This window comes from Papaver somniferum, chromosome 5 (assembly GCF_003573695.1).
Source record: "Papaver somniferum cultivar HN1 chromosome 5, ASM357369v1, whole genome shotgun sequence".
NCBI classification, from domain to species: Eukaryota; Viridiplantae; Streptophyta; class Magnoliopsida; order Ranunculales; family Papaveraceae; genus Papaver; species Papaver somniferum.
In genome coordinates this window covers 126,146,093-126,218,181 of record NC_039362.1, presented here as the reverse complement: position 1 = coordinate 126,218,181, position 72,089 = coordinate 126,146,093, and the positions used below count along the sequence as shown (strand labels likewise).

Sequence of the window (72,089 nt, the reverse complement as noted above, 5' to 3'; positions counted from 1 at the left end):
CTTGTTTGTTGGATAAGACTTGATTGATCTTGGAATTTTGTTATTTTCACATTATTAGACCAGTCTGGACTAAACCTATTTCAAGTGGACACTGTATTGAAATATTCCTTTAGTGATTGTATCTTAAAGAGGTTTATACACGGTGGATATTGAATAGGTTGTGATTAACACAAAATATTTTGATTCAAGAGCTTCACGCTAAAATCAGGTTTACGGATTTTGGTTCAAGAGTTTCCAACAAAGCTGCATAGGTCGGCTTTTTACCCTTGTCATGTAGATATTGTGGCACATCTGAAAAATTTCCTTTCTTGGTTTTGTGAAATTGTCTTGGCTCTCTGGCAGAATCCAATTGGATGTTCTTCTACTGCTCTTGTATAACATGGCTACTGATCTGTTAGTATCTTCATTGGTAGAAGTACAAGCTTTGGCCAAAGATTGAACGTCCTTCGTATTATTCTGGAAATTGGTGAGATGTTTCTGACAGGTACTCGTTGATTCTTTCCACAATCGACTTATCATACTTTTCAGGATACGAAGCGTTTCATTTTGCCGACTGATAATATCAACTTGGTTTGCAGCCATATCCTCTAGCATTTTTATCATGCCCTCCATGGTAGATGGCTTTCGGCTATTCACTGCTCTTGAAAGGTTTGAATGACCCGAATACATCTTGAAGTTGGAACCTTTGATTGAAACAAGCTTTAGTTAATGATTGAATTAGGCCTAAAACCAATTCAGATAGAAATGAGATTGGGAATTGGTATTACAACCGAGAGATTAATCTCCCACTGTGGTCGCCAGTTGTTTATGGATAAAAACTGTTTCTGCTGGTTTTGGTAAATTTGGGTGTGTGGATGAGAAAAAAATCTAAACCTAAAACAAATGCACTGCACGGGAGTACTTTAGATTCGAAAGATGAATCTATACAATCCTGGCCTAAACCAAGAAATGACCGTTCCAGTCTTGCTTCTGTCACAAAGTGAAGGAGAAGGGTTGGTCTTAGGGAGGGAAGCGAAGAAGGTGTTGAGACCATAATGGTTAATTTTGAAGGTGTGGTTATTTTATGACTTGTATCAGAATTTTGAACTGGCTTGCGGAATAAAAGCTATCAGTTCTTTGGTATTTTTCTGGATACTGTGTTGTTGTTCTCAGCAAAACTTGTTGTTTGGTCGAAAATAGGTAAAACCTATTTATACAAGTCATATTGAATGCACCCTGATCTCCTAGAAAGTAGGAGTGATTGAGTGATGGAGAAGTGGGGTTATGCGTAACTGTCTGAAACCATGTTCCCACTATGGAGGACACTGGTTAGTTTACACCCACTACTTCTTGTCGCCACTAACTGCCCTGCTTTCTGACACTTTCTTATAATGGGCGTGTTTCACGCCGCACGCTGTAAACCTCCAGACAAATATCCAGATGAGCATCCCCCAGTTTGTGACATGTTTGATGTCTCGAGTATTTTCATGGAAAACATGTAGCAGGTTGCTATGTGCGGCAAGTCAAAGTCAGGAGACTTGCCACAGGAGAATAGCACGTGATGCTATTTGGCTTGTCTTAGTTGGTCGCCCAAAACTTGCCGCAGGCCTGTCAATTATGTGGCGAATTTGGACGGCTGAGATCGTAACTCATGAGAAAGGGTGGCCATTGATTATGGCCACATTCTGTTGGCGCCTGATGGTAGAACGGTGGCGTCGTTGACACATGCCAATGGTGTAGTGGCATATAACGGCATGCCAGTGGCATAATGGCGCTTGGCGTAGCCATGACAGCTATTTTGGCATATTGGTGTTAGACTCAAATATGACTCTGGCCACATTGGCCCTATTACTATATCAAACTTAAGGCCTTAGGAGAATTACTTGACCTAGTTGGCGTGACAACTTTAGCTAAATTAGGGTTTGGAATATCGAAACCCTAATTAGCGCGTGTGGCATGGCCGCGACACGGTGGCGCTTTATGCAATCGGTGCCATGGCCACATTAAAGGAATTATGGCAGGCCATAATGTGGGAATAACCACTGGCGCCAGGATGGCCACGGGTGATCATAGAATGACGCCATTTTTAGGGTTTGTCGGGTCCCACATGGCTCGTGTCATGTTTGGCATGTTCGTCATGCTACTGCGGCAAAGTGGCACGTTTGGAATGCTACTGCGGCAAAGTGGCACGTTTGGCATGTTTGGCATGCCAATTAGCATATTGGAACGACTTTGGAAATCCAATTTGGCATTGTGACCATATGGCGCAACTTTTCCTCTTTTGATAATTTGGCAGGTTTAGAGCGACCTGATTGGTCAATAGAAAAGGGGGCCGACCAAACGCGGGAGTGGCCACACTTCTACTGTGCGTGTGGATGATTTAAAGTAACCTGATTGGTCGATGGGAAATAGGGCCGACAAGTATGGGCCCGGCCACAACTCATGTGCGTGTGGCGGGTTTAAGGCGACGTGATTGGTCGACAGGAAATGGGAGCCGATCGAGCAACATGGGGCGTGACCACTTGCAAGTGGCGCAGGCTAGCCTATGGCATAGCCACACCTCATTTGTTGCTGCTCCTATTCCGCGGCTCCTTTCATTCCTTGTTTTCTGATTTTGGGTAGGATTTTGCACCTACTAATTCTTGGCGGATTAATTATCTAGTTCGCCTAGGCTTAATTTCGACAGGCAAGGTCTAATATACTGCGCAGGGCGCAAAATCCTAATTTTTGCAAATTAGTCAGGGTAATATCCGAATCCTGTGAATTATCACAAAACTGATTGAATTATATGTGTTGACACAGAGTTCTTTAAGTTTGTTTCCAAAGAGCAGTATGCTTTCCGGAATACTTTTATGCAAGGACCTTAACCTTGATACTTGGAAATTCGTGCTACTCTGCTGCGAGTGAACACAAATTGTCATGCCATACCAATATTAAGGGTTCAGCCGGGGAACATAGCACAGAAAGCATTCAAAGAAACTTATATTAACTGAATAATACAGGAAAGGTGCAAAAATTTACATAATATCTGGGATTGTTGCTACATGCACCATTCTGGGTAAATTTCATGTGAATATATGTTGCTCAATAAATGTGCCAGTGAAGAGGTTGAACACTCATCACTTTTTCATGGCTCCGTTTCTTTTGCAGAGTGACGTCACGTTAAATGAAAGGTTTTACAAATTTAGCCCTAAGCTAAAAACCACCATCAATAGGAATGTCATAAAAAACTCTCGGAAGCTGAAAGCACCATACTCAAGGAGAAAGTTAAATATGACAAACTTCGTTGTTAGAATAAAGACTTGCAAGACCAACCTCATTCTATTGGTGCAAGAGATGATCTCAATGAAATACGAATGCTTAAAGAATAAATTTCCGGAACTCGAGATCGGGAAAATATTCTTCAAGCAAAACTCGAGCTTAAAAGAGAGTTTTTCTAGAAATAGCAGCTCAGAAAAATTAACCTCGATATTGGGAGCATGTAGAATTCATCGTGATACACGAGGATTGGGCTGTGAAGGAATATACACTCCTGGTATTAGCAAAGAGGTAAAATTTGTCATAGCTAAAGATTCTTCTAAACCAAAACCTTCCACGGTTGATAAAAGTAAATTATCTCTACCAACTGCCGATGAAGAAAAGAGGAAATTCTGTCAAGCTCCAAAGCAAGCACATACACATTCAAGTAACACTAAACATAACGTTTTTCATTCTACTAAACATTGATTTTATTGTGGAAAACCAAGTCACTTGCAAAGGAATTGCAGATTTCTTAAACGAGATAAATCCAGATCTGATTCTGCTAAGATGACAAGATATGATGTTCCAAACTGGAGAAAAACTGAGTCTCATAATATCAGTTCTCCTAGTATTCCCTCTAAGAAATTTCATAATTATATTGGGGAGAAAAAGAAATATGGTGCTCCAAAAGCTACTCAGAAATGGATACCAAAGAAGATCAATAAAGCAACAAGTACTATTAAGAAGGATCTCCCAAACAAGAGTTCGACAAGGCATAACATCTTAAAAAGATATGGAACAATTATTGAAAGTTTCAAGGAAGTTGTTAAATTCCTAGAGTCCATGCATGATTTTGTTTCAAATACCTGTGGTGAGCAAGATTTTGTTCACCTCAACACAACCTGATTGTGTTGGAAGTGCATCCTCACCAAGAAGCCCTAGTAAATGGGGTGAGGATTGCAAAAGAATTGGGGCGCACATATTGTGTTGGGTAATTTTTGAATATGTGGAACAATTTATTGTTTCGAGCTGAGTCTAACTCGCTTACGTATTTCTCGAAATATGTGTTGGTAAGCTTTCGCTTCAACCAAGTTCATCTTTACTCGTGACAAAAGTCATGTTTATTATTTCAATATCTTGAAAATCGCTTTGATGCTAATAGTGTGTGAAAACGGCTATTGTCATTATAGAAGAATGTTTCAATGATTGAAATAAAGAGTTTAGAATTATGTAACCATCTTTGGATATAAGCATATATAGTGTGTTCGCACATTAGTGTATAAATCCATAAACCGGGAACCAAGAATATGCATATGTGTGTCTACGAAATTGGTGAAGGAGACTGGTTAAGTATGCGTACCCGTACGCATACTGGCGGAGGTTTTCGAACAGAAAAATTCTGCTGAGTTTGGAAACTAAACCAACTCAAATCTGGTTGCTTAAGTATGCATACCCGTACGCATACTTAAGCTGGTTACTTTATCAAATCGGCCAGTTCATGAACTAAAACATTTATCAATAAGGAATGCAATCTTTTCAAATCGTGGCTATAATGTTCATGCACTGATTCGAGTGAATTAAACCAATTTTGCTTCAATTGTGTTCTTGTATAAATCCATGAGAATATAAAAATTGAACAACTCTTTACCTAGTTTCATTTGAACTAGTTATGGTTAACATGAATACGGTTAAATACCACGCGTATGATTCTTAATTACCTAACTTGATTTGTGATTAAAATTATTAAGCATAACAGGTTAGAAGCAATAATCAAAGCTATTGGATGTTGGTTTTTATTGTCAAAGGAACTTTTTCATACACTTATGGTAACATTCTTGGTGTAAATACTTGTAGAAAAAGTTATTCTTCCTCCTAAGCATATCAATTCTTGTTTATACAAGTTTTTATCTTAGAAAAGATGATCACACTTGATCTTCATGATTACATATTGTGTATCGTTACCATGAGATAGTTCTATTTTTTAGTAACACGATCTCATGAGAGACTTTCAGTGATTGGTCCTTAGATCGTATCTCCTTGTGGGATTTCTAAAATCAAATTCATAAATCTATCTCCCTGGAGAAAGGTCACTCTTGTTGTTCTTTCGGGAATGACATTTTATGGGGGAGAGTTCTTAAATGAATTTGTGCTTAATTGCTATATCTTTGAGGGGAGAAGCGGTTGTGGAACATGTAGGGGTTAACTTGTATCTTAATAAACTCCTTGATGAAGTCACTATGTTTTGACTCTGTGATATCATCTAAAGTAAAGTTGATATGTTCTCTTTTGGTCATGAAGTACCTCTATGAAAATTTCATGAGGATCCCACTAGTTTTCGTACCTTTGCCAATTTATATTGACAAAAATGGGAGAATTAATGTGTAGTTCACACTACAAATACATATGGTTTATGAATCATTATGTAAGGGGGACTGGTTTTGATGTTGAGATGGAGTATTGACTAAGGGGTAGTGATACATATCACCGTAGTATTATTGTCAAAGTTGTGATACAATGAAACTCTGATGCTGTGTAATAATTATGATGGATCTTCAACAAGAACAGGATGAACGCATGCAGCATTGAAGAACCAAGGAAATCAAGCATGTCAGATTTTGGAGCTGTAATGCTTTTAACAAGTACAATCTTTTAGAGCATTGCTCGGTCGAACTCGCATGTTTGTCAATGTTAGTGATCAAAACTATAAGTCTTGATTTCTAGTCTACTACAGCTAAGGTCTCGGACTAGGATAGAAAGTGTAGTTGAGCTCAAGAACTGCATGCCAATCATTATACAAGACGAAGGACTACTCAAGGAACCGGTGGATCTTCATCGACTAAAAGGTATGTGGAGACTTGAACTTATCTATCACTCAAAAGTCTATTTATCTCCTATCTTGAGACAAAAGTCGTTTTGCTATATAGACTTAGATTATACACATTTGATATTTCGAGCCGAGTTTATCTCGCCTATCTATTTCTCGAAATATGTGTTGGTAAGCTTTCGCTTTAGCCAAGTTCATCTTTACCTAGTGACAAAAGTCATGACAAGTTTCAATCACTTTGAAAATTGCTTACTTTGACGAAAAATAGTTTGTGAATCACAACTATAGAATATCAATGTCCTCTAAGAATGTTTCAATGATTGAAATGAGAGTTTAGATTATATAACCATTGGAGGATATAAGCATTGTTGTGGAAACACATATATGTATAAGTCCTTATTCCTTGAACCGAAGTTTGCGAACTTTGTTGATCAAGAGAACCGGAATAGTGGCGTAGGCCAAGTCCGCGAACTGGCGGAAGTTCTCGACCCGAGAAATTCTGCCGGAGTTTGTGAACTCCGTCCGGGAACTTAAGTCCGCGAACCCAGTCCGCGAACTTGAGTAGGTTATATCTAAAAACGATGTTTGTGAACCTATTCTTATATAAACTAAGTAATGAAAATCTCAAACCGTGGCTATATAGTTCATGAACCGATTCGAGTGAATCAAATCGTTTTTGCTTCGATTTTGTCTTGTGTAGTTACATAAAATTTCCTTGCAACTGAACAACTCTCTAACTAGTTCATTTGAGTCACTTAAACTAGTTATGGTGAAGAAGAATATGGTTGATATGAAAGTGATCATATGGCTAACCATTTGGTTGACTGTTGTTGAACCAAAAAATGTACAAGTTTGGGTACGGTTACACAAGCCTAGAAACGTGCATTTCATTTGTGTATAACAAGCTGTTTTTGATCTAACGGTTGAAAGATATTAGCTTGAATCTAATCATGTTTTCATCTAACGGTGAATATTGAATGCTTTGTTACCAAGCTAACATTGATTGCAAAACCTGATTTGAAAGACTATATAAAGGAGAACTCTAGCAACTGGGAAACCTAATCCCCACACCTTCTGTGTGATACTAGTTGTACTAAGCTAGAGTCGATTCTCCTTTAACCTTTGGTTTCTTCTTTAAAACCAGGTTAACGACTTAAAGACTTCATTGGGATTGTGAAGCCAGACCGATACTACTTTCTTGTAGTTGTGTGATCTGATCTTGATGTTTCTATCGTATGAGTACAATTGTAATAATTGGCTTGAGATTTATATCTCCGATAGGAAAGTTATAAAAGAAATCACAAACACTTCGTCTCATCGTTTGTGATTCCGCAATATCTTTTTTCGCTGCGTCGATTAGGATTATTGTGAGGTGATTGATAATACTAGGCTGTTATTCGGGAATGTAAGTCCGGTTTATCAATTGGTTCCTGTTCACATTGATTTATCAAAAGACTAAACAAAACTCGTAGGTATATTCGTGGGAGAAGGATTTATCTATTACCGTAGACTTTTCTGTGTGATACAGATTTGTTTATTAAAGTCTTCGACTTTGGGTCGTAGCAACTCTTAGTTGTGGGTGAGATCAACTAAGGGAATCAAGTACGTAGCATCCTGCTGGGATAAGAGACGTATGAGCATAACTGTACCTTGGATCAGTGTGAGATTGATTGGGGTTCAACTACAGTCCAGACCGAAGTTAATTTGGATTAGGCTAGTGTCTATAGCGGCTTAATATAGTGTTTGTTCAAACTGGACTAGGTCCCGGGTTTTTTCTGCATTTGTTGTTTCCTCGTTAACAAAATTCTGGTGTCTGTGTTATTTCTTTTCCGCATTATTTTTTTTATATAATTGAAATATCACAGGTTGTGCGTTGTTCAATCAATTAGAATATCCGACCTTTTGGTTGTTGATTTAAATTGATTGATACTTGGATATTGGTCTTTGGTACCATCCAAGTTATCTCTCTAGTATTTGATAAAGACTCGCATATTTCTATTTGCTTGAGTTTATATCAAATTGAGAGATTGAGATATAAACTCTTTGATATACTTTTTATCTAGATTGAGTCTGATTGTCTAGTTGATTCTCTAGAAAGTATATTGGAGTTTGTCCATACATATTGCTAAGAGAAATATTGGGTGTGGTTGTTGTACCCCTACTTTTTCAATTGGTATCAGAGCAGGCAAACACGTTTAGGACCTTACAAGTCTGTGTTTGTAGCGATCTGACTCTATGGACAGAGGTGCTATCTCAATTAACGTACCACTAGTCTTCGATGACTCTAATTACTTATGATGGAAAATTGCTATGCAAGATTTTCTTCAAGCACGTGATTTTCAATCATGGGTATATGTTGTTAATGGCTATAATGCTCCCGTCGTGGCAGTTGAAGATGTAAACGTTCCCAAAGATATTGGTGAATACACCCCTGCCGAGATAAATGCTGCAAAGCAAAATTCCGACTGTTTGAATGCCATTACCCCAAATCTTCAGCACCATGTGTCAAATTGCACAAGGTCTAAAGATGCGTGGGATATCATAGAAACCATATTCGAAGGTAACTCCAGTGAAAAGGAATCTAGTCTTTAAAACCTTAATTCCGATTGGGAAAACCTTCGTATGGCATATGAGGATACATTTGATGAATTTAATCACAGAGTGTCTGAAATTGTTAATGCATCTTTTGCATTGGGTAAAACTATTCCTGAAAAGGACATTGTGATGAAAATTCTCAGATCTCTGCCATCTAGATACGATTCTAAGAAGCATGCCATCGTTGAGGGAAATAACCTTGATAATCTCTCCAGAAATACGCTGGTTGAGAAGCTTAAGATCTTTGATCACGAACATTCATCCAAAAATAATGATGTTGCGTTCAAAGCACAAAAGGACACTAAATTACTTGATAAGAGTAAAAAAAGTGTATATCTCTGAAGATGATCACTCTGAGATAGATTCATCAGATGAAGATCTTGACAAGTCAGTCTCGATGATTACAAGACAGTTTAGGGATCTTCTGTTGAAGAGAAGTAAACGGTTCTCCAGAGATAAGCCTAAAACATCAGTTAAACCTCATAATCACATTCCTCCTAAAAACATGGAAACAGATGAAACTGATGATGAGGATATGCCTCAGTGCTTTAAGTGTAAGGGATTTGGTCATTTTGCAAACGAGTCCCCAAATCATAGAAAATACACCGGGAACAAAGGTCTTGCTGCAACTCTTGATGAAATGTCTGAAAACTATGATTCTAATGAAGACAAGAAATCAAGTGTCGCAGTTCTTGGTGAAAATATTGATTTTGATAACTGTAGCAATACATACATCAATCTAGATATTCTTTCAGAAGAAAATCCAACTAATCTTGAAGAAAAAATTGACCCATTTCTTGGAAACTATGTTTGTAATGTTTCAGGTTCCACCATGTGTCTATCTGCGTGCACATCTCAGAAGCCTGACTTTTATCCTAGTTTGACGTGCTCGTATTGTTCTCTAAAGGGTCATGTACTTTCAAAGTATTATAAGTACAAACACCAATTGAGGCACGTCAACAAACGTCAACGAAGAGCAGATCAATTAGCAAATAAGCTTAAACTTGCTCGGAAGACCGCTGAGGTATGTAGGATTTTATCTTCGTCTAAGAATTTAGTTTCCAAGAATAAACCAAGATCATTAGAGAAGAAAGGATGGTCGAGTCGTTTTGATAGACAGAGGTCTGTGGATTCCTCTCAAGAGGAAAATGGTGGACAAATTGTTGTTCACCGCAATGCAACTTGATTGTGTTGTTTTAGAAATCTTGTCTCATGTGCCTGATCAAAAGAGACAATGATTTTGTACCTCGCAGGCTTTAGGAAAAGTTTTCTTTTCTCTCTTCTTTCTTAGTTTTTGTTCTTCCCTGTTTATCAACAAAAGAGGGTTATTATTGATTATTCAACTCTTTATAGGGTTGTGAGTTGGACGTGTACGAACCTGTTTAAAGGTTTCGAAACCCTACATTCCTTTTTCCTTCCTCAAAACCTCTTTTTATCTCAAGACTACTTGTTGAATACAATTTGTGATTTCCTCTCACAAACCCATACGTTATGGATACTCCAAGCGTGATGTCTTTTGATGGAAAAGATGTTAATATGATTGTTAAGTCATCAATTATAAAGGAAAAAGAGAAATCTCTGTTATCTCCTACCTTGAAAAGAAAGAGAAGGAATGTGAGGAAGCCAAGAGTCGTTCCTTCAAACTCTCAGAAGTTTTCTGATGTTCTTGAAGAGTTTAAGGATATGCGAAAGGAGATTCAATAAATAAAGGATTTTTTGTATAAGACTCATGAGATTCAGAAGGCCCTGGTTCGACATCATCAGCCAAGAAGGTTAATTGATATAAACTCCTACCTTAATGAACCTTATGTCCCAATGACTATTGACGACAAGGAGTTCGGGGATGATAAAGAATTCTTCAAAGGTCTTATTGCCTAGTAAATCTTCTATTTTTCTTGTTTTTGTTAGAAGAATAACTAGAGTTTGGAATAACCATTATTGTGATTACACATAGCTATGTCCAACGTTTTCATCTTCATGTTTTTAGATTTATTGGTTTAATTTCTAAATTTGTTTGGAAGATGATTTTTGCAGTATTAATCTTTATGGTTTTATATATTGCAATATTGTTATGGGATATGTGTGTTTGCATCCGTAAACTATGATTGTCCCATACCTTGTCAAAAGTAAAGTCTTTCGTATGTCGATATGCATATATTGATAAAAGAATGAATAGACTTTTGATAAATACAAAAGTTAAGCCTATTGTGTCAATTATTGATGTAAGATAGGTTAAAATCTTTTGTTTGCAAGGATTATGTCTATTGAATGTCGTTATGCGAATAGTGATGGAAAATAGAATGAATCCTTGTGTATTCCGCAGTATTGATCTTCCCTGATCCATATTTTATATATTACCGTGAGGCTCCGTAAAGTTTCTTATGTTGAGCACTAAACGGCCAAGTTGATTATTTTTATGATTAGCTTAGTTGTTGTTCCGCGAGATACTTTATGTCGAGCATATTCAACTAAATTAATCATCTTGTTTGGTTATTTAGTTGTTGCTCCGTAAGTTTTCTTATGATGAGCATGACCAATTAAATTGATTACTTTTTTAATTAGTTTGGTTGTGTATTTCGATTAGATTAATTATGGGTTCTCTTGTCATTAATCTAATTGTATATTTTTGAGTCTCCATAAGTTCACTTATGTTGAGCATTTTTCGATTGAATTAATCATGGGTTCTCTTGAAGTTAATTTAATTGAGCTTTTTGGATTCAAATTCATACTTGTATGTGATTTGTTATGTCCAAAGAAATCCTTCTTTTCTTTCGAAATTAAGGTCGCTCTTGTTGTTCTTTCGGGAATGACATTTTATGGGGGAGAGTTCTTAATTGAACTTGTGCTTAATTGCCAAATCTTTGTGGGGAGTGCGGCTGTGGAATATTATAGGGATTATCTTGTATATTTATAAACTCCTTGATGAATGCATTTAGCTTCGGATCTATGATTGTATCTAAATTAGATGATATGTGTTTCTTTCTTTTGGTCATGAAATGTCTCTTTCGGAAATTTCATTAGGATACCGTTCTTGTACCTTTTCCAATTTTATTGACAAAAAAGGGGAGAATTAATATGTAGTTCACACTACAAATACATATGGTTTTCGGATCATTATGTAAGGGGGAGTGGTTTCCATGTGAGATGGAGTATTGACTAATGGGGAGTGATACATATCACCCTAGTATTGTTGTTGAAGTTGTGATACAATTGAACTTTGACGCTATGTAATGATACTATGACACTGTATAACAATGATTGAGAACTCTTGTTTTATCGTTATTATAGCTACGGATTTTCAACAACGATGATGCTGAACTTACAACCTTCAGGATCATTGAAGTACTTGGAAGTGACGAAGATTTCAAGTAATGTTGAAGATTAGACACGTGGAATAGAAGCTACAAAAGTTAATTTATTTATTTTTTTGTATTCCGTATGTATTGATAGTTTTGTCACTAAAATTGACAAAGGGGGAGATTGTTAGAGCATTGCTCGGTCGAACTCGCATGCGTTGCTATCTCAAGCATGTTTGTCAATGTTAGTGATCAAAACTATAAGTCTTGATTTCTAGTCTACTATAGCTAAGGTTTCGGACTAGGATAGAAAGTGTAGTTGAGCTCAAGAACTCCATGGAAATCATCATACAAGACGAAGGACTACTCAAGAAACTGGTGGATCTTCATCGACTAAAAGGTATGTGGAGACTTGAACTTATCTATCAGTCAAAAGTATATTTATCTCCTATCTTGAGACAAAAGTCGTTTTGCTATATAGACTTAGATTATACACATTTGCTATTTCGAGTCGAGTTTATCTCGTCTATATATTTCTCGAAATATGTGCTGGTAAGCTTTCGTCTTATCCAAGTTCATCTTTACCTAGTGACGAAAGTCAGGACAAGTTTCAATCACTTTGAAAATTGCTTACTTTGACGAAAAATAGTTTGTGAATAACAACTATAGAATATCAACGTCCTCTAAGAATGTTTCAATGATTGAAATGAGAGTTTAGATTATATAACTATTGGAGGATATAAGCATTGTTGTGGAAACAAATATATGTATAAGTCCTTATTCCTTAAATCGAAGTTTGCGAACTTTGTTGATAAAGAGAACCGGAAAAGTGGCGTGAGCCAAGTCCGAGAACTCAGTCCGCAAACTGGCGGAAGTTCTCGAACCGAAAAATTCTGCCGGAGTTTGTGAACTCTGTCCGGGAACTTAAGTCCGCGAACCCAATCCGCGAACTTGAGTAGGTTATATCTAAAAACGATGTTTGTGAACTTATTATTATATAAACTAAGGAATGCAAATTGCAAACCGTGGCTATATAGTTCATGAACCGGTTCGAGTGAATCAAATCGTTTTGCTTCGATTGTGTCTTGTGTAGTTACATAAGATTTCCTTGCAATTGAAAAACTCTCTAACTAGTTCATTTGAGTCACTTGAACTAGTTATGGTGAAGAAGAATATGGTTTATATGAAAGTGATCATATGGCTAACCATTTGGTTGACTATTGTTGAAACAACAAATGTACAAGTTTGGGTACAGTTACACAAGCCTAGAAACGTGCATTTCATTTGTGTGTAACAAGCTAGTTTTCGATCTAACGGTTGAAAGATATTAGCTTGAATCTAATCAGGTTTTCATCTAACGGTGAATATTGAATGTTTTGTTACGAAGCTAACATTGATTGCAAACCCTGATTTGAAAGACTATATAAGGGAGAACTCTAGCAACTGGGAAACCTAATCCCCACACCTTCTTTGTGATACTAGTTGTGCTAAGCTAGAGTAGATTCTCTTTTAACCTTTGGTTTCTTCTTATAAACCAGGTTAACGACTTAAAAACTTCATTGGGATTGTAAAGCCAGACCGATACTACTTTCATGTAGTTGTGTGATATGATCTTGTTGTTTCTATCGTCCGAGTAGAATTGTAATAATTGGCTTGAGATTTATATCTCCGATAGGCAAGATATAAAAGAAATCACAAACACTTCATCTCATCGTTTGTAATTCCGCAATATCTTTTTCGCTGCGTCGATTAAGATTACTGTGAGGTGATTGATAATACTAGGATGTTCTTCGGGAATATAAGTACGGCTTATCAATTGGTTCCTGTTCACCTTGATTTATCAAAAAATGGAACAAAACTCGTAGGTATATTCATGGGAGACAGATTTATCTATTACCGTAGACTTTTCTGTGTGATACAGATTTGTTTATTAAAGTCTTCGACTTTGGGTTGTAGCAACTCTTAATTCTGGGTGAGATCGGCTAAGGGAATCAAGTACGTAGCATCCTGATGGGATCAGATATGTAGGAGCATAAATGTACCTTGGATCAGTGTGACATTGATTGGGGTTCAAACAGTCCATATCAAAGTTAATTTGGAGTAGGCTAGTGTCTGTAGTGGCTTAATACAGTGTGTGTTCAAACTGGACTAGGTCCCGGGGTTTTTCTGCATTTGCGGTTTCCTCGTTAACAAAATTCTGGTGTCTGTGTTATTTCTTTTCCGCATTATATTTTTTTATATGATTGAAATATCACAGGTTGTGCATTGTTCAATCAATTATAATATTAGACCTTTTGATTGTTGATTTAAATTGATTGACACTTGGATTTTGGTCTTTGGTACCATCAAATTTATCTCTCTAGTATTTGATAAAGACTCGCAGATTTCTATTTGCTTGAGTATATATCAAATCAAGAGATTGAGATATAAACTCTTTGAATACTTTTTATCTAGATTGAGTCTGACTGCCTAGTTGATTCTCTAGAAAGTATATTGGAGTTTGTCCATACAGATTGCTAAGCGAAATGTTGGGTGTGGTTGTTGTACCCCCACTTATTCAGAATCCATATGTAAAATGTTTTTGTCACTAAAATTGACAAAGGGGGAGATTGTTAGAGCATTTCGCGGTTGAACCCAATAGCATTGGTATGTCAAGTTAGTTGTCAATTTTAGTTGCCAAAATGCATTCTTGATTTGGTATACTATAGATAGTTTCGTACTAGATTAAGTCTAAGAAGTAGAATCGAAGCTATTCTTGAAGGATGAAGTTTGAAGACTACAAGAAGACATCAACAAGGACTTCACCAACAAAGGTATGTGGTAATTGATTTCATTTGGATTCTTGTTCAATTCTACCTTTCTAATCTATCGAAATAAATGCTCACTCTATGGAACAATTCCTATGACGGTAAATGTACATTTATGTATACATACTCGAGGTTATTTGAACCACGAATTTTATGAAAATAACCTTTATCTCTGTAAAGGTTGTTATTTTATAGTGGATGAGCTTATGAATCCAACGAGCCAAGAATCACTCAATTCCGAGTATGAACGATGAAGTTATGAGTGATTTATTAAAGTAACAGTTATAAGTGTTGCTGTAACTGTTACAGTTCGTTAGTAGGAAACAATTCATGGACTTCTTGTAACGGTTCACGGACTTGGGCCCAATTAAGTGACTAGAAGTCTTTTTTAGTCAAATTGGTGATGTTTCCTTATCTAGGCAAGATGGCTATTAATTCAAACATATTTGATTAACATATTAAAGTGTTTGTGATAACTTTTGATTCCTGCCTAAGTTAAAATGTGATTTATTCACATAAATACAATATTTTCTAATTAATTATTTATTTAATTATTTTGGCAAGAGTTGTAACTTAGGAAAGACTCTCAAAATTAGGAGAGTCTTGAAAAAAGAAAATAGCTTTGGTTAGCTTTCAAGCTACCTTTCACTATAAATAAAGGGTTCGTGAGTGCTACACGTTTTTTATCCCCTTTGGAAAATTTGTGTAAGCTCAGAAGGTTGTTTTCCATGTCTTCTGTTCTGCATGAACAAGAGTGAGATAAAACTCTTTGTTTTGGGGATCACAAAGCCAAGTTGGGTTTAATCTTCGTGATTGATTATACAACTTGCAATCTAGGTTTTTCACCTCTTGTCTATTCTAAGGTTTTATCTTCTGATATAAAACCATTCAAGAGTTGTTGATCATAAACCCTAGGTTTTCTTAACTTGGAAATTGATCTTTGGAATCACCCAAGTTCACTTACGAAAATCATGTTCACGGACTTCTTGTGAGTATGCATACTGATTGTAAGTTAAAACCCTAATCTACAAGTTTGTTTTGATTTCACTACTTTTTATTTGGTAGTTGTTCAAAACAAACACAAGATTTCCAAAACCTTGATTCACATCTAAAGGGAAATCAAACCGGTATTTCGTGCAACCAACAGATCGAATTGTATCAATCGTGTTGTTGTATCTTCTAAAGAGAGTCTTGGGTTCTGCTAGAAGATTTACGAGAAGAATTCCTAAAGACAATTGGTATTGTGCTAGGAGTTCTATAAGTGCTTGAATACATCTGAAGAAGGTATTACATCTACTCTGAATAGGTAGTAGGAATTTGGTGTAACAGCTTATAATCAGTGTTTTTTTATTTTGGACTAGGTCCCGGGGTTTTTCTGCACTTGCAGTTTCCTCGTTAACAAAATATCTGGTGTCTGTGTTATTTCTTTTCTGCATTATATTTTTTTTATATAATTGAAATGATACAGGTTAGACCAGTCTGGACTAACCCTATTTCAAGTGGACTCTGGGTTGAAATATGCCTTTAGTGATTGTATCTTAAAGAGGTTTATACACGGTGGATATTGAATAGGTTGTGATTAACACAAAAGATTTTGGTTCAAGAGCTTCACACTAAAATAAGGTTTACAGACTTGTTTCTGTTTAACTCTGATTGTGTTGAAATAGAATAGAGATATCGCTCCTTGATATACTTTCCTATAAGATTGAGTCTGATTGTCTAGTTGATTCTATTGAAAGTATATTGTTGTAAGTCCTGTCAGATTGCCAAACAAAATATTGTGTGTGGTTGTTAGACCCCCGCTTTTTCAATAATGCGGAAAAGAAATAACACAGACACTAGAATTTTGTTAACGAGGAAACCGCAAAAGCAGAAAAACCCCGGGACCTAATCCAGATTGAACACCACACTGTATTAAGCCGCTACAGACACTAGCCTACTACCAATTAACTTCGGACTGAACTGTAGTTGAACCCTAATCAATCTCACACTGATTCAAGGTACAGTTGCGCTCCTTACGTCTCTGATCCCAGCAGGATACTACGCACTTGATTCCCTTAGCTGATCTCACCCACAACTAAGAGTTGCTACGAGCCAAAGTCGAAGACTTGATAGACAAGTCTATCTCACACAGAAAAGTCTATAGGATTGAATAAATCTGTCTCCCACAGAAATACCCAAGAGTTTTTGTTCCGTCTTTTGATAAATCAAGGTGAACGGGAACCAATTGATAACCCAGACTTATATTCCCGAAGAACAACCTATATTTATCAATCACCTCACAATAAACTTAATTGACTAACGAAACAAGTTATTGTGGAATTACAAACGATGAGACGAAGTTTGTTTGTGATTAATTTTCTATCTTGCCTATCGGAGATATAAAATCTCGAGCCAATTATTTCAATTGCACTCAACACGATAGAAACAACAAGATCAGATCACACAACTACAAAGATAATAGTTGGGTCTGGCTTCACAATCCCAATGAAGTCTTCAAGTCGTTAACCTACAGGGTCTCGAGAAGAAACCTAAGGTTAAAGGAGAATCGACTCTAGTTATGCAACTAGTAACACACAGGATGTGTGGGGATTAGGTTTCCCAATTGCTAGAGTTCTCCTTTATATAGTTTTCAAAGCAGGGTTTGCAATCCAAGTTACCTTGGTAACAAATCATTCAATAATCACCGTTAGATGAAAAACCTGGTTCAACCAAGCTAATATATTTCAACCGTTAGATCAAACTTAGCTTATTACACACAAATGAAATGTATCCTCATTTAGGTTTATGTAGCCGTACCTAAACGTGTACACCAGGTTGGTTCACAAATAGTTAACTGAGGTTAACCATATGATTACTCTCATATCAACCTTATTCTTATTAACCATAACTAGTTCAAATGACTCAAATGAAACTAGTTAAAGAGTTGTTCAATTGTATAGAAAACAAAATCGAAACCAAATTGGTTTGATTCCCTTGAATCAATCATGAACATTACAACCACGGTTTGCAAAGATTGCATTCCTTATGATTTAAATGTTTAAGTCCATGAACTGACCGATTTGACAAAGTTACCAGTATTCGTACGAGTATGCGTACTTAAGCAATCATATTTTGAGTTTGTTAAGTTTCCAAACTTAGCAGAAATTTTCAGTTTGAAAACTTTCGCCAGTATGCGTACAGGTGCGCATACTTAAGGTGACTTGTTTAGGAGTTTATAATTCCCAAACTCAGCAGATATTTTCGGTTCGAAAACTTCCGCCAGTATGCGTACGGGTACACATACTTATCTTGTTTCCTTCGCCAATTTCGTGTACACACATATGCATACTCTTGGTTCTTAGTTTATGGATTTATACACTAATGTGCGAACACACTATATATGCTTATATCCAAATATGGTTACATCCTCAACTCTTTATTTCAATCATTGAAACATTCTTCTATAATGACAATAGCCGTTTTCACACACTATTAGCATCAAAGCAATTTTCAAGATATTGAAATAATCATTATCGAAACATTCCAAGCCTATATCAAATGATTGTATCACACAAACCATGTAAGATGTTACTCGGAAATTTTCTCGTGATATAAGATGAACTTGGTCGAAGCGAAAGATTACCAACACATATTTCGAGAAATATGTAAGCGAGATATACTCAACTAGAAATCTCAAATATGTATAGAGAAAACTATATCGTAACACGACTTATGTCTCAATATAGGAGTGTTTGAGGGTGAAAACCGTTTCTGCTGATTTTGGTAATTTCGGGTATGTGGGTTAGGAACGAATCTAAATCCTAAACAATGTACTGCATAGGAGTACTTTTGATTCGAGAGATCAATCTGTACAATCCTGGCCTAAACCAAGAAATGGCCGTTCCAGGCTTGCTTCGGTCACAAAGTGAAGGAGGAGGGTTGGTCTTAGGGAGGTAAGCGAAGAAAGTGTTGAGACCAGAATGATTGATTCTAGAAATGTGGGTGTTTTGTGACTTGTATCAGAAAGTAGAACTGGTGAGCCGGATGGAAAGCCACCAGGTGATTTCTAGATACTGTGTGTTGCCGACCAAAAACCTTGTCCTTTGGTGGAAATAGGTGAGACATATTTATACAAGTCATAGTGAAATGTACCCTGGTCTTGTGGGAAGTGGAAACGATTGAGTGGTGGAAGAAAAGAGTAACGTGTAACTCTTTTCTTCCATAATAAAGGAACGTGTAACTGCCAGACGTCATGCTTCCATAATGAAGGAAGTAAATTTGAGTAACGTGTAACTCTTTTCTTCCATAATGAAGTAACGTGTAACTGCCAGACGTTATGCTTCCATAATGAAGGAAGTAAATTTGTGTAACCGCCGGTCATTACTCTTCCATGATGAAGGAAATGAATTGTTTACACCGTTACTCTTCACCACCACTAATTATCCTACTTCATGACACTTTATTGTAACAGGCGCATTGCACGCCGCACGCTGTAATCCGCCAGACCAATACCCTGATGAGCATCCCCCAGTTTCTGACATATTTTGATGTCTCGAGTGTTTTCGTAAAAAACATGTAGCACTTTGCTACGTGTGGCAAGTTAAAATCAAGAGGCTTGCCGCAGGTAAATAGCATGTGATGCTAGGCTCGTCTTAGATAGTCGCCTAAAACTTGTCGCGAGCTTACCGGTTGTGTGGCGAACTTCGATAACCGAGATCGCATCTTATGAATAAGGGTAGCCGTTGATTGTGGCTACCTCGTGTTGGCGCCTGAAAATGGCGCAGTGGCATGGCTCGTGCATGGCAGTGGCACGATGGTCAAGTGGTGCCTGACGTAGCCATGGTCGCTGGGTTTAGGAGGTTGGTCGCCTAAAAGTTGCCACAAGTCCATTAGTTCGGTGGCGAACTTGGATGGCTGAGATTGCATCTCATGAAGAATGATGGCCATTGATTATGGCCACATCTTGTTGTATAGCGAAGTGGCGTCAGCCACATGCTAATGGCATGCCGGTAGCGTAGCTATGGCATGGCGGCATGCTAGTAGCCGCGACATAGTGGTATGTCAGTGATGTTGCAGTATGGCCAAAGCTAAAAATTGGCTCTGCAGCCAAAGTTAGGGTTTGGCGTCGTGGAGGGATTTGTCGTGGACAAGTCTTGGCGCCGTTGGGAGGATTTGGCCTGGACAAGTCTTGGCGCCGTTGCTTGGACAAGTCTTGGTGCTGTTGGAAGGATTTGGCCTGGACAAAGCGCCGTGGAGTCGGACCCACATGTGGCGTGGAAACATCGGCCATGTTTCCACGCCAATCTCGTTGCTCTGGGAACGTTGTTCGCTTTGGTAGAAATTTTCTCAAATTAGAGTTTGTCGAAACCCTAATTAGCGCACGTGGCGTGTGGCTGCGGCATGGCGCTACTTTTGTGCAAATGGCGCCATGGCTATGCCAAAGGAATTATGGCAATACCATAGTGTGGAAACGACCACAGGGGTAGAAATTTCCGCGGGTGGCTATTTATGGCAGTTTTCCACGAAGTTGGCATGTTGTGAGGTTGCATGGCGTGTTGACAAGGTAGCATGGCATGTCGCCAAGGTAGCATGGCATATTTCCGAGGTAGCATGTTGGCATGTTGCCGAAGTAGCATGTTGGCATGTTTCCGAAGTATCATGACATGTTTCCGAGGTAGCATGACATGTTGCCAAGGTGCGTTTGGCATTTAATCTATGGAGGAAAATTTGGAGTAACCTGATTGGCCACAAAAGGGGGCCGGCCAAACAAAAGGTGCGACCACACTTCTGGTGAGAGTGTGGCTCCTTTAGGGCGACCTGATTGGTTGATGGAAAGGGGGGGGGGGAGGCAGGTAACATGGGGCCAGTCTTGTTCGGAATGCGCGTGGTGCATTTAGGGCGACCGGATTGGTCGATGGGAAGTGGGGATGGCAATATAGGGCGTGGACGCACTTCCAGCGCGCTGTGGCGGAAATTTTGACAAGGAAGGTCTGGTATATTACGTGAGGCGCGAAACCCTAACTTCTGCAAGTTAGTCAGGTTGAGTAAATTATATGTGTCGACACAGAGCTCTTTTAAGTTCGTTGTCAGAGAGCAGCATGCTTTTCTGATTGAATACCTTATGCAAAGATCTTATTCTTGATACTTGGAGATTCATGCTACTCTGCTGCGAGTGAACATAAATCGTCATGCCATATCAACATTAAGAGTTCAGCCGGGGAACATAGCATAGAAGGCATCCAGAGGAACTTATATTAAGTAAATATGCGCGAGGCGCTGAAATTTACAGAACATCTGGGATTCTCCAGTCTGGATAAATTTCATGTAAATATGTTGAGCGGATCAACAAATTTGCCAGTGGAGAGGTTAGCATACGTGGCTCTGTTTCCTTGCAGAGTGTCGTCACATCAGATGCAAGGTTTTACGATTTTAACCTAAGATAAAAACCACCATCAACATTAAGTCCCCTGCTTAGGTCGGAACAATGGCATTGTTGCGAGGTAAGCATAAGATGGTGACAGACAAGGATAAAATCGAAACGGCAAATCATGAAGAGATTGTCAGCAAGATCTGGCTAACCTTTTTCGGGAGGTGAAGAGAATCCGTGACTCTTGTATTGGCGGCCTCGCGTAAAATTGGCTTGGCCCTGGGATGTTGGCATCAGTGCTGCATCTTTGGCTACTGATTGGCAGAGGCGGCATTGCAATTTGATCCGTGAAGCGGTGCTCCGGCCGGCTATGGAAAGGTGGATGGAGCTGCTTTGGCTGGATAAAGGATGGTCGCGGAGCGGCAGAGATGGTTGTTGGGTGGGACGCAGGCTGTTAACGTCGGCTTGGTTGTGTAGTACCGCCGTCTTGGCTTGGTTTGGCCATGGACCCGTGGGCTTGGCTTGGCTCGGTCGTGGAGCCGTGGGCTCGGCTTGGCGTGAGCTAGCTTGGCTTGGACGTGAGCCGTTGGCTCGGTTTGGCGTGGAGCCGATGGCGCTGCCTACTTGGATTTGGCTTGGTCGTGTGCCGTTGGCTTCAGTCCCATGGAGTGATGGAATCTGGTTTCGTAACTTCGGCTACCAAACGGTGATGATAGCGTTACTTACTTGACCACGGGGCAGGCGGAAAACGACGCTCTGTGGTCAAAACCCTCCACTGTTGAAGAATTTACACGTCTCAACACTAATAGGAAAGGTGTGTTGAGGCAGCATGCATGGCCACACAGTAATGAGTGTTGAGGAATTTGCACGTCTCAACACTACTAGGAAAGGTGTGTTGATGCAGTATGCCTGGCAACAAAATAGTGAGTGTTGAGGAATTTGCACGTCTCAACACTACTAAGAAAGGTGTGTTGAGGAAGTATGCCTGGCAACACAGTAATGAGTGTTGAGGAATTTGCACGTCTCAACACTACTTGGAAAGGTGTGTTGAGGCAGTATGCCTGGAAACACAGTAGTGAGTGTTGAGGAATTTGCACGTCTCAACACTACTAGGAAAGGTGTGTTGAGGCAGTATGTCTGGCAACACAGTAGTGAGTGTTGAGGAATTCGCATGTCTCAACACTACTAGGAAAGGTGTGTTGAGGCAGTATTCCTGGAAACACAGTAGTGAGTGTTGAGGAATTTGCACGTCTCAACGCTATTAGGAAAGGTGTGTTGAGGCAGTATGCCTACCAACACAGTAGTGAGTGTTGAGGAATTGCACGTCTCAACACTACTAGGAAAGGTGTGTGGAGGCAGTATTCTTGGAAACACAGTAGTGAGTGTTGAGGAATTTGCACGTCTCAACACTACTAGGAAAGGTGTATTGAGGCAGTATGCCTGGCAACACAGTAGTGAGTATTGAGGAATTTGCACGTCTCAACACTACTAGGAAAGGTGTGTTGAGGCAGTATGCCTGGCAACACAGTAGTGAGTGTTGAGGAATGGCACGTCTCAACGCTACTAGGAAAGGTGTGTTGAGGCAGTATGCCTGGAAACACAGTAGTGAGTGTTGATGAATTTGCACGTCTCAACACTACTAGGAAAGGTGTGTTGAGGCAGTATGTCTGGCAACACAGTAGTGAGTGTTGAGGAATTGCACGTCTCAACACTACTAGGAAAGGTTTGTTGAGGCAGTATGCCTGGAAACACAGTAGTGAGTGTTGAGGAATTGCACGTCTCAACACTACTAGGAAAGGTGTGTTGAGCAAGTATGCCTGGCAACACAGTAGTGAGTGTTGAGAAATTTGTACGTCTCAACACTAAGATATTTTTAAAACTTATTGAAAATTCCTAATAGATATAAAGAATTTAGTTTAAGGATAGTTACTTAGCTCTGTCTAGGCATGTCCTTCGCGCATGATCGGGTTTTGGGTATTTTAGGCTCCCCCATGAGTGAGCAACATCAGGCGTTAGTGACGATACCAGGATGATGACGAGTTGATAGACGGAAAAAAGTCCCCAGGTCTTGGAAGGAAGGAGTGTGGCGGCTACGACACGATCTTTGGAAGGAAGGAGGCGTTGAAGCGGCTTCGGCTCCTGGAGAAGACGTTGAAGCTTATGGAGAAAACGTTGAAGCTTAGGCTTCGGATCCTGGAGCAGCTTATGGAGAGAACACTGAAGCGGAGCGGCTGCTGGAGCGAACGTTGAAGCGGAGCCGCTGCTGGAGAACGTTGAAGCGGAGCCTTGCAACTCTCAGAGCCTTGACGGTTACAATGTTGAAGTCAGAGACCCTGTCACTCAGCGTTCTGTCAAACTCGAAATCCTTCAAGTGAACAATGGTTAGGAGTCCTCATTTCCATCTATAAATCTTGCTTTCCAGGAGAGGTTGGGGTTTGGGAACGGCTTCCCTGGATGGAAATAGCTTCTTTCCTGGTGCAGTGCGGTTGAGGGATGCAAATATGTCTTGACGTTGCGCCTTGGAGAAATATAGACTCTCACATAAATGTTTCATCATAGACTGCACGATTTTGTGGGCGAAGTACCCAGAAATCATGCAACTCCTGACGGGAAGAGGGTCTCTGTGAACTCAGGAGGGTTGCTGATTTCCTTTGCTTCGATTTTGGAGAAGTCGTTCCTGATCTTTACGTGTGATGAAATTGGATTGCTGATTCCCTTATACTGCCTCTTCATCTATAAACGCACGTCCTGCTGAAGTTCCTGCGCCGGATGTTAAAAGTATTCCTTGTCAGCTCCCTCTTGGGTTGACGTGAATCTTATGGTGGACGCTCCATTAGTGTCTTGAGGAAAATAGGTATCTCTTTATGAGTTATAGCCATGTCTGTCTGAGCCTTACGAGAACCTTTTATCTTTCTATCAAATCAACAGTGGTAAAAGGAGGTCGGCTTCTTCTGACTCCTCCAGTGTCTCGTCCTGATAGTGGAGTAGCAGCGGCTTTGGTGACGGTTGGAGCTGTCATACTTGAAGAAACGTTCGGGGTGGCGGAAGCGGCTCTGGCTCTGGTGATCGGAGGTGTAACGTGCAGAGATGGCGTGGTTTTGATCACAGAGTGCTGGAGCCATGGCGCTGTTTCGAAGGGTGAGGACGGCACTGCTTTGGGTGGCTGTGGAGCGGAGAAGATGGTGCTGGCTAGATCATGGAATGGCAGGGATGGCTGCTGGATAGGACGTGGATTGTTGGCGCTAGCATAGCCGTGGCCTGTTGGCGCCATGGAGCTTTGCCAGCACGGGTCCGGCTGCCTCTTTCCGTGTATAGCCCAAAACAAGAAACCTTCCTCCATTCGAACTCCAAAAAGTTCTATGCCTATGAAAGGCGTCACCTATCCTCTTTACCTCATATTATTGGCTTTGTTTCCATGTCTTGGTGCTAACGGCGGAGTGGTAGCAATAAAGCAGGCGAACATATTCCAAGTACGTATCTCCGTGTTTCTTCTTTCTGTTTGCTCTTCTATTGTTGGTGCAAACTCTAGCCATAGGCATGACCGCCGTAGTTTTATGGGAAACGCCGCGATAAGTCCCCAGTCACTCCTTGTCGTGTGATAACTGATAACTGAGCCATTGGTTCCCGAGTGGATTGTTTTCTTCTACGATATTGAGATCGGCGTTTGAAGAATGAAATTGAAATTTGGAAATTGATATTGTAACCGAGAGATTAATCTCCCACTGTGGTCGCCAATTGTTTGAGGGTGAAAACTGTTTCTGCTGATTTTGGTAATTTCGGGTATGTGGGTGAGGAACGAATCTAAACCCTAAACAATGTACTGCATGGGAGTACTTTTGATTCGAGAGATCAATCTATACAATCCTATCCTAAACCAAGAAATGGACGTTCCATGCTTGCTTCGGTCACAAAGTGAAGGAGAAGGGTTGGTCTTAGGGAGGGAAGCGAAGAAAGTGTTGAGACCAGAATGATTGATTCTAGAAATGTGGGCGTTTTGTGACTTGTATCAGAAAGTAGAACTGGTGATCCGGATGGAAAGCTACCAGGTGATTTCTAGATATTGTGTGTTGTCGACCAAAAACCTTGTCCTTTGGTGGAAATAGGTGAGACCTATTTATACAAGTCATAGTGAAATATACCCTGGTCGCGTAGGAAGTGGAAACGATTGAGTGGTGGAAGAAAAGAGTAACGTGTAACTGCCAGACGTTATGCTTCCATGATGAAGGAAGTAAATTTGTGTAACCGCCGGTCACCACCACTAATTATCCTACTTCATGACACTTTCTTGTAACTGGCGCATTGCACGCCGCACGCTGTAAACCGCCAGACCAATACCCTGATGAGCATCCCCCAGTTTGTGACATATTTTGATGTCTCGAGTATTTTCGTGAAAAACATGTAGCACTTTTCTACATGTGACAAGTTAAAATCGAGAGGCTTGTCGCAGGTAAATAGCATGTGATGCTAGGCTCGTCTTGGCTAGTCGCCTAAAACTTGTCGCGAGCTTACCGATTGTGTGGCGAACTTCGATGGCCGAGATCACATCTTATGAATAAGGGTAGCCGTTGATTGTGGCTACCTCGTGTTGGCGCCTGAAAATGGCGCAGCGACATAGCTTGTGCATGCCAGTGGCAAGATGGTGCAAGTGGTGCCTGAAGTAGCCATGGTCGCTGGGTTTAGGCGGTTGGTCTCCTAAAAGTTGCCACAATTCCAACAGTTGGTGGCGAACTTGGATGATTGAGATTGCATCTCATGAAGAAGGACGTCCATTGATTATGGCCGAATCTTGTTGTATAGCGAAGTGGCGTCAGCCACATGCTAATGGCATGCCGGTGGCGTAGCCATGGAATGATGGCATGCTAGTAGCCGCGGCATAGTGGTATGCCAGTGATGTTGCGGTATGGCCAAAGCTAAAAATTGTCTCCGCAGCCAAAGTTAGGGTTTGGCGTCGTGGATGGATTTGTCGTGGACAAGTCTTGGCGCCGTTGGGAGGATTTGGACTGGACAAGTCTTGGCGCCGTTGGAAGGATTTGTCTTGAACAAGTCTTGGTGTTGTTGGAAGGATTTGGCCTGGACAAAGAGCCGTGGAGTTGGACCAACATGTGGCGTGGCAACATCGTCCATGTTGCCACGCCAATCCCGTTGCTCTGGGAACGTTGTTGGCTTTGGTAGCAATTTGCTCAAATTAGGGTTTGTCGAAACCCTAATTAGCGCACGTGGCGTGCGGCTGCGGCATGGAGATACTTTTGTGCAAATGGCGCCATGGCTATGCCAAAGGAACTATGGCAAGGCCATAGTGTGGAAACGGCCACAGGGGTAGAAATTGCCGCGAGTGTCTATTTATGGCAGGTTGCCACGAAGTTGGCATGTTGCGAGGTTGCATGGCGTGTTGCCAAGGTATCATGGCATGTCGCCAAGGTAGAATAGCATGTTGCCGAGGTAGCATGTTGGCATGTTGCCGAAGTAGCATGGCATGTTTCCGAGGTAGCATAGCATGTTGCCAAGGTGCGTTTGGCATTTAATGTATGGTGGCAAATTTGGAGTAGTCTGATTGGCCACAAAAGGGGGCCGGCCAAACAAAAGGTGCGACCACACTTCTGGTGAGAGTGTGGCGCCTTTAGGGCGATCTGATTAGTCGATGGAAAGGTGGGGGGGGAGGCAGGTAACATGGGGCCGGCCTTGTTCGGAATGCGCCACTTAGGGGGACCCGATTGGTTGATGGGAAGTGGGGCCGGCAAGATAGGGCGTGGCCACACTTCCAGCGCGCTGTGGCGGAAATTTTTACAAGCAAGTTCTGGGATATTGCGCGAGGCGCGAAACCCTAACTTCTGCAAGTTATTCAAGTTGACTGATGTGTCGACACAGAGCTGTTTTAAGTTCGTTTCCAGAGAGCAGCATGCTTTTCTGATTGAATACCTTATGCAAAGATCTTATTTTTGACACTTGGAGATTCATGCTACTCTGCTGCGATTGAACACAAATCGTCATGCCATATCAACATTAAGAGTTCAGCCGGGGAACATAGCATAGAAGGCATCCAGAGGAACTTATATTAAGTGAATATGCGCGAGGCGCCGAAATTTACAGAACATCTGGGATTCGCCAGTCTGGATAAATTTCATGTAAATATGTTGAGCGGCTCAACAAATTTTCCAGTGGAGAGGTTAGCACACGTGGCTATGTTGCAGAGTGTTGTCACATCAGATGCAAGGTTTTACGATTTTAACCCTAAGCTAAAAACCACCATCAACATATAGTAGAAATAGATTTTCCAAGTGATAGATGAGTTCAAGTCTCCACATACCTTTTGTCGAAGAAGTTCCACAAGCTCCCCTTAGTAGTTCTTCGTGTTCAAGACATGAACGCCGAGAGATCTAAGCTTAACTACACTATCTATATCCTAGTCCGAGACATATATAAATAGGCTAGAAATCAAGACTTATGGTTTTGATCACTAATATTGACAAACAAGCTTGAGATAGAAACGCATGCGAGTTCGACTGAGCAATGCTCTAACAGGGTCTGGCTTCAGAATCCCAATAAAGTCTATAAGTCGTTAGCCTACAAGGTTTTGGAATAAACCTAAGGTTAAATGAGAATCGACTCTAGTCGCAACTAGTATCATGCATGAGGTGTGGGGATTAGGTTTCCCAGTTGCTAGAGTTCTCCCTTATATAGTCTTCAAATCAGGGTTTGATAGCTTTGGAACAATATCAATATTCACCATTAGATGAAGCCTGACCTAAGATCCAAGCTAAGTTTGCTTGAAACCAAAGAAATATCTCTCCACTGTTAGATGGTCTTAGCTTGTTACACAAAAATGAAATGTACCTTCATTTAGATATGGATAACCGTACCTTAACGTGTACACTAGGTTGGCTCAACAATAGTTAACCGAAGTTAGCCATATGAACACTTTCATATCAACCTTATTCATCTTAACCACAATTAGTTCAAATGACTCAAGTGAAACTAGTTATAGAGTTGTTCAATTTTTTATATTCTCATAGAAGTATACAAGACACAATTGAAGAAAAATCGGTTTGATTCACTCGAATCAATTCATGAACACTATAGCCACGGATTGCAAAAGATTGCATTCCTTATTATATAAATGTATTAGTTCATGGCACAACCGATTCTAGAACTTAACCCACTCAAGTATGCAAACATGTACGCATACTTAAGTACCCGGACTTGGACTGTGTCCGACAGTACGCGAACGAGTACACATACTATCACACATCCAAAACATCAGTTGAATTCAGTATACATACGGGTACGCATAAAATAGTTCCCGGACTTCAACTGAGTTCGCCAGTACACGTACGGGTACGCATACCAAGGCTCCCGGACTTTACCTGACCTCGCCAGTACGCATACTATACCGGTCTTGGATCAATATATATGCAAGTACACATACTATGGCTATAATCCAATTATGGTTAAGTATTCTAAACTCTATTTAAATCATTAAAACATTCTTAGAGGATGAAAATAGTTGTTTTCTCAAACTATTAGCATCAAAGTTATTTTCAAGTGATTGACATAATCAATACGAAACATTTCGAGTCTACATCAAATGAGATGTTACAAGGCGATTTTCATATGATCATCTTTTGACTTTCGTCAAGAGCATAAGATGAACTTGGTTAAAGCGAAAGCTTACCAACACATATTTTGAGAAATATATAAGCGGGTTAAACTCAGCTCGAGATATCAAATATGTATAATCGAATACTATATAACTATATGACTTTTGTCTCAATATAGGAGATATAGTAGAAATAGACTTTCTGAGTGATAGATGAGTTTCAGTCTCCACATACCTTTTGTTGATGAAGTTCCACAAGCTCTCCTTAGTAGTTCTTCGTCTTCAATTGATGAACGTCGTGAAGTCTAAAGCTCAACTACACAATATATCCTAGTCCGAGACATAGCTATACGTAGAGTAGAAATCAAGACTTATAGTTTTGATCATTAAACTTGACAAACAAGCTTGAGATAACAACGCTTGCGAGTTTGGAATAGTTCTTGAAGCTCCCAGAAATTGCTCCAGTTATCATATGAGGCTATTGGAAAGCTTGTCAGGGGAGCTGTAGCTGTTATCATATGAGGCTATTGGCAAGCTTTTCAGGGGAGCTGCAGCTGTTCAAATCACCGCCTAGCATTTGGTATAGAATGAGAGAGGGAATTTGATCAACTTATTAGTGAAGGTGCGGTCGGAGGCTCGATTTCGTCGATATGATTTTCTTGTTTAGGCTCATCATATGATTACTGTGGACTGAGACGTCAATACGCGTGCAAATGGGAATAATCAAACTACGTCTACAAAATGCCAATATTATGTAGCTATTTTTTCCCCGTTTGACACCATAATCTGGTGTCAACAACCGAAGTTGCACCAAAATTAAAAATTCAGAAATAAGTTACGTTCAGGTTATGATGTCAACAAAGAGAAGTTGACACCGAAATCTGGTGTCAACAATCGAAGTTTGACACCCAAGTTTTCTATCAACAACCAAAGTTCACATCATAATTTGGTGTCAGCAACCCAATTTTGGTGTCAATAACCGAAATTGACATCATAACCTGGTGTCAACAACCCAAGTTGATACCAAAACTAAAAATTCAAAAAAAAAATGTTAAGATTATGTATGGTGTTTACAAGCAAATTTGATCCCAAAATCTGGTGTCAACAACCAAAGTTGAAACCAAAATCTAGTGTCAATAATCCAAGTTGATATCAAAATTTAAAATTCAGAAAATGTTTACATTGTGTATGGTGTCAACAAACAAAGTTGATCCCAAAATTGATCCATAAATTTAGTGAACTTGACGTGAATCGAACATGCATCTTCTGACGTGGAGTTAGTTGTGCTACCATTGCACCACAGGATCAGTTCAACTTCACACTGTTCAAGGAAATGAGATTACTGAACTCAAGCACCATGAGTTCGATTATGACGAACAAGATATATTATAGATGAAATGAAATAACATACAATATGAATTTAAATCAACTGACAACTAAATAAAACAAGATTAAACAGAAATCAACTAAATCATTACTAGTAAACTTTACAAACAAAATCATTCAGAAATTATTGAAGACTAGAAATTGATAAATCAAAATCAGTAAGAAATATAAAATATAATCGAACACCCAAAGATCTCTCTGAATCTTCAACTCGAAATTACGAAATCGAAAACCAAAAAACCAAATCTGCCGATCTCTGAAATATGCAAAATCAATTTTTAACCTAAAAAGATGAAGAACAATTCATAAGAAGTTGAAAGAGGTTGAAATCGAACATAAATAGAGATAGAATTATGAAACTGAAAACCAAAAATCAAAATTTTCAATCTCTGAATCTGAAAAATCAATCTTTCACATAAGAAAATGAAGAACAAAAAATAATAGGTTAAAATCGAACACAAACATATCAATAAATATGCTGCTATAAACGGAAGACATGGTAGCGGCGGCGACAGAGCTGGTGATGGTAATTGCAGAGGTGCTAGTGGTGGCTAAAAGAGAAGGAGAGAAAGAAGAAAGAAATATAATTATCATATGTAAAACTAAAAATGAGGTGATTGGATCTAACCAAAAATAAAAAAGAAAGGGTAAATATGAAAAGAAAAAAAAAAGAAAAAAAAAACGTCGATACTCCTAAATGTATTTGTGAAGTCCATCAAATAAGGGGGCATTCATTCGACTTCCACGGGATTTTATAACTTGGCCTAGTCTGTGGTAATCCAACAAAAGAAAAAAAAAAATTGACAAGCAAGACTGTTAGCAAAAAGAATGTCTTTACGGCTTTCTAATCTATTAAATTCCTTTCATGCTTCAAAAAAACAAATTAGCAAAAGAGAGAAAAAAAAAACACTTAAGAAGAAGAAAACTTAACAATTCAAGATACAAGAGATGAAAACATCCCATACAACGCAGTACTGAAAACTAAAAATGCAACATCAAAAAAAGTTTTTAAGTTTTCTTGTTGGGCTCGAATACATACTTAATAATCGAATCTTTGATCGATAGCAATTCAGGGAATTCAGTTTTTAACTTCGTAGCATCTAACTCGTTGTTACTCCTTGGTGCTACAATAACTTTAGCTTGTTCTTCAAGGTTGAAATTCTCCCATTTGAATCCAGGATCAATGTAATCGCGATACATTTCTAAGATTTCGTTGTGGCTTACCACGCCTGGATTGGTGAAGTTCCATATCCCTCTGCAATTCCTTTTAGCCATTTCGATAGAAATCGGTAGAAGTTCGTCTAGTACTGTCATGCTGTTAGGTATGTTCACGACTTTATTGTAACGACTGATTTTTGTGATGAAGTTTCTCGGATTGCTAAGGTCTGACGAAATCGGCATCCTCACTCTCAGCGTACAAACATTCTCGAATTCTTTCAAAAGCTCCTCAACCTGCCATATAATATATGTCACATATTAGTTAAAAAAGATGCTTATATATAGCTAGTTATGCATGAAGTGTGAAAGGTGCATGCAGAAGTTTTGTACGTACCATGGCTTTAGTCTTTGAATAGAAAGAACCGATGAAATTCGGCGTATCCTCTTCTTTGAATCCAATGCCAGAACCTTCTTTATGATCATTATCATACTCAAATATACATCCTGTTGCAAAATTAACCATCAAAAGGCCATGCTCTTTGCAAATATCAGCCAACGTTAAGGTACCCACTACGTTAGTCCTAATCGTCTCCACCTTATGGGTTTCACACCAATCGACATTAGGTCTACCTGTCACACCGGCTGCGTTAAAAACATGAGTAGGACTAACTTTTCTAATATCTTCAATGATCGACCTGCGATCCTCTAACCGTCCACAGCCGTACTCAAATGCAATCCCGTCTTCCTTGCACAGCTTTCCTAGTAATCCTCCTATCCAGCCTGACTTCCCATAAATCAAGAACTTCAAATTTGTTTTGTTTCCATCGTCGGCTTTTCTTTCATACCCAACAAAATATGTGTCGTCATTTGAGTTCCCGACAACAGTCATTCTAGGGTGAGGAAGAAGTGCAGCAGTTACATCTCCCCACCAATCTGGATTATTTCTATACCATTCTGTGGTTATCTTCAACCCTTCCTCCCAGGACGTCCTCTCCTGCCATCCAAGTTTCTTGAGCTTTTGGTCATCCAGAAAGTACCGCTGATCATTAAAAGGGCGATTATCAACGAACTTTATATTTTGCTTCGGATCCAAATTAAAAAGCTTGCATATATCTTCGGCAACGTCAAGAACACTTCTTTCCTTTTTGGTTCCAACATTATACACATGCCCTATTGCACCTTTGTGCAACACAACATCAAATGCCTCGGCGACATCTTCGCAATACAAATAGCTTCGAACATTTGAACCATCTCCATGTATTGGCAGTGGAAGTCCTTTCATTGCAAGGAGAAGAAATTTTGGGATCAGCTTTTCAGGGAACTGGTTTGGACCGTAGACATTGTTACCTCGGGTAGTTATGGTCGGTAGACCGTAAGATCGATGGTATGCCATTACAAGCATTTCAGCACCAGCTTTAGTAGCAGAATATGGGTTAGTAGGAAGAAGTTGTGAAGCCTCAGGATTTCCCACGTCAGTTTCACTGTCTGTCTCACCATAGACTTCGTCAGTGCTTACATGAATGAAACGTTTAACGCGGCGGGTAACTTTGCATGCTTCTAGCAAAACATGGGTTCCGTAGATGTTATTGTTAGTGAACTCAAATGAGTTTCCAAATGAATTGTCAACATGCGTTTGAGCTGCAAAGTGCATTATCGTGTCGATCTCTTCTAGTACCAATAAATGGTTTACGAGATCAGCACTTGCAATGTCACCTTTGACAAATTTGAAGTTAGGGGAGGATTTTGAAGGGAGAAGGTTTTTGAGGCTCGAACAATAATCTAGTTTGTCGATGACGACGATTTTGTAGTTGGGGTAATTCTTTATTAAACGATTAGCTACATGTGATGCGATGAAACCAGCAGCTCCTGTTATAAGTATGTTACGTGGGGTATAAGAATCTGCACCAGGTGATGCCATTTTTGTGTCCCTTTTTATCTCCTGAATCTTTTCTTCAATTCCTAATGCATTCAAAACAATGAAAAATAATCAAAATTTACAGAACCAGGCCAAGGTTACTCTACAAGTTGCAAAAACTTAAGAGAGCAATTACGTCGACGCATATTCAAAGCATGCATGTCATGCAAAGCAAAAAGAAACTTGAAATATATGCACATAACGAGCATTAGAACAAACAAAACAATATGAATATCAGAATACCCTACAACCATGAACCATAAGTATTAACAACCTCATAAATACATTCAGCAATAGAGAGAGTGAGAGAACAACTTACATGTATTATGGAGGGATACGGTTGGAGAGGTTAAGAGATGGAGATGGTGAAAGGGCTTAAAGATGGAATCTGCGAGAATGATAGTAAATTTGATTGTAAGATCAAAACATTTTACAAAGTTGCATTTGAGGTTTGAAGTTACTAGTTTCTCAGTTGGACAACAAGAAAATAATAAGTTAGTTTTTGAGTAGCTAAAAACTAGAGAAACTTGTGGATTTGTTACAAAGTCATTACAAATAACTCGGTTAATTTGGTTTGCTGGATGGGAAGACCAAATTAAGTGGATCATGATTTTTGGAATGCATGTGATGGTCATCCCCGCAACAAGGGCCTAAGAAGAGGACACAATGCAACTATTTTTAGGCCACGACTCTTCAAGAAATCAAGGCTCATGTCAATAAAGAACCTGATTGAAACAAGAGGATACCCAAACTTTTCGAGGTACAAATCCAATAAAATAAAACATTTCCCACCACTGGATGATGGATCTCTAGAATGTTGTTCATGAAAAGTAAATTATCCTAGTTTAATTGGGGCCATAATTTCTAATTGGGGGCCATGTATTATGGGACAAAAAAGGTCACCCAATCCTAATTTGGATCACCCCTTAAAAAAATATTTTCTAAATGGTAAAACTGCCCTTATATGATTAGTATTAGGAATTAATTAGTTTAATAAGTGTGGTAAGTGTATTTAGATTAAAATCTGATTTTAGGAAAAAAAATTGTGGAAAATGTGTTTTATGTGTTGAGAAGAAGAGGAGGAGTTTTGAGAGGAAAACCTAGGGTTTTTACAAATGAGTGATTCAAGTGGAGGGAATGAGATTGGTGAAGCTTCAAATAACAACAATGATTGTGTTGATGGTAAGATTGTCTCAACTAATGATATGGGTTGGATGTTTGATGAGGAGATGTTGATAGAGGAAGGCATGAAAAATGGTTGGAATGAAGATCACATTGCTCAAGATGAAGGAACCAACACTCAAAATGAGGAACCCGAAGCTCAAAACAATCAGGTAAACATCTTATACCCTTCAATTTGTCTGTTTGTTTCTCCAAGTGGTCGAATCATCCACACTATGGAACAACTCAGATAAAGGGTCGTCAAAGTCGGGGGGTGTATACCCAAACGACTCTCCGAGGTCGTCAGTATATTGACACTACCAATAACGACTCAAACCTGCAACTTTTCCAGGTAATGAAAAATCGTTTGGGTAGTGTGCTAAACATTGACGACCCTTTTTAACTAGGTCACTTAGAGTCGTTTTGTTGTTTTATTTACCATGTTGCAACGGAACAATTAGGGCATTTCAACGAGGCCGACGAACTTAAGCTCACCCAAATCCAATATGCAAGGAAAAAATGGCAGAAAAGCTTGTTCATGACAAACAACTGTATTTGACAATGCTCATGGAAAGAGATCCAAAAGAGAGGGAAATGAAGTTTAGGGAGTTGGTTTGTAACGTGAGATGGAGGACGGGGTCGAAAAAGGCCGGTTATAAGTTTTGGATGCAAATGCCTTTTGGTGGTCAACTCTTAGCAGACACATTCACTTGTGTGGTAATTGTATTCAGCAAAGGCTTCCCCGGAGCGTCTTGTATGTACGTACCCTCAAGAACTAGGTGCGACGCGGCGATAAAGAAAAGAAGAATTGTAATGGCACATGTCAACAATAACCATTGCATAGGTTTGAAGATTTCCAAAGAATGTCCTTTACCACGAGTGGCCTATGGTGATTGGGGAGGAGTGGACAAATCAGTACGAGTATGGAATGAACCTTTGGAATGCTATGGACCCAACCCCGGTTTACGTAGACATGGGCGATGAATCGTGAGACAAGATGTACATCCAAAACTATGCATTGCATTTTTAAGCATACTTTTTGATAATGGTTGTATCCTGAACCCTAATATTTGTATTTTGAAGAATGCCTAATGAATACAATGCGTTTTATCTTGCGGCATAAGAATCAGTTAAACTTATGGATGTCTTTCCAACTTGGAGTCGTCATTAATATATAAAGAAACCCTAACGACTCTAATGGTCCAAATTAGGTGGTCTCCTGGAAGGTTTTAATAATTGTAGGGTCGTCAGTGATATTTTCAGATACCCTGACGACTCTAACGACCCAAATTAGGTTGTCTCCTGGATGTTTTCCCAACATAGGGTCGTCATTGGTATTTTCAGATACCCTAACGACTCTAATGGTCCAAATTAGGTGGTCTCCTGGAAGGTTTTTCAACATAGGATCGTCAGTTATATATTCAGATACTTAAACGACTGTAGTGGATTATACAGCAGTCGTGATATTGATAGTGTATACAATGACGACTGTTTGCAAAAACCCCCAACGGCTCTTTTTCTATACACTTTTTTCCATAAAAAATAGCCGTTACAAATTATTCTATAAGTAGAGGAACATATCAAGGTGCAAAATCAATTGAAAACAACCTCATGAAAGTTTTTTTTTAATGACAACTCCTTCATCAATTGAAAGCATACTTAGAAGATGCAAAAAACCAAGAGTCGTTACGCCATATCCTACAAAGGAAGAATTAGAGATGCGCGGGGCTGAAAAACGGGGAAAAGAACAAGAGCATTTCCGGGAAGTATTCAAGCAAGTCGAGGAAGAGACCGAATGGGTTAAAAACTATTGCAGCGTCAAAGATCTTGACGAAGAAGAAAAAGATGAAAGCATATTTTGGATAAACGTTGGTTTCGGTCCTTTCCTTAATTCCCACGCGCATCTACGTTATGATTATGAATCGTCCCACATTCGTGATAGGACAATTCACGTTATGAAATTTTGCAACAAGTACAACGAGTTTCTTGCGAGGCACAAAGGCGTTATACGTACGGCCCAAAAAGAATATACCAAATGGAGAGGAGAGCAGTTTTATCACATCGAAGCCGCAATGGTAGTTAAATATCGCACCGGAAAGAACAATAACATGTAATGTTTTCATAAAGAGTCGTTATCAGTTTTAGTAAAAAAGTGACGACTCTGGTTATCTATAGAGTCGTCATCTTGTGTAAAAACAAAACTAACGACCCTTATTTTGAATTTCAAAAAAGCATACCATTGGGATCTACTTCGCCATCCAAGAGCTTCTCTTAAGGAAAAAGTGAGTATTCCGTTAATATTTATACTTCTGTCATGCTTCAAAGTAACAAACGTATAACATTCCTCTTTTAATTTCAGCTGGAACGTTTCGATGGGTTATGGACAATACGTAATGGGGAAACTAAGTTCCATTCACCATAAAGAATATACAACGTTGTATCGTCGAGCGAGAAGGTTCATTGACGAACATTTGATGCATCAACTTCAAGAATACCCATATTAACTCTTATGTAATACGAGATAGATGTAATGTTATTTTCCTAATGAAATCAAAATCTTTTCTAGTTTCAAAATGAGAGTCGTCACAGGTATCCATAGCATAGTAACGACTCCTAAATCCAACAAACAGTCGTCATTGACATGAAAAAGCTAACGACTCTAGCCAAATAAATTCAAATCTCCTGGATATATTTTTTTAACCAAGGGTCGTCATTGATTTCATTATAAACACTGACGACTCTATCCAGAAATATTTTTTCCATCTCCTGGATGTTTTGGGAAAAATGGTCGTTAGATCTCTATTTGAGGATATTAACGACTCTGTGTGTTGAAGTGGTAAATACAATTAGGGTCGTCAAAGTACTATAAAACGAATATGACGACCCTTGGTATGAGGAAGGGAAATGTTGTCTGCATTGGAGTACTACATGGTTCTAACGAGCATACTTGAAAACATAGTATTTTCAACAAACACAGGAGTTACCAAACATAAAAGTACTCGAAACAAAGACTCCAAACCAAACACATAAGTTGTTTCAACACACACTTAAGTTCAATTCATAAAGTAAAATTAACATAAGTTGAAGTCGACCATCTCGACCTCGACCACCACCTTACTGTATCATCCCTGACCTGCTAACTCTCCGGCTTTTCTTAGGAGGAGCACCCTCTGGGGAACCAGCATCTTCTCTAGTAATTTCTTGTACCTTTGAGGGATGTTCATCATGATGTTGGCTACTTTGGCCATGCTCAGCAACTTCTTGTGCTCTTTGGCTACGTGATTTCTGGCTCCTCATACCTTCCTTAGCCATCTCCTTGAACATCTTCTTTGCATTGGGATTTTCAATGTGCGTGCAGTAATCAGCGTACCGACGTTGCTTCGCAGGATCCATCACTTCCCCTTTGTCAGCCGAGCAACAAAAAGCCTTGACAAGAAGCTTCATTCGCTCCCTCTATATGCATTCAAAAACAATTTCACATTAACTCTCTTACATGTAGATGAATAACACAATTCCAAAATTAAATACTCACCACTAGTGTCAGAATGGAAGTAGCATCTCTACTGTCGACTTGAGAAGAAGAAGAGGTGGATGCTCTGTTGGTACTTCTACCCGGAGTCGGATCTACCCATATCACCCTACCATGGGAGAAGCCTTCATACCATTCGACGTAATCCGGTGTTGCCTCATGACCTTCATCCGCATGCACCCACCATGAGATGTCTACAAGCCTAGAGTGTCTATCATTCCAATGTTTGACATCAACTTCAGGTTCATAAGCCACCTTTATACCCGCTTCGTCAGCCTCGCACTTTTCCAACTTGTTCTTGAACGGAGGTACATAATCCTCATCGGTTGAATCTTGAATAAAACCAAGTTGACGCATGATTCTTATCGGATTGTACATTGAAAAACCATTAGGGTAAAACAAAGGGCCATGGTAATACAAGACATCTTCCATTGTGCCAACTCTATTATTCTTGTACGGATTGAATACTACCTCTTTAGCCGTGATGTTGTCAAATTTTTGACGCATTTGTATCAACGCATCAGTTTTTTCCCTATCTTGATAACCAGTGAACAAGTATTTGGTTCCCGTTGGACTACCTTTGCTCCATTTTGGGTTGAGTTCCACATCTTCATTATCTTTGATCAGTGATGGGAAATGATCATAAATCCACACCTATAGCAACCAATGAAATAAACATAAATAATTCAATTTTTAAAATGTACAAAAATAAGAAAACTTTCATCAATCCAAATACCTGGATTAGAGACAAATTCCCATTAATTTGAGAAGTTAGTTTGCGATATCCCTGAGAAAGCTGACCATTCAGGTGTGCAATTATGACAGTCCCCCAAGAGTACTTTCTCACATCTTCCAAGGGATCCAAAAGCTGAAGAAGGTTGGCGCTCACCCGGTTACCTTTGCTGTCAGGAAATATAACTGACGCAAGGAAATACAACAAATACCCAGCCGCCGCATAGCGACATTCCATATCAGAGAGACTTCCTTCTTTTTCCTTCTTTTCTGTCCCAGAAAACATGTTCCTAATATCTACAAGTTTGAACTCTTTCTTCGGGTACTTAGGTCCCTTCTCGAAAAGCCCATTAGTCTTCTCAGAATCCCAGCCAAACAAGTTCTTGGTCCATGTATAGATGTATTCCCAACTAGGCCTTCTCTTGAACTTCTCACCGGTTGATTTGCCTTCGACCTTGCAGCCCTAATATTTGTTCTGCGTCATCAGGAGTTATCGCCATCTCACCAAAAGGAAGTTGGAATGTATCGACTTCAGCGTGATACCTTTCACAGAAACTAGATACTGCGACCTTGTCATACGCAATCACAGAGTTCACAACGACATTGTACAAACCTGAGTTTTCAACCAAATATCTAACTCTTGCACATTCACCTTCTAGCGGCCACAACTCCATTTTCTTGAAAGAAGATTGGTGCCAGAAAAGACGTGCGGCATCCTTATGATCCTACAAAACATAAACAAACACGTATTTAAAAAACAAAACATAAACAAGTTAACACCAACTAATCAAATAGCAAGCAAATTTGGGATTCTTACGATTATCTCACTAATGCAATGAGCCCACGATCCAGGATATCCAAATAGAACTTTTCCCCTATCTCTAGGTTCTCCTCTAAGTTTACCACCTTTAAGAGGAGGAAACATCAAATGAGTAGCGGGAACGTGTCTCGCACTGGGTGCAATATCTGTTTCATCCTTCTTAACCCTCTTTACCGTCTTTTTCGCCTTTGCTTCCTCATCCTCATCCTCAACAATGGTTTTACCATCATCACCACCTTCATCCTTTTCATCATCATTACCTTCATTCTCTTCCTCCTCATCATCATTATCATCACTGCCATTATTACCTTTATGTTGTTCCTCCTCATTACCATCATCCTCATCATCACCACTACCATTACCTTCGCCCTCTTCCTCATCTTCTTGCTCTTCTTCTTGTTCCTCTTCTTCTTCTTCTTGAATCTCTTCTTCTTGTATCTCATGTTCTACACCCTGTTCCTCCTCTACTTGCTCTTCTTCTTGTTCATCTTCTTCTTCAGCACTAGTGTTAGCTGAAACAACAGGAGTGTCTGATTCTGACGAATCGGACAACTCATTACCTTTGTCTCTTGGTTCGGTGATAGAAAATGATACCTCACTCGGCCTTCTTCTGCGCAATGGACCGGCAAGTAAGTATTTATCGTTGAGGGGAGGTTTCGAAGGAGGAGTTATCGTGATTTCAACCTTGTCTTTCGTTTTCTTGTCACTACATTAGAAACAAAAAAAAATTTATAAGTCATCAACTTTATCTCTATCAGTTAAAGAGTCGTCAACGATATGCTCTAAAAAACTAACGACTCTTCATTACAAAGTAACGACTGTAATTTATAAGGTAACGACTCTTTGCAAAAATTGGACAGTGAGGATGATTTTGGTCCTTAAAGGGTCGTTAAAGATTAAACTTGGGTCGTCAAACAAGTAACTGCCGACCTTATAAAAGAGATGACAACTCTAGGGATTATAGACTACTGATGACTCTAGTCTAGGGATTATATACTACTGACGACTCTATCGTTTTCTCCAACAGAAGGCAGTTCAAGTTCAACCCAGAGTCGTTACGCATTAATTTGGGGTCGTCAAACTACGGTCGTCATCTTCAACCTAATATGGCGACGACTCTATTCTAGGGCACAAAAGGTCGAAGTAGCAGAACAAGGGTCGTCATATTTACACTAACAGGTTAACAATTTTTCATAGAAAAAGAATGCAATGTAAGAGTCGTTAGGGTATTATTTCTACGATACTAACGACTCTCACTCTGTAACTTCTATTTTTCAGTTACCAATCTCGATTACACAATCAAAAAACAACCAAAACATCGAATAGGAGGTGGGTTTAAGTTCACGTACCCTCTAATTGGAGCCATTCCCTTTTTGGGTTTCGATTTGCTTGCTTCAGAAGCTCTCCGCACGTACACCTTTGCATTCACCGTATCTACAAGATTAGGAATTTGAAGTGATTTGCGAGCGGTTTGCTTTGTTTTAGCCATATTTGTAGAAGAAGTTAATCGTCGATTAAAGTTTTATCATCGACGATTACGCGATGAATCGGTTCGAAGAATTTTCCTCGGTGGAAGTGGAGTCGTTAATGGTGGAGGTGGAGAAGAGAAAGGGAGGAGAGGAAGATGAAGATGAAAAGAGAAACTGATTTTCTCTTTGATTTAATTAGGATATATAGATTAGGGGCCTTAATCATGGTAGTTAATTAGTGAAACTGATTTTCAATTAATGAAGGATAAAATAGTTTATTCATATTGCGATATTTACACCCCTGAAAATTTTGGGAGGCAAACAAAATTTCATGGCCCCGAATTGGAAGTTATGGCCCCCAATTAAAGTAAACTAGGTAAATTATTTGTTTTCTATTCGTAGCATTGATGTATACAATGAATGAAAAATAAATTGACGTAAGAGGAAAATTTAATAAAATAATGTACGGTTGTTTATATTAACTTTTGTCGGTATAATTATTGCCGATGCCACTTGTGAGTGGCTGCCTTATGCACACGCCAGAGGATTATACACTAAGCTGTGAGTCTATGATTATGATGAGTCTATGACAGTTTCATAGCCCATGAGATGTGATGTATCTTTCTGCCTTTCTGGTGTGGGCATGGCATGGGGCAGCCATATAATATTTTCTACAAAAATTCTAAACGTACCGAGTATAAAAACAACATATAAACCAGGCTCTCACATTTGTTTTAATGGTGGCCCCATAAGTGGCCCCCTGCTAATCTTCATGAGGTGGGGCCCAGTTGCAATGTGAGAGCCCGATTTTGTTTCTGTTTTTTTGCGCGGTACGTATATAAATGTTGTATTTTCTAACAGATCTTGTTTTTGTTTTCTGAAAGGACAACAGAAATTTTATGATTGTTCTATACCGACAGAAAATAGACTAAAAAATGACTCAAGAACTAAATATGGTAACAAAATTAAAAGTCAAACAAACACCTACACAAATCAACAAACCATCCCCAAGGTAACCACCAACCAATTGTCATTCGGGTTTTGTTATTTTGTGTACCCATGCACAAGATAAAAGCTAATCATTGGCATTGGGAATGATAAAACACAATAAAAAAATATGAGAAATAGTGTATCTTGCATTGGAGAAGGTAATGTTTGCACTCGTATAGAGAAAAATTCAAAAAACCCATGGGCATTTACCTTCTCCAATTCAAGATACACTATCTCTCATATTTTTTTTATCGTGTTTTATCATTCCCAGTGCCAATGATTGGCTCTTATCTTGTGCATGGGTGTACAAGAGAACAAAACCCGAATTTCTCAATTGCTGCAACCTCGAGGTAATACCTTTTCTATTACATACTGTTGTTTCCTCTTCTGGTCTATATGGACTACCAGGAATGAGCTTGTATTCAACCAGAAGCAGTGTACCCATGACGACATCCTGGCGAGATCTTTTGCACACCAACATGAATTTGAATGGGAAAAAATCTTCCCTCCGGTTCTCCCCGGGGAGAGTCCTTCCGAATTCACAACAAACATCACAAAATCCCATGCAACCATTCAAGTGGGTTGGAGTATACCACCACCAGACTGGTATAAAATAAATACTGATGGTGCAGCGAGAGGCAACCCGAGTATAGCGGGAGCATGATTCATTTGTAGGAATTCGAGCGCGCACACGGTACTGGCTCTTGCACAACTTCTAGGTATAACCACAACATTAACAGCGGAAACGTGGGCAGCAGTGTTAGCAACCAGAGCAGCAAATGAAAGAAATTGGACTAAAGTCATATTCGAAACGGACTCGAAAAATCTCGTGCACTTCATCAACAATCCAAGGGAAGTTCCATGGTATATCTCTGAAATGATTAAGGAAATCATACTTTGAATGCGACAAATTCCTTGTTGTGATATTCAACATAACTATAGAGAAGGAAACCAAGTCGCGGATGGACTGGCAAACTTTGCAGCCGATGGTAACCAAGCCGAAAACCTATCAACATCAATTTGGAAACGGACGAATCCAGCTTTTCTTAATCAAATTCTTTTGGGCGACTCTATGGGAATCACATTCCCGCGTGTAGTAACATTGTAGTTGGTTTTTTATTTAATTTCATGCTTCAAAAAAAAAAAAACTACACAAATGACAAATGATGATGAGAGGAAACTTAATTAGTAGGTAACTGAATTAATATGCAACTAATGCATCTATTCCAAAAGGTAATCATTTAGAACCTCGGACCTAGATCCTAGGTCCGAATTAGTAGGTCACTAATTTGCGAATCCGTCCATATAGACCGAATTTGTACGTATCACCCGTATACCTGGAACTCCTTCTTTATTTTACGAATTTCCATCCCAAAACGAATTATACGCGTATTTACGAATTACCGAATCATACGGTCCATATAATGCTTTGCCATGTCATTACTAATTTGTCATTCTTTATTATACTTTTGACTTTTAAAATCTTACATACACCAATGTGATTTCAATACCACCAACGACCATGCTATTTGCTGATTGTAATGCACACATTATTGTATGTACAGTTCATGTAAATTATTAAATCATAATATCCAATGAGAGATCATGTTAAAAATGATTTTTTTACAGGTTAATATATGTCGAATTTTGTATGCCGAATTCATATCTCCAAAACGAATTATACACGTCCATATGTCGTTCCTTCTTACTGCCGAGTCACGAATCGTTGACCGGATTTGACTTTTCCGAATCTGTATAATACTCGTACATATCCTGTACCGAACGTTTTTCGTACCCCGAATTGCTAACTAGGACTTAAATCATAAAAGGTTTAGTTTATGTTATTCCATTAAATTTGGTTCTGTTGAATAAATGAGGATAAACTATAGAAGAAAAGTATTAAATTGATGCAGAGATGAATAAATAGTACAATATACTTATTCTTTTCTTTGGTTAAGTCCAAGTGCAAAGTTATTTACATTGCAAAGGGCACTTCAATGAGAGCTTCCCCAAAAAGACGAACAAAGTTATTTAAATCTATAATGAGGCATATTTGGAAACTCAGCAGAAGTAAGAAAACCAAGCCTGCCTTTATACTATATAGCCATCCTTGGTACCCATCGGAAGCAAGCCGCCTCTTTTAACCATCACGTCAACTACAAAGTTAATGTCCATGTAGGCATTCTCGAAGCGAATGCGCCTATACCATCGGTAGAAGCTAGCCACCTCTGTCGATTATTCTCAAAGTTCTGATCTTAGTTTAGGCTTATCAAAACGAGTTACGATAGTTCAAGTACAATCAAATCCTTGATAAGAAAACTAGCTAACCTAGTTTTTTCTTGTCTAAATGAGAAAAAATTATTTATGAATAGTTGTATCCTGATAAATAGCTGAGTTAATTCAAATCAAAGGGAAAGTTGCTTCGGGAAATTATTTCCTTGATAATGTGCTAAAAACAAGTTACTTAGGTAGTTTCGGTTTTAATATTGCTTATCTTAACTCTAATAGGTTGTATGATTTGTTATGAGGATTACTCTTGTAATTTTTCATGTCTTTGTCCTTTATTGTGACAAAAATGGGGAGAAATATATGGAGTATACGTGTGATTGACAATCACTGAGAAATTATATATGTGCTTAAAAGTATACATCTAACGAAAGAGTAAAACATAGACTAATGGACAGAAACATATCATATTGTTGTGTAGTATTTTATACTACAAAAGAGGAATAACAAATACGTTCATATTGAATATCTACCTAGCTTTCCTTTAGAGGGCTTAAAGCTTTCGTTATTCAAATGTGTCAACATCAACCTTTCGTTTTGAATAAGTGCAGGTTATGAGGTGTTGAAACTTGAAATCAACCGTATGAAGAACGAGTTAAGAGAACGTTATTTAATATACGTAATATATGTATCTTTTAATTCGTGTCTCCATATATAGAGTTTTTCCACTAAAATTGACAAAGGGAGAGATTGTTAGAGCATTGCTCGGCCACCAAGCGTTGGTATGTTAAGGTTGGTTGTCATATTTTAGTATCAAAACTTATAAATCGCTTGATTAGATTACTAGAGTTAACTTCGTTATGTTACTCTAGAAATGTTGATACATACAAGTATTACTCTGAAAACCTGAAGATTCTGAAAACGTATCGACATCAACGATTACATCATCCTTCCACTTGAGGTTGGTAATACATGGCTTGACTTGTTTCCATTTTTATTTCGTAATCTTTCAAGTCATTTCTGATTAAAAACATAACATGTGAAGTTATTTACATGAAACTCTAGTAAATTAGACTTGATCGTCATATTGCGATCAAAGTACAAGGAACAATATATCAATAGTGATAAGTGCTTTATATTGGTATATTGAATTACAAAGTATAATGCTTATTTTTTGGACTACGTAATTGCGACATCGACATAATCTTTGTAACTCGTTACTAGGTTGTGTAGTGAACATAAGTTTGATTTCATACCTAGAAAATTATGTTTAATTACATGAGTTTAAGAGAGTAGACGTGTGAACTTGTTTCATAGTCGAAAGGAAATCAAGAGTATTGATGGTCCGGTTTTCATTGAAGATATTGAGGTTGGACCGATCCTAACTTATGTTGGGAGTCGCGGTAGAACCGATCCTTACCTATATTTGGAGTCAAGGTAAAACCGATCCTAACTTGTTTTAGGAGTCATGGTAGAACCCAATAGGCAAAACCGATTTCTCTAAGTCACGTACACTTTAGGGTTTTTTTGTGAATTGCGAATTGGGTTTGCGAAATAGGAAAGTTCAAGATGTCGACATACTGAGTAATTTGATCATATGCTGAAATCTTATTGCTTAATTGTTCAAAGATATTCCTTGATACTCCAGGTGAGATCCCAAACCGAAATATGAAAGAATCTTTTTGAGATTTTCGAAATTAATATGTTTTGTTTTACCAGCAATCAAAACATATCCTGGAAAGATATATTGGTTTTCCATGAAGATTTTGGTTATTAGATACTAGTTGGAATTCGAAAAAACTAAATTTAGGTGTTTTATTGCATATTTTAAGAATATTTTCATTTACGGAAATTCCTTGGTGTCCAAAATACCTTGGTCTATAAATAGTGAAGTTTGTTCTTCTTAAAAATTTACCCTGAGCAAGGAAAACTTGATCTTTGTTGTTCTGGTATAACCGAATAATAATACATTCTCGTAATATTATCTTGGAGAGGAGAGTGACTTAATTAGGAAAAATCTCTTACATCCGCTAGTTTAAAAACTTCTTTGGGTCAAGAAGCATCTGCTAGTACCGTTAGTAGGAAACTAGAATTGCATTGTTATTTTAGTTTTCAATTATTGATTTAATTGACTAACAGTTGTTAACTCTTGATCGTACCTAGTTTGATTATTATAGAGATCATTCTCTTCTGACATACCACTCAAACTAGATCAAGGGATTAACGTTGACTCCGTTCTGTGCGTGATCGATCATAAGTCAGGAATCAAGTTTGTTATTGTGCAGGTACAGAAGATTATTGAAGATTTGAAGAAAAAAATATTTTTCTTATTGGTTTCGTATCTTTGTTAATTGCTTCGTGCACAAGCTTGATCGGCTAGGATCCGACTAGATCTAGTTTATCTTTTGATAGATTTGTTATTTCTAGTCGTATTTAGATCGACAAGCTATCATTTGGTGGTACTCTTCAATATCAGAATCTGCTAGTTCTATTTGACTCGATCTGGTTAACTTGTTTAATCCAGATCTTGGAAGATCTAAACCTGACAAAGGAGCTTAATAGATTTTAAACAGAAAAGTTAAGTTTTTGTCACACTCAACACAAATATCTCTGATTGATTTCCTGAGATAGGAGAGTGGTTACCAAACAGATTAGTCCTTTAGTGTCTGGAAGACGATCGAAAGGGTTGAGTTCTTTAATTCTTAGGAGAGACTGAAGCAACTTAAGATAGTGGAATCTATCTTAGGATTCACGTGTGTTGTCCAGATTGGTTTTAGGCGCATGGATACTGAGGAAACTAGGTAAATATGGGTAGTTTACTTGGTCTCAACTATACGAAGTTGGTAATGTCTTTGTATGGCGGCATAATTATGAGAGTATTCAAAACTGGACTACGTCTCGGGGTTATTCTGCATTTGTGATTTCCTCATTAACAAAATCTTGTTGTGACATTTACTTTACTTCTGCATCATAATTAATGTTTAGTTATAATAAAGTAAATTATACTTGTACGTTAACCAGACACTTGATATTGATCCTGTAGTTAAATCGGGCTTGTACTGTAACTATTATAAAGTGATCGCCTTGTTGTTGTATTATATCGACTTCTTTGCCCATGGACGATCACACAAGGTGTGTTGTATTCCGACACTTGGATTAATCTTATAGTTAGGTTTGGTTCGAACAAATTAACTATATACCAAGTGTATACCTTGTTTCCGTCATGTTCTTGACAATATCTGTCTATATTAGATCACACAAGGTATCGTACTTATAGGTTTATATCGAAAATATTATGGTATACTTGGCACCCTCGTCATTTCAAAGCTATCCTTGAAGAATGGAGATTGAAGACTATATGAAGACATCTTGGAGAACTTCATTAAAGGTTAGTAATAAACACTTAATTCTCTTTTTTACTCTACCTCTCTATCTATCGAACCAAGTGCTCACTCTATGGAACAATTCCTATGATGGTAAATAACTAAATATACACATATGCATACACTCGAGGATATTTGAGACCAAGACTTTTATGAGAATGATCCTTTTCCGTAGAAAGGTCCTCATATTGTAGTGCATGAGAATATTAATTCAACGAGCCAAGAATCACTTAATTCCGAGTTATAACGAAGCAGTCATGGGTGATTTATTAAAGCAACATTTATTATGTGTTGCTAAGGTAGTTCGTGAATATGAAATTGTACACGAACTTTTGGCAACACTTCGTGAACTAAAACGGGAAATACATGAGTAAATGGATTTTTTAGTTAAATACTTGGTGTTTCCTTTCCTAGAAAAGGTAGCGTTGTTTCCAAGAAACCTAGCTTTGATAATTCACTATAAATAGAGCTTTCATGTAACCACACAAACGATCCCTTAAAAAATTGTGTATGTGTGTTGGATAAGATTGTTTTCTATATCTTTGTTCTTCACGAACAAGAGTGGGATTTAAAAAGACTTTACTTGGGGATCGTAAAGCACATGGAAGTTATCTTCTTTGATAGTTACGAAACACGTTTCTAGGTGTTTTTCGTAAATCCTAGATTTGATAGATCAAGATATCTCTATATTATTTCTAGGTGATCTTGTGAGGAAGAATCAATTAGGTTACGGAACGGTAAACTCTAATTGTTGAGGAGCAACTTCTAAAGAGAATTAACGTTCTGTTAGAATATTTTCAAGAGTATCTTCTGAAAAGAGTTGGTGTTCTGATAGAAGATTTACAAGACCAATTCCTAAAGAGAATCGATGTTCTGTTAGGAATTCTAGAGGTGCACAATACAACTGAAGCAAGTATTATATTTAGTTTGAAATATGATAGTAGGTAATTGGTGTAACTGTTCAAATCAGCGTGTGTTCAGTCTGGACTACGTCCCAGGGTTTGTCTACAAGATTGTGGTTTTCCTCGTTAAAAAAATCTCTGGTGTCTGTATTATTTCTTTTCCGCATTATGTTGTTTTATCTTCATAATTTAAAAATCACAGGTTGTATGTATCTAAAGCTAAATAGTGTTAACTCAACTATAAAGAACCTACAAGACTCGTTCTTGTTGAATTCATATCTTGAAATATAGATTACAAGACTTGTTCTTGTTGGAATTCGGTTCGTGAAAAGTTCGGATATATACTAGGTTTACCTTGTTAAAATAATCTTAAATACAGTTTCGTAACCAATACATATAGATTGTACAAGGATTGTCCATATAGGTTCCCGAACGAAAATTTTTAAGGTGTACTTGGTACCCTTTCCTTTGCAATCAAATATCATTTAATTTACTTTAAACTTGTAGAGTTTTATTTCTTCTAGGTACACCTTTCTATATCAATAATCTTAATATATTGAGTAATAATTTTGTATATCCCAAAATATATTAGTTTACAAGGTTTAGTATTAATATATTATTACTCATTTTGTTTAATTTTATATTTGTAGTTTTCTTTTCTATTTTGGTATATTCTCGAAGAAACCACCACAACTTTAAAAAAGAAATACTATTTTCTGACGCATGTTTGACACTTGTCATCTATTTTTCCGCCCGATGCTCACAAAGTTATGCTCGCATACCCCTTATCCGTTAGATATGTTTAGAAACTATCATGAGAAATATAGGTGCCCCCAAATAGAACATATAGGCACTAATTTTATGTTTCTTTGTTAATTTATCCTATCTCTTCTTCCCCATCACCTACAAATTTTCTCCATGGAGAAAAAAATTGCAGATATGAACATCAAAGAAGAAGATTTCACAAACATGCTCTTAAATCATTACCTTCAAACGAAACGTCGGTACATGCATCACCATCATTATATACCAAACAAGTTATCTACAAAGTACCAAATAACATACTAATATATACATTATCTCCATCCAATAAACGAGTGTAGATGATGAAATTTTGTGAAAGGTAAATAATCACTCTAGGATTTCCCTCAACATTCACATCAAATATAAAGCGTAAATATGCATAAGGATCTTCGCGTGATGGAGATCCGATGTTTTAACTCTTGTCGCCTAGACTCGGCCCTAGTTTCAAAAAGACAAAGCTTATCCGCCTCATAACCTAGTCTGAAAAATATGAAGATCATCCGCATGAGCTAAACTCAAATCTTACAGGAGAGCCTCAGCTCTTGGCATACAAAGGCACCTATAATTGTGATTCTAATAACATCCCCGCGATATACTACTGGTCATAAAAACTTTAAGGTATCATGAAACATCCACGACTAACTCACAAGCATGAGCGGAGACATATTGCCCCCCGCAAACACTTTTCGTTTCTATCTGAGGTCAGAGAGTATAACTCCGAGCACGCACCCGCGAGACACAACTTGTCATGTATACTCTAGGTCAAGGTTCCTGTCTTACCTGGGCCTCATGAGTGGTTTCGTGTACATGCTAGCGAGATAACAACTAGTCATTCTCGCCCCGAGCCTCGTGACATAACCCTACAACATTTTTTCGAGATTGCATATGGTCCTATCTGTCCCATAATATGGACACAATAACGATTGAATCTTAGAATATGAAAGTCAAAGAAAATTAATTCGTAGTTTCCTATAGATAAGAGACATTAATTATTAGGCGTACAAGCCTTACTCTCAGTCTCCTGAATACGTCACAGCTGCCTCTAAAGGGACTTTAAACTCTCTATGAACAAAGCCCTATCCAATCTCATAGGATTTGAGCTCTACTAGTTCATCTTAAGAGTCTTGTATAGATGCAAGACTCAGGCACAAGCCTCATCTTCAGCCACTCAATAAGTATATATATGCTTATGGATAATAATTTAAGTCTGAATCACACAATATTATAAGTGAAAACTTTTAAAACAACCGCACACATCATAAACTTAGTTTTTAGTAAATTTTTATGAAAAGCCTTATCAGTGATGAGGTGAAAGGAAATCTAGTTTAGAATACCCATACTATTAAATCGAGCAACATAAGTCAGAGTTTTCCTCCTGCATGAAAGTACAAGATTAATAAAATATCCAAAGGTTTTGTTTCTACTTTCAAGTTATTCTGTATATGCACATAATTATAAATGAAATCAATAGGGGGATTTTGCGTTTCCCCCTCAAAATAAATGGCTATTTTGCATTTCCCCCTTCTTAAATTTTTAATTGGTGAAACCCCCTTTAACGTGGTTGCGCCGTAACTGGCCAGTTAAATCCAACACGTGCAGTGCACCCGTGTGATACTAAATGATGACAATGCAAGTAGAGATAGTTACCATATACGTGGAGTCTTCTGAGCCTAGCTTTCACATTAAAAAAAGAAAAACAAAGAACACACCATCGCCGCTGTACCTCACTCCTATAATTTTACTCGGTCATCGGATTCCACATTGCTGGAACCTTAAAAAATCACTCCCAATTTTTCACAATACTCAAATGCCCTTCACGCAATCACCAAATCTTATCCAAATCAAAGCATATCCAAAGAAGGTTTTCATAGTGGATTATATAGTGACGCCATTAATGGAGAGTTCAAAAGGTTGTTGTAGTTAAGTAACCATGGTGAAAATCTTAATTCAAGAACTTATATATCATGTGATAACTCATCATATGCACTATCCCATCAATAAACTCATGATCAATTAGTAAATCCTATAAGCAAATGTTGTTGTTTCCCATATCAATTTTATTGTTGATCCCCTGAGAACATCAATTATAATATATCAAAATCCATGCCCGCATCAATTTTATTGTTGCTGCTGTTATGGATTGAATTTATCTCTCAAATCCAATTAGGGCTTAGTTTTGGGTATTTTTCATCTTGGTTTTGTTCATCTGATTTAGGAATTAAACGATGACGGGGAAGAGAAACTGAGGGAGATTAATTTGTGTTTTTTTGTTTTCCCCAGAGAATTAGTTGCAGAGAAATATTGGCGAAGACGAAGAAGAAAGAGATATGATATCTGTCTGTTCATCCATTTCAGTTGATTGCAACCGCAAGATATCAAATCGTTGTTCTTCAAACACGTGTAACTAATTTTGGATTTTCCATTATGTTATTTTATTATAGTCACACATGAACTACACGTGCAGGATTTAACTGCCAGTTACGGCACATCCACATTAAAGAGGGTTTCACCAATTAGTAATTAAAAAAGGGGGAAATGTAAAATAACCATTTATTTGGGGGGGGGGGGAATGAAAAATCCCCCAAATGAATAATACAAGAATTTTGGTATAAATACTCTTATGGTGTTTACCTTATTATGAGTCAAGAAGAACTTATGTTTTCATTATTTTATAATGTGTTGATGAAGTAGTACATGCAAGGGAGTATATATGTCGGCTAATGATGTATGACCGCCATGACTCGTATTAACGTATTTTCATATAAAATATTATGGCTTATTATAATAGATCGGGCACTCTTTCAAAATTGTACATATATTTGTTTCGTATCAAACCTCTAATGAATATCTCTGTATTTTTATGGGTCATATGGACCAAGTTGGAGAATGTTGGACTTGTGATGCACATACCCATATCCATTCCGGTTTTAATAAGAGAGTAGATCCATTTTCAAACTAAAATCTTCTTTTGGATGAAAAAAGTATAAATGGAGGAGAAAGGATTCTTGAATGTTAGCTATAAAAGTGGTAGCTTAATTATGAAGTTTTCTTGGATGCAAAGAAAAACTATGACTATAGATAGCATAACAAAGATGATAAACCTATCCCTTACCACATAAAAGAGTTACTGGAATTCCGTCATTATAACTAGTAACTAAAATACATTGGTACAGAGAGTAAAATTTATACTCACCATATTATGTCTATGAAGTTTATCTATTGACGGTTGAATGGAAGTTTGAAATTAAAAGAATCTTGTCCCAAACATAAACGATGAAGAAAGGAAAAAATCACACTCAAAAGTTTTGTTGTTAACTTCAACTTAAGGTATGTCACTTAATTTACTTATAATTATCAACAGTTGATTTTGTAGCCTCCATAAGTGACCGAGTTTCATTTTTTGTGCTAGAATAAGTGATTGCATGCCGAATATCTAACAAAAATTACTAATTTCCTTACCGAAAACGCTAATAACTTGTTTGGGTAGTATATGAGAAGTTATTTTCTAACTTCTAGAAATTGAGAAGTTAAAAATCAGTTTGAGTACGAATTTCAAAATGATTTCTAGAAATTAAAATATTAATTTTTTATGAAACAAAGTAGTTTTATTTTTGATTTTTGATTTTGATTTCGGCTATTAAAGAAACAGAAATACTTCTACTTCCTACTTTCCGCATGCAAGCCCACTATAGAAATGGGACTAAACTAAGGCAAAATAGGATAGAACAAATATGGTCCTTTATGTATCCCACCTTTAGCCGATCGCTTGCAACTCTTTCTCGAAACCTGCTATGTATCATTGCTAATTTTTATTTTATATTTGGTCTTTTCTTGGAGAACTGGCCAAAATCTTTGTTAGATGAAAATAATTCGTTACGCATGTTTGCCTCTTGTCGTGTCTTATCTTATTCTGTCCCCTGATGGCACTCGTGTACCCTAATCCGATATGTTCACGAGATAGTTTGGCCTTTGGTGCCCCCAAATGAAAAACTACGGGCGCTAATTCTTTTCTTCTTCCCTTTGTTAATTGGATCAGCCCATCTCATCATCTCTTCTTCTCCACCAACAAAGTTATTTTTCCATAGAGAAAAAAAGTTGCAGAGATGAACATCGAAGAAGAAGATTTCACAACCATGCCCTTAAATCATAACCGTCTAATCGAAAGCCGATACATGCATCATCATCATAATCACATACCGTCCAACGATCATGCCGTCATCTTTCCATCACCATCAACAATTTCGATTCGAAGATCCACAACAACACCAACAACAGCAGCAGCTTCAACAGTATCACCATCAAAATCGAACCCTAAATTTCTTGCTTTTTTTATCCAAGCAGTAGTAATGGCGATTGTAATTTTGTTATTCTTCCTCTTCGTTGGAATCGCTGCAATTGTTCTCATCCATATCGCGATAATTGGTAGAGCAATTCATCGTCGTAGATATCGAAGATCATTATCAAGAACTGCGCGATCAGATGATTTGATGGAAGATGATTTAGATTTTGGTGGTGTTGGGTTTGGGTTATCTCATAGAGATCTTAATAAATTACAAGCTTTTTATTACGGTTCCGGTGGTGAAAAATCGGATTCTTCATCCAGTTCGTCGGAAGATTGTGCTGTTTGTTTAGAGGCATTGAAACAAGGTGAACGGAGTCGGATTCTACCACAATGTAAACATGTTTTTCATGCTAATTGTATTGATTCATGGTTGATTAGAGTTCCCGCATGCCCGGTTTGCCGTGGAACTGTTGACCCGAATTCAGATACAGATGGATTCGAGGATAGTAACAATGAATTTATGTAAGTTTTTTGTTGTTTATTTTGGATTTTGTGACCTAAATATCAGTTCTTGATGTTCAAATTTCAGTTTGATATGGTTTAGTATATAAATAAGTGATATATCCATCGATGTTAACTGGTTTCGGGTTGTATTGGTGGGGGAGGTTTTGCATGATAAATTGATCAGTGCTGATCAATTTTTTTGATACTAATTTGCCTTTGTGGTGCCTTAGCTTAGCTTAAGTATCCAACTAGACAAGGCCACTTGGTTGTTGTCCATTGCCCCTGTTAACTGTTGAATTTTACGGTTTGTAAACAATACATTAACAAAGTCAGTTGATTGATGCTCGCATAAACAAGGTTAGTTATTTTGTATTCACTTATTGGTGGTTGTATAACGTATTGAGGAGGTTTTGCTTATGTGATCAATTATTTTACAATTGATAATGCTTAGCCTATGTTTTTCCCCCAACTCTCAGTTTAAGTATCAAATGAAACTTAAGTGTTGAATTGGATATGTTGTGTATGATTGCCATAGAGCTAATGAAGTATTGTTAACCTAGAGATTTGATGGGAAATTGTATGATCTTTTTCTGTTAGCAGCAAGTTGCTTGCTTTTTCTGTGTATTTCAGGGGTTTGAGCTGAATGGATTTACTAATTTAGTTATAGAATTTTCTTTTTGCCGAGTATTTCTGCAGTTCTTTTGCACTGATAATGATTCTGTCATACTCTTAGATCAAGGTCCTACCTCCCTCTTCGAACAAGGTCATTTACCATTTTGGATTGTAGATATCTAAGCTAGTCAGCGCAGGGATTATAGATATTTGGTTAGTGAAGAACTCCTAGAAAGATCTTTGAAACCCTCACCATTTGTTGCAGGATGGATGGGGAAGTTGGGAATATTATTAGTTTATCAGAAAATATTTACACTTTATCGCTAATCTGCAAGCACAAGATTGTAGAAATCACATTTGTTATTGTTAAGTAGGCATATTATAGAAAGGTTTTAAACCCCACTTTCAAACTTTTTATTAGGTTTAGAAATTAGTGGACGATTTTGAACTCTTAACTGGTGGTGATCCTTGTTTATTGGAAGAGTCAATTCTAAGATGCACTGTGTCTGTGCATTCTCTGTTTACTGCGATAATAATGGGAATGTCTTATTTATTTGTTGCAAAGAAGCAACTTTGCAATATGAAGTTCGAATTTACTCGAGCAGAGTTATTAGACTTTAGTAGAGATGGAGTCGGGTAAGTTTCTGCAATATAACTTTTAGGTTAATTTCTGGCTTTGCATGCAACAGCATGAAGATTTGAAGTTTCATCATTAACCAGTGTATTTTGTGTTCTTTCATCGTAACATTGTGTATCTGTTTAAATAATTGTAGTAGCTAAGGCATGAAATATCAACCGAGTGATAGCATGAATTTAGCCAGATAATGGTTGTGTTTCATTGGGGTTGGAATCCATCTCGATTAGATTTTAAAAGACCAGCAAGTTGATTTGAAGTCTATGAACGATGAAAACAATGGTGTGATTTGCTCTCTAGTGTTTGGTAGAAGCTACACAGGCAAGAGAAATTGTTAGTGTTCAGACTGAAGAGAATGATGATTTTGTTTTAGGTGAGAAGAATAATCTCTTAGTGAAGCACACATCTTTGTGTTAATAGACTATGTTGAACTATAAATGAGTTTCTTGTTTCTTGAACCTTGCGGGAATTCTTGGACACTATCTTTTTCTGTAAAAAGTTCCTTTCTTTTTTTGTCTTCTGATTTCTTTCTAGTGTAAAAAACTCTAGGTAGTTTTGGGCATAACTTGGGTCACTGACTAGCAATATTCATTTATTTTTAAATTGATCAGTGCTGATCAAATTTTTTGATATTTGTGATACTAATTTGCCTTTTTTATGCATTAGCTTAGCTTAAGTATCCAGTGAAACTGAAATGTTGAATTTTTCGGTATGTTCATGAAAGATGTTAAGCAGATACGCAGACAAGGTCAGTTGGTTGTTGTTCGTTGCCCCTGTTATGCCTTATGTATACCATGAAACTGAAATGTTGAATTTTGCGGTTTGTTTATGAAAGACGTTAAGCAATACATAAACAATTTCAGTTGATTGATGCTTGCATAAACAAGGTTAGTTGTTTTGTGTTCACTTATTGGCGGTTGTATAACGTGTTGAGGAGGTTTTGCTTATGTGGTCAATTTTGATTAAATTCTGATACATCGATAATGGTTATCCTAAGTTTTTTCCCCAACTCTCAGCTGAAGTATCAAATGAAACCAAGTGTTGAATTGGATATGTTGTTTATGATTGCCATAGAAACCTAGAGTGACTGCGTAATTATTTGGGGATAATTGATGGTGACTTTTTCCTGTTAGCAGCAAGTTACTTGCCTTTTCTGTGTTTTTTTTGGGGTTTGAGCTGAATGAATTTACTAATTTAGTTACAGAATTTTCTTTTTGCCGAGTATTTCTGCAGTTGTTTTGCACTGTTAATGATTCTGTCATACTCTTAGATCAAGATCCTACTCCCTCTTATAACAAGGTTGTTTAGCTTTTTTTTGTTACCATTTTGGTTTGTAGATATTTAAGTTAGTCAGCCAAGGGATTATAAATATTTTGTTAGTCAGTGAAAAACTCGTAGAAAGATCTTGAAACCCTCACCATTCTTGCAGGATGCATTGGGGAACTGGGAAATATTACTAGTTTATCAGAAAATATTTACACTTTGTCGTCATTCTGCAAGCACTATATTGTAGAAATCAAATTCGTTGTTGTTAGTTAGGCATTTTATGGAAAGGTTCTAAATACTTTCGAACTTTTTATCAGGTTTAGAAATTATAGGATGATTTTGAACTCCTGTTGTTGATCCTTGTTCTGAACCTTTTTTTTAAATGCACTGTGCATTCTGCGTTAACCGTGATAATAGTGGGAATGGCTTATTTATTTGTTGTAAAGAAGCAACTTTGCAATATGAAACTCGAATTTAAACGAGCAGAATATTAGTGGAGTCCGGTTGGGTAAATAAACTTGAGGTTAAATTTTATTTTCTGTCATCTGGGCAATGTGTTTAAATATTTGTAGAAGCTAAGAAACATTGACAGGGTGATAGCATGAATTTAGCAGAAACAGAAGTTATTACGATTTGATAGGTCCTCAGAGACAGAAACAGAAGTTGTGTTTGGGAGATGATCAGGAAATTGATTTGAAGTCTATTAGCTTATAAAGGAGGAATGACGGTTCCTCTCTTGTGGCAAATTGAGAATTGTATATAAATTGTGAACGACATGTGCCGTGACACTCAGCTGCATATATTCTTTGTTTCTGTTGCTGTCAATGCATTCATCATAGCTACAAGCATAGCCATCAATTTCAGTTTTGGTCACCATGGTAAGGTCTAAAAAACAACTCCAATCTCTGATGATTACAGATTATAAGATAAAGATGGGTGGAAATTAGAGGATTAGAACAAAAGAAGATGAAGACTATTTCAATTCATAATTGGAAAACCTTTCATAAAAACCGACCATCCATCCTAACAAAAGGAACATGACATAACCAAGTGTTGAGACATTAAATGTGATCAGATTAAACAGATAAATCACATGATATTACACCTACTTGTTGAATGACCATAACCAGTACCTCCCAACTGGTACACCTCGCCTATGATAGGGTCGCATACGTTCTGTAATACCCTCATCTTGTCTTTGATGTCGTTTATGTTACCGAGTTCATAGCTATCCAACCACTGAACAGCACTGTTGACTGCATCCTCGATCTTCTCTTTATCCTCCCATGATAGAGTCCTCCAATATTATCGATCCTTTTCTTTATCTTGCAAGTGTACATCTCAAAGGAGTTCCTTAACGCTACCTTTTCCCTGTGTTTTTCATCTTCTGACTTGAATATCTCAGCATGCGACAGCCTCCCCTTGTTATTTGTAATTGTAATCATATTTGTGCTCCCTGATGCCTTGTCCTTGGCAGACACAGTCAGAATACCGTCTGCATCAATATCGAAGTATACTGCGATCTTAGCAACACCAATAGGTGCCGGAGGAATTCCTTCTAACTCGAAGGTACCCAACAAGTAGTTGTCTCTAATTCTAATTCTTTCACCCTCATACACATTAAAATCCGCACTAATTTTATTATCCTCGGTGGTAACATAAAACGCTTGTTTCTTGGTGGGAATGGTTGTGTTCCTTGGGACCACCACGTTCATAACACCTCCTTTTATTTGAATACCAAGAGAAAGAGGAGTGACGTCCAACAACACCACATCCTGCACCTTCTTATTACCCTCACCACTCAAAATAGAAGCTTGCACTGCAGCACCATAAGCTACAGCTTCATCAGGGTTGATATTCTTGCAGAGTTCCTTTCCATTGAAGAAATCCTGCAATAGAGATTGAACCATTGGAATTCTAGTGGAACCACCTACAAGTACAACTTCATGAATGCTGTTCTTGTCCATCTTAACATCTGTCAAACACTTCTCAACAGGTTCCATACATTTCTTGAACAAATCCATGTTCAACTCTTCGAATTTAGCACGAGTGATGGATGATTGAAATTCAACTCCTTCATACGAAGCATCAACCTCAACTGTTGTCTGAGTAGTCGAGGAAAGGGTTCTCTTTGCTCTCTCACATGATGTTCTTAACCTCCTAAGTGCCCTTGGGTTTCCACTAATGTCCTTGTGGTGCTTCCTTTTGAAGTCTTTAACAAAGTAATTCACCATTCTGTTATCGAAATCCTCTCCTCCAAGGAGGGTATCTCCATTTGTAGCCTTGACATCAAAGTTTCTCCCGTTAATGGTGAGTATAGAAACATCAAATGTACCACCACCAAGATCAAAGACAAGAACATTCTTCTTCTTTTTGCCAGTCGCCTTGTGATCAAGACCGTACGCCATTCCAGCCGCCGTTGGTTCATTGATGATTCGCAGTACATTAAGGCCGGCAATTATACCAGCATCTTTAGTAGCTTGACGCTGAGAATCATTAAAATAGGCAAGGACTGTGATGACAGCATCCTTAACAGTTGAGCCAAGATAATCTTCGGCAGTTTGTCTCATCTTCATGAGAACAATGGATGAGATTTCCTCAGCTGATAACAATTTATCCTTTCCCTTGTAACGGACTTGAATCATAGGTCTCTTGTCATCTCCAGCAATCACTTTGAAGGGCCATAGCTTCATATCACTCTGAACAGTGGTGTCGTTAATTTTCCTACCAATTAAACGTTTCGCATCTACATAAAAGATATCAAACTCAGCAAGTCTTTAAAAGAGATAGATTATCTAGCAATAGGACAAGGACACCTCTATTCTACATCTGGCAGGTCAAAACTCTCTTGATCAGCAAATTGAACTAATAATGCAAATTCGAAGAACCTAAAAAACTCAGTAAGTCTAATAATACAAACAACATAAACATAATAATGCAAATTCGAAGAACCTAAAATATAAAATAAAGTAAACATGATGATGAGACTAGACATAAAAATTGAACTAAAAGACTTTTAAGTCTTACCGAAAACAGTGTTGATAGGATTCATAGCAGCTTGATTCTTAGCAGCATTACCAATGAAACGTTCAGTATCAGTAAAAGCAACATAAGAAGGAGTAGTATGAAGAAGAGAGTGGGAGAGACTGTTGCTCTACAAATGGTCTGTGCACGGACTTAAGTGGTGACCTCTGGGAGACAAAAGAAGTTTTGTTTTGAGGATTACAAGGAGAAGAAGGCATAAAGAGAGAAGAATTCATAATTCGACAACCTTCCCTTACAACCTTGGCGGCTTATATAGCTGCAACTCCACTCTTAATACATGCTACTGCAACTACCCATTAACAAAAAAACTATCACTTCTATGTTGAGAATGTGATCAGAAGAAACTAAAAAAAGATTTCAATTTTTTCCCGATTTTTGCTACAGCACTGCCGCCTTTGTGTTGAAGGACCATTATCAATACCGCCCAGCTGGTGCACCTTACCTATGATAGGTTCGGATACATTCTGTAACTCCTTCATCTTGTATTTGATGTCGTCTAAGTTATCGAGTTCATTGCTATCCAACCACTGAATGGCATTGTAGACTGCATGCCTGATCTTCTTCTCATCATCCAATGCTAGCCTTTCTCCGATACTATCGACCATGTTCCTGATGTGGTATGCGTAATCCTCAAACGAGTTCCTTGCTTTCACCTTGTTCTTGTATTTTTCATCTTCAGACTTGTATTTCTCAGCCTCTCGAACCAACCTCTCAATCTCAGCGGACGACAACCTCCTCTTGCTATTTGGAATTGTAATCATATTTGTGCTACCTGATGTGTTGTCCTTGGCAGTCACAGTTAATATACCGTCTGCATCAATATCAAAGTATGATGTGAGCTTAGCAGCACCGCGAGGTGCTGGAGGAATTCCTTCTAACACGAACGTATCCAACCTGTGATTTTCACTAGTTTTAATTCTCTCATCCTCATACACCGGAAAATCTATTTTAATTTGATCATCCTTGGTGGTAGTATAACGCGCTTGTTTCTTGGTGGGAATGGTTGTGTTCCTTGGGACCACCACACTCATAACACCTCCAACTATTTCAATACCAAGAGAAAGAGGGGTGACATCCAACAACACCAAGTCCTTCAACTTCTCACCACCCTCGCCACTCATAAAAGCAGCTTGTACTGCAGCACCATAAGCCACAGCTTCATCAGGGTTGATGTTCTTGCAGAGTTCCCTTCAATAAAATAAATCCTGCAATAAAGATCGAACCTTCGGAATTCTAGTGGAACCACCTACGAGCACAATTTCGTGAATGCTTTTCTTGTCCATCTTAGCATCCATCAAACACATCTCAACAGTTTCCATGCATTTCCTGAACAAATCCATGTTCAACTCTTCAAATTTAGCACGAGTGACGGATGATTCAAAATCAACTCCTTCATACAAAGCATCAACCTCAATTGTTGCCAGAGTAGTAAATGAGAGAAATCTCTTTGCTCTCTCACATGATGTTCTTAACCTCTTAAGTGCCCTCGGGTTTCCACTAATGTCCTTCTGGCGTTCATTCACCTTGTGATCAAGACCATAAGCAATCCCTGCTGCCGTTGGTTCATTAATGATGCGCAGTATATTAAGGCCAGCAATCCTACCAGCATCTTTAGTAGCTTGGCGCTGAGAATCATTAAAGTAGGCAGGCACTGTTACAACAGCATCTTTGACAGTTGTACCGAGATAGTCTTGGGCAGTTTCTCGCATCTTCATGAGAACCATGGATGAGATTTCCTCAACTGATAACAAATTTTCCTCGCCCTTGTAACTGACTTGAATCATCGGTCTCTCGTCTTCTCCAGCAATTACTTTGAACGGCCATAACTTGATATCACTCTGAACAGTGGTATCGTTGATTTTCCCACCAATTAAACGTTTCGCATCTGTTAATATATATCCTTATTTAAGGATAATATATTGTTTCCTAGTATATATGATCTTTGCTTTATCATAATATTGGGCTCTATATATACATGAGCAGTGTAACCAGAATTGATAAGATCATCATAATAAGAATTATCTTCTTCTTGATCCTATATTTATGAAGATAGTATCTATGAGCTAGAGTTCTTGATTCATGGGTAGTGATTCAGAATTATACCAAAATAAATCAAAACAAAAAGGGAAGATGGAAAACAAATTTGCTCCTATTATCGTTCAATCTGAAGGTGCAGTATTCAAGCCTGGGATTGTTCTTGATGAAACAAACTATGATTTGTGGTCACAAATCATGGAGATGCATATTGCTGAAAAAGAAAAAACCTCCTTTATTATGGGAAGGACAAGAAAACCTACCGAGAAAGATCCAAGAGATGGTTGTTGATGTCTGTGTCACCTGAAATCATGAAGAGATATATTCGGTTACCTACTTCTATAGAGATTTGGGATGCATTATCTAAAGCCTTTTATGATGGAGATGATGAGATGCAGGTATTTACTCTAAATCGACGAGCGTTTTCGGCAAAACAAAATGGCAGAGCACTCTCAATTTATTATGGAGAACTAACTGAAATATTTGGAGAGCTGGATCATCGTGACAAGGTGGTTATGGAGAATTCTAATGATATTGAAGCCTATCGAAAATCAATTCAGCGCCTAAGGGTGCATATATTCCTTGCTGGATTAGATGAAAGTTTTGAACAAATCCGTGGTGAAATCTTGAGAAAGGATCCTATTCCTGAATTGGAATCATGTTATGCACTCGTTCGTCGTGAATCTGTTCGACGTACAACGATGGCAAAAGAATCGGAAGAAGTTGAACCTGCTGCTATGGCAACTCGAAACTGGTACAATCAAAAAGGGTCTTTTCAGAGATACTCAAAGACTGAGGTGGACAAGTCATCACTTAAGTGTACGCAATGTAATCAATCTGGACATACAATTGACATGTGTTTCGAGTTGGTTGGATATCCAGATTGGTGGGATCAACATCTGGAGAGGAAGAAGGAGACAAAGAAAATTTTTGGTGCTCCAATGGCTTCAACAAAGAAAGGAAAGGATTCCATGGTAATATCTGCATCAGTAGCAAGGACAGGTAACGATGGTAAGTTTTAAAATGTTTCTTCACTTGTTTCGAATAATTCATGGATAGTTTATTCCGGTGCCACAGACCATATGACATGTGATTATAAACAAATCTCTCCCCTTAAACCATCCTTACAAACAGTCTCTACTGCAAATGGCTCACAAGCTTAAATTACTGGTGAAGGGTCAATATCTCTCACTGAAACTTTAAACTTAGATTCTGTCTTAGTAGTTCATACATTAGACTGTAATCTCCTATCAGTTTCCCAAATAACTAATACTTTACATTGTGTAGTGATATTTTGGCCTGACTGTTGTGTTTTTAAGGACATCACAAGGAAGCAAACGATTGGTTATGGTGTTAAGCGTGGGAAGTTGTATTATCTGGATTTGGTGTCAAGTAGTTCGGATAAGCTGCGTCAAACTCTTCTTGCTGATGGTTCTGAGGGGGAGAGACAAAAATCTAAATTTTTTTTATGGCATCAACGATTGGGACATGCGCCGTTTGGTTATTTTAAAAAATTATTTCCTAGTTTGTTTGCAAAACTTGATATTTCTAGTTTTCATTGTGAAGTATGTGAACTTGCAAAAAGCCATAGTGCTTCTTTTCCATTATCATTCAATAAGAGTCCAGTTCCTTTTATGATCATACACTCTGATGTTTGGGGGCCATCTAAAACTACTACCCTGAGTGGTTCAAGATGGTTTGTTACTTTTATTGATGATTGCACTAGAATGACGTGGGTGTGTCTCATGAAAAACAAAAGTGAAGTTACCGCCTTGTTTCAAAAGTTCCATAAGATGATTAACACTCAGTACAACAAACAGATTCAAGTACTTCGTAGTGATAATGGTGGTGAATATATGGATTCTGACCTTCAACATTATTTTGAGGGACACGGGATTATTCATCAAACTACTTGCTCTAATATGCCTCAGCAGAATGGAGTAGCAGAGAGAAAGAATCGTCACTTACTGGAAGTGGTCCGTGCTTCATTGATAGAAGCACATATGCCACTGATGTATTGGGGAGAAGCACTTACTTCTGCAGCATATCTTATCAATCGAGTGCCATCCAGTACCATTGTGTTTCAAACACCCCATCAAGCTCTTGCTGAAGCAGTTGTGGCTCCAACTGTTCCTAATCTTCCGCCTCATGTGTTTGGTTGTGTAGCTTATGTTCATCTGCACAAGAACCAACGTGATAAGTTGGCTCCTAGAGCTCTGAAGTGTGTATTTCTGGGATATGCAACAACTAAAAAGGGATACCGTTGCTATCATCCTCCAACCAAAAGAATGTTTGTTACTTTGGATGTTGTATTTCATGAAGATACTATGTATTTTTCATGTGAGTCTGAACTTCAGGGGGAGTACCATAAGGAAATTCAGACTCTTAACTATGATGAAGATATATCAGAAATTGATGTATCTGTTATTGTCAACTCTGATGATATGGTAAGAGAATCTGTTGATGAAAGTTCTTCACGAGAAGAAACAGAAAGTACAGTATTAGATCGTGATATAGAGATTCAAGATGAGGTTATGATAGAAGAGATTCCAGAGTCTATGTTACCTCAAGAAGATGAAACACCAAACCAATCGTCTGCTACGGATGTTCTTGAAGAATCTCGGAGACAAATTCCACAACGTGTAAACAGAGGTATTCCTAAACCCAAATATGAACCTGAAATCTCTAGTAAGGTTAAGTACCCTATGAGTCATTATGTCTCTCACCATCGTTTGTCTAAAGCTAATAAGGCACTCGTGAATCAACTATCTACTGTTTTTATTCCTAACAATGTGCAGGAAGCATTAGATGATCCAACATGGAGAGCAGCTATAGAAGAAGAAATGAGGTCCCTTTTTCAGAATGATACTTGGGATTATGTTGATTGTCCATAAGGAAGAAAGATTGTGGGGTGTCGTTGGATTTTCACCATTAAATACAAGGAAAATGGTGAGATTGAACGTTATAAACCAAGATTAGTTGCTAAAGGGTACAACCAAACTTATGGTATCGACTATACAAAAAATTTTGCTCCAATAGCGAAAATAAACACAGTACGAGTATTGTTATCGCTTGCTGCAAACTTGGATTGGCCTTTGCAACAGTTTGATGTAAAGAATGCCTTCTTGCATGGTGAATTAACTGAAGAAGTTTACATGGAGCTCCCACCTGGTATTTCAGTTCCAGGATCTCATGATAAGAAGGTATGTAAGCTAAACAAGTCATTGTATGGACTAAAACAATCTCCAAGGGCCTGGTTTGGTAGATTCACCAAATCTATGAGGAACTTTGGATATCGTTGGAGTAATTCTGATCATAATTTATTCATAAAGAGAAGGAAGGATAAAATTACTGCTCTTATCATATATGTAGATGATATGGTGGTGACAGGAAATGATCCAGAGGAGAGGAAATCTTTGCAAAGATACTTATCAAAGGAATTTCAAATGAAAGATCTTGGTTCATTTAAATACTTCCTTGGGATTGAAGTTTCTAGATCCAGTGAAGGAATTTTCTTATCACAAAGGAAATATGTTCTTGATCTGCTAAAAGAAGTGGGCATGTCAGCCAATCCATACACCTTTAGAAGAAAAGGTAAATCTGTGTATTGAACCTGATCAAGTTCCTGCTGATAAAAGGAGATATCAAAGACTTGTGGGGAGATTAATGTATCTATTTCACACAAGGCCAGATCTTGCTTATGCACTCAGTGTTGTTAGTCAATTCATGCACAATCCAGGTGAACAACACATGGATGCAGTATTACGTATTTTGAGGTATTTGAAGTCTGCTCCTGGAAAAGTAATTTTATTCTCTAAAATTGAAGATTATAGAAAGGTTGTGGCATATACAAATTCTGACTATGCAGGAGAAATAGATGGAAGACGTTCTACTGCAGGCTACTTTACCTTTGTGGGAGGTAACTTAGTTACTTGGAGAAGTAAGAAACAAAATATTGTTACACGATCAAGCGCAGAGGCTGAATTCAGAGGTATGGCAGATGGCATTTATGAAACTTTGTGGTTGAGGCTTCTCCTTAAGGATTTGGGGGTTCCTCTCAAGGATCATATTACTTTGTATTGTGATAACAAAGCTGCGCGTGATATTGCTCATAATCCTGTTCAACATGATCGTACTAAACATGTGGAGGTTGACAAGTTCTTCACCAAAGAGAAGCTGGACAACAACATTATTGAGCTGCCACCGGTTCGGTCTGAAGAACAACTTGCAGATATTCTCACACATGGAGTGTCATGCAAAAAATACTTGAGTTTTATGGACAAGTTGGGCATGTGTGATATCTACGCACCAACTTGAGGGGGAGTGTTAATATATATCCTTATTTAAGGATAATATATTGTTTCCTAGTATATAGGATCTTTGCTTTATCATAATATTGGGCTCTATATATACATGAGCAGTGTAACCAGAATTGATAAGATTATCATAATAAGAATTATCTTCTTCTTGATCCTATATTTATGAAGAGCATCTACATAAAAGAAAACAAACTCAGACAATCGTATCGATATGCTAACTCTAAAGGCTATGATCTCATCATGGTATACAGATTAAGAGAACAAAACACAGAAATTGCTAATAGAGTAATATATTTTTTTTGATCGGTCGAAAAGAGAATTCATTGAAAAGAAGCACTTAAGAGGGGTACCTCAACCCAAAGATTACAACCGAACAAAAAAGGGGAGCCGAAAGGGGATTCGGCTACCCAATTAAAAACCACAAAAAACTACGGAGACCGATACAAGGAGTCCCATAAAGAGATCACTATATTTGTCGTAAGCCCTAACATCCTTATCTTTGATTCGGCCCAAAAGAAATCTTGTAATTTGATATCTTTAATTAGGCTTGCCAAAGCTTTCTTTTTGTTGTTGAAGATTCTAGCATTTCACTCTTTCCATATGCACCACCATATTGCAACCGGGATGTTATTCCATATTCGACCAAGCCTTTCATCTCCCCAATTAAACTTCCAAGTCTTCATAGATATGGTGATGTTAGGATCGCATGTCCATAGGAAGTGGCACCCCTTAACAAAATAATCTCATACTCTTCGTGTTCTCCAACATTCGAAGAACAAGTACGAGATCGATTCATTATCCTCTTCACAAAAACGACAAACACTAGAGATATCCATACCCTTTTTAAAATCTTATCCGCCGTCATTACTCTATCATGCGAAAGAAGCCAAAGAAATAAATTGACTTTTTTAGGGTAATCATGGCTCCAAATGATATTAGTTGGATAATTCGGCTCGCTTTGATCACCATCATGCTTAACTGTATATTGACCACGATCGTTTCCAACCCATAATCATGAAAAGAAAATGACAAACAAAAAAATGTCGGATCGCTAATACAGTTAATAGATGACAGACAAAAAAAAAAGACCAACATAATCATGAAATTAGACATATAAATGGAAGTAAAAATTTACCAAAAACAGTGTTGATGGGATTGGTTGCAACTTTATTCTTAGCAGCTTCACCAACTAAACATTTAGTATCTGTAAAAGAAACATAAGAAGGGGGAGCGCGATTTCCTTGATCATTCGCAATAATCTCAACGTGGTCATGTTTCCATACACCAACACATGAATATGTTGTCCCTAAATCTATTCCAATTGCTACCATTGTAAGATCATAAAACTTTTTAGAGAGAATAATAAGAGTTTGTGACATTAAGAACCTAAGGCTTGATAGCCTTTATATACTAAATAGTACTAAGACATTCTAGCATAAATTTCCTAAAACTTAACTCAATCTATATTATAAAAAGAAGTGGTGTGTGTAGCCTTACAAATCCGACCATCGATTTCGTCATCCCACGATAGAGATTGATCGGTTAAATGTCCTATATAGACGTCCGTTCGATCCCTTGGCTTCCTAATAAAAATATGATTCAAAAGATTATTTAACGTCGTCGGATCCTTGGATTTCTTAATTTGACTGCAGCGTCGGATTTTCTAATTTGACTAAGTTTCCGTTAATATATGCTAACACTAAGTAGATGTATTTATAGAACAAAAGAGCATCATTCTTTAACGGTTTCACCAACAGATGGTCTTCTATCTATAGTTCTTCTCCTCCATTAACGACTTCTAATTATTAACTTCGTCTCTCTATATCATAATAATACTGAGTTATTAATACTAAGTTATCATTATGGATGATTTAAAGGATGGATACGGTGAAATAAAAGAAAACAGAGCTGATGATTTAAAAAAAAATTGGTCTAAAGAGGAAAGGAGAAGAAAGAAAACTTAATAGAGGAAGAGGAGTGAATTGGGTAAGAGGTTTTATGTTTAATGCAACCAAATATCTCCTTACTAATACATCTTCACGGAAAACATATGGCTAAGGGTCTGTTTGGCTTATGTTTGGTGGATGACCCTCCATGAAGATTATTCGTATACACCAGATATACTCTGGTCCATCGAACGTTCAATCATCCAATAAGCATAATGATTTGTACCATAATTTCTCAAGAAAATTTAAGTTAGCCTCAACTAATCTAAAAACTATTTTTAAAAAACAAATAAAATAAAAAACATGGTAAAGATTTATGTGCTAGATTTAAGTGTCACAACCCCGACCAACAAAACATTAGGGAATGTTTAAGGGTCACGGTCGGGGTTGTAAGCCCCGGCTAATTTGACCCGACCAACAAAATACTATAGTATTCTCAAGGGACCACGGCCCCGGCTAATTTGACCCGATCAACAAAATACTATGGTATCCTCAAGGGACCACGACCGGGGCTGTAAGCCCCGGCTAATTTGACACAATCACAAATACTAGGGACGCAAGTCCGAACTAACTTATAAGCTCGATGTTTGACCGTTATAATCTAATTAGTTTTGCGAATGACTAAAAAAGATTTTGGTAGAATACGGACCAGCCGATCAAACAACAAAACGAAAACGAAAAAGGTTGAGTCCCCGCCGTAGGTCGGGGTGATACCTAGTAACCTAATATAACCAAGTATCCTGATATAAACCTGATTTCCTTAACAGCCTCGGTTTCCTTAATCGGTAAGGGAAAATTTCCAGAAGCGGGAAAAAAAGAAGACTCCAAACCAATAAAATTTATAATGATGAAAATTAATTGATCATAACTGCCATCAAAAACAATGATTTCACAAGTTAAAAATACTGTCTAAATTGTTATATTGTTACCCCCAATTTGAAAGGAAAACAAAAATACTCAAAATGTTAATCCACAGATAAGAGATTTTAACCAGAATACTTAACCTTAAGACATCAGCCAATATCATCAAGGAATATCATATTCCATTCTCTCTGCAGCTTGTCTTTGAGAAATTGGGGGAAATGGATTTTACTTCTGTGAAGAAGACAGTGGGAGTGGGAGAGACTGTTGCGTAAATGAAAAGAGGAATGTTTCTTCTTCTGTTTTATGAATGATCGTGTGTGGAGTTGTAGTGGTGACCTCTGGGCTCTGGGACATGCAAGTGTTTTTGTTTGAATCATTTTTTAGGGGCCATGGTCTTATTAGACCAACCTCCCTATATTTATAAGGGGTGTCCTAAAGTTAGGTAAATACACGTTAATTTATCCTTTATTTTAATTTAAATTAAAACTAACTTAATAACTATATAAATCTAATCATATATACTCTAAATGAATTTATTAACCAATATCAAAATCAAAATCAAAATCAAAAACAGGAGGGGAATCGAAATTTTTTAGTTTTGAAAAAAAAATTATTCTCTGCTTCTTCTCTCTTTCCTTGACGTTCCTCGTTCGATTGAAAAACTCATCAATCTTTTTAATTCGTTCTTTGATTGGAAAAATTGAGTAGAAATCATCAAAATATGGTTTAAATGGAAGTTAAAGTGGCATGTTCGGTTAGGAATAGTTTTAAAAAAAAACTAGTTTTGTAACCGAACATTCTGAAACCAAGAACACGAAAAACACTTCGGTTATCGGTTGGTTCGCAAAAAATAGTTTTAACCGAACTCCTCATTGAAAACCAATATATTGTGTTCGGTTGGTCCCCAAAAAATTCTAAAACTAGTTAGTAACCAAACTATACCCATAATACAAAAAAAAAAAAAAAAAAACCAATGTAACCGAACTGTTTTATTTTTCCCACTATGTTGAGTTATGATTTAACCGAACTTAACTTTTCCTACTTTGTTCGGTTGGTTCGCAAAAATTTCTAAAACTATCTAGTAACTGAACTCTATCTGTATTACAAAAAGAAAAAAAAAAATCCAATGTAACCGAACTGTGGTATTTTGCCTACTATGTTGAGTTTCAATTTGACTGAACTTGTCCCACTATGTTCGGTTTGTTCGCAAAAAATCTTAACAAACCGAACTCTTCACTAATTGCATACATGTGGAGTTCGGTTAGATATGTTATTGGGTTAAAGTTTGTGAACCAACCGAACATTAATCTATAAATCCTATAAACAAAGTTCGGCAACATGTCTGTTAACCGAACGACTAAAAACTTCCATTAAAGAGCGAGTTCGGTAACCTGTGTGTTTGGAAAAAGTAACCGAACTACACTTTCAGATGAGTTCGATAACCTGTTCTTCACATAAGGCAACCGAAGAAGCCCAAATTTACTTTAAAAAAAGTTACAGTTTTTTGAAAATTTGGAGCAATTCAACCAACATTATCTAAGTTTGAAGCATACCTGGGTACCCAAATACTCTCCCTCCGGTTGTGGTTGGTAAAATCCATCGTTTTTCATGTTTTCCTTCTTCATCTTATCTAACTTTACTCTCTCAAGAATTCTACTTCTTTTAAAAAAAATCATCTGATTTTTTAATCTCACTAATTATCTTTACCTTAATTATTTTACTAATCATTACATTAACTATTATTAACACTAACTAATCATTACCCAAAATTAATCAGGAGGGTAATTTAGGTATTAATATAAATATCTAGATAAGGGGTGACCTAGATTTACTTCTAATGTCTTACCCAAAATGAAATCATGGTCCCCCACGAAAAAATCATGGTCCCAAAAAACGGTTCTTTTGTTTGGGTGGTACATATTTTGGCCCAAGGACTAAGGTATTTTGTCCCATAAGGAAATTATTGCTTTGGTTTATAAACGACACTCAATCCTTGGCCATGAATAGGCCTGTCAATATTTGTCCGATATTCGGTATCCGTTTCCGAGTATTCGAGATCCTATAGGATTTTATCCGTTTTATCGGATATCTGATATCAGATCGGATATTTCTTCCTTAACATATCGGAAACGGATTAGACCCCATCCGAAATGTTAATATCCGATATCCGATAGTATATGAACTTATTTGTAATTTATCCTAATTTCGAGTCTAGTATCCGATATGAAAATGTTTTACAAAGGTTTTTAAGCTTTTTTGTTATAACCGGATATTATCGGATATCCGACAGCTTAGCCTATCGGAATCGATATCTGATTTTGATATCCTATAGGATATTGTCGGATATCGAATATCTGGTAGTGCTTAACATGTCAGATATCGGATTTCTAAATATCCGACGGATATTCTACCATTGACAGGCCTAGCCATGAACTACTTGTGCAGGAGCTTTGTTGGTCGGGTATGACGGACATTTCTTTTTTTTCTTCTTTTTTTTGCCAAATTTCGTCATTTTTACAATTCCAAGTACAACATTTACTGTTAAGTGTACAACAACTAGTTGTGCTTAGTCAAGTCAGTCGCAAGATTCTGTCAGTTTTGTGCTAGTTTATGGCCAAGTAACTCGGTCTCTTAAGTTGGTTATTTACTCGTTCTTATAGGTTAGTTGTTGAACTGTTTTCCATGAATATCTGTAACTTCTTGTATGAATCTCTAATATAAATAACATCCAAGTCTCTACGAATTCAGTGTAGAAGACATTCTACCCAATATCAAGTTCTGACTTGGTATCAGAGCAGGCTATTTGCGACGAGTCATTTGACCGCGTCTTTACTACGCGTCACCCGATTTATTGTCCACGTGTTACACCCAACTAGGATACATGTGAGGGGATGTGTTGAGATTATTAGTCCCACATTGTTGATCACTGTCGTATGCGTCAAAAATAATTACACTTTCTTACTACTCAAAATATATAATGAAGCAAGGGAAATAAAGGATCGTCCCCACAAAGGGGACTTAGGTTGTTAATATGTTTCGGTTTCCTATATAAAACAATGGGGGGATTTTATGATTTTTATAAACTAAAATAAAAGCAAAGCAAAGAAATAAATCACGCAAAGTAAGGATGTGAAAATATTGGATAAAGGTTTCATCTTCAATTGTCAACAAATATTGAATGTATTATTAGAATTCGTATTTAATCTCGCTATCATCAAAATCCCTAGAATACCTTATTGCAAGAATACTCCGTCAATTTCCTCATCAACAAACACGCTAGAGCTGCGAGTGTGAATTCTACCTAAAGAATAACCGTACGCCATGCGCTAATTAAGTTCAATTCCTAGGAGCATTAAGTTTAAGAAATAGGCTAATCAATGCAATTGTCATACATTGCGCATGACAATTCGGACAAAGGTCAATT

The 72,089-nt window shown here is 37.8% G+C and overlaps 2 protein-coding genes and 1 pseudogene across 2 annotated transcripts; 1 reads left to right on the top strand and 2 right to left on the bottom strand.

The window, feature by feature from the left end:
* Positions 1–31,043: 31,043 nt before the first annotated feature.
* On the bottom strand, positions 31,044–33,605 carry LOC113277780 (trifunctional UDP-glucose 4,6-dehydratase/UDP-4-keto-6-deoxy-D-glucose 3,5-epimerase/UDP-4-keto-L-rhamnose-reductase RHM1-like). The gene is made up of 3 exons (XM_026526774.1): positions 33,463–33,605; positions 31,623–33,187; positions 31,044–31,522 (listed from the first exon to the last, which is right to left on the bottom strand). Exons 2-3 carry the CDS (start codon positions 33,144–33,146, stop codon positions 31,079–31,081), a joined length of 1,968 nt encoding a protein of 655 aa, XP_026382559.1. The 5' UTR covers positions 33,147–33,187; positions 33,463–33,605; the 3' UTR covers positions 31,044–31,078.
* Positions 33,606–52,282: 18,677 nt separating this feature from the next.
* On the top strand, positions 52,283–54,080 carry LOC113282628 (RING-H2 finger protein ATL56-like). Its single transcript, XM_026531670.1, has 2 exons — positions 52,283–52,486; positions 53,196–54,080. Exon 2 carries the CDS (start codon positions 53,263–53,265, stop codon positions 53,965–53,967), a length of 705 nt encoding a protein of 234 aa, XP_026387455.1. The 5' UTR covers positions 52,283–52,486; positions 53,196–53,262; the 3' UTR covers positions 53,968–54,080.
* A 3,466-nt stretch (positions 54,081–57,546) lies between these two features.
* LOC113279562 lies at positions 57,547–67,186 on the bottom strand (annotated as a pseudogene).
* Between the last annotated feature and the right edge of the window lie 4,903 nt (positions 67,187–72,089).

What these genes read in the sequence shown, in the direction of transcription:
- LOC113277780 (XM_026526774.1), bottom strand. Translation starts at nt 33,146, where the DNA reads ATGGCATCACCTGGTGCAGATTCTTATACCCCACGTAACATACTTATA. An exon ending in ATTCAAAGACTAAAGCCATG is followed by an intron (nt 31,523 to 31,622) that starts GTACGTACAAAA and finishes ATTATATGGCAG; the next exon opens with GTTGAGGAGCTTTTGAAAGA.
- LOC113282628 (XM_026531670.1), top strand. Translation starts at nt 53,263, where the DNA reads ATGAACATCGAAGAAGAAGATTTCACAACCATGCCCTTAAATCATAAC.